At 32.3% G+C, this 60,913-nt stretch overlaps 8 protein-coding genes across 12 annotated transcripts; 4 read left to right on the top strand and 4 right to left on the bottom strand.

Moving 5' to 3' along the window:
- LOC18595420 lies at nt 413–8,864 on the bottom strand. 3 transcript variants are annotated; one of them, XM_007023350.2, is made up of 13 exons: nt 8,349–8,864; nt 7,339–7,542; nt 6,991–7,172; nt 4,941–5,067; nt 4,672–4,854; nt 3,351–4,268; nt 3,143–3,247; nt 2,799–2,872; nt 2,121–2,172; nt 1,637–1,708; nt 1,482–1,525; nt 1,116–1,187; nt 413–1,035 (listed from the first exon to the last, which is right to left on the bottom strand). In XM_007023350.2, exons 1-13 carry the CDS (start codon nt 8,454–8,456, stop codon nt 717–719), a joined length of 2,460 nt encoding a protein of 819 aa, XP_007023412.2. In that variant the 5' UTR covers nt 8,457–8,864; the 3' UTR covers nt 413–716. The 3 variants fall into 3 exon arrangements, 2 of the variants coding, with proteins under 2 accessions (XP_007023412.2, XP_017978956.1); XM_018123467.1 differs by lacking the exon at nt 8,349–8,864 and adding an exon at nt 7,748–7,786; XR_001928531.1 differs by lacking the exons at nt 1,482–1,525; nt 8,349–8,864 and adding an exon at nt 7,748–7,786.
- On the bottom strand, nt 9,347–12,223 carry LOC18595419 (40S ribosomal protein S12). Of its 2 annotated transcripts, none has more exons than XM_018123468.1 (5): nt 11,964–12,223; nt 11,700–11,738; nt 10,472–10,751; nt 9,791–9,856; nt 9,347–9,691 (listed from the first exon to the last, which is right to left on the bottom strand). In XM_018123468.1, the coding sequence occupies exons 2-5, from the start codon at nt 11,705–11,707 to the stop codon at nt 9,629–9,631; spliced, it is 417 nt and encodes a 138-aa protein (XP_017978957.1). In that variant the 5' UTR covers nt 11,708–11,738; nt 11,964–12,223; the 3' UTR covers nt 9,347–9,628. The 2 variants fall into 2 exon arrangements, with proteins under 2 accessions (XP_017978957.1, XP_017978958.1); XM_018123469.1 differs by having other exon boundaries at nt 11,700–11,767; nt 11,964–12,196.
- Nucleotides 13,775–15,170, top strand: LOC18595418 (probable CCR4-associated factor 1 homolog 6). The gene is made up of 2 exons (XM_007023346.2): nt 13,775–13,927; nt 14,070–15,170. The coding sequence occupies exon 2, from the start codon at nt 14,212–14,214 to the stop codon at nt 15,034–15,036; it is 825 nt and encodes a 274-aa protein (XP_007023408.1). The 5' UTR covers nt 13,775–13,927; nt 14,070–14,211; the 3' UTR covers nt 15,037–15,170.
- Nucleotides 20,000–21,495, top strand: LOC18595416 (probable CCR4-associated factor 1 homolog 7). Its single transcript, XM_007023344.2, has 2 exons — nt 20,000–20,259; nt 20,402–21,495. The coding sequence occupies exon 2, from the start codon at nt 20,541–20,543 to the stop codon at nt 21,360–21,362; it is 822 nt and encodes a 273-aa protein (XP_007023406.2). The 5' UTR covers nt 20,000–20,259; nt 20,402–20,540; the 3' UTR covers nt 21,363–21,495.
- Nucleotides 27,635–29,300, top strand: LOC18595415 (probable CCR4-associated factor 1 homolog 6). Its single transcript, XM_007023341.2, has 2 exons — nt 27,635–28,063; nt 28,206–29,300. Exon 2 carries the CDS (start codon nt 28,343–28,345, stop codon nt 29,165–29,167), a length of 825 nt encoding a protein of 274 aa, XP_007023403.2. The 5' UTR covers nt 27,635–28,063; nt 28,206–28,342; the 3' UTR covers nt 29,168–29,300.
- Nucleotides 31,181–36,887, bottom strand: LOC18595414 (factor of DNA methylation 1). Of its 2 annotated transcripts, none has more exons than XM_007023340.2 (8): nt 36,716–36,887; nt 34,691–35,600; nt 33,995–34,176; nt 33,479–33,568; nt 33,096–33,380; nt 32,770–32,982; nt 32,066–32,303; nt 31,181–31,680 (listed from the first exon to the last, which is right to left on the bottom strand). In XM_007023340.2, exons 2-7 carry the CDS (start codon nt 35,589–35,591, stop codon nt 32,073–32,075), a joined length of 1,902 nt encoding a protein of 633 aa, XP_007023402.2. In that variant the 5' UTR covers nt 35,592–35,600; nt 36,716–36,887; the 3' UTR covers nt 31,181–31,680; nt 32,066–32,072. The 2 variants fall into 2 exon arrangements, with proteins under 2 accessions (XP_007023402.2, XP_017979324.1); XM_018123835.1 differs by having other exon boundaries at nt 34,691–35,591; nt 36,716–36,858.
- LOC18595413 (aquaporin NIP6-1) lies at nt 44,328–47,979 on the top strand. Its single transcript, XM_007023339.2, has 5 exons — nt 44,328–44,862; nt 45,067–45,291; nt 45,380–45,574; nt 46,095–46,156; nt 47,235–47,979. The coding sequence occupies exons 1-5, from the start codon at nt 44,635–44,637 to the stop codon at nt 47,428–47,430; spliced, it is 906 nt and encodes a 301-aa protein (XP_007023401.2). The 5' UTR covers nt 44,328–44,634; the 3' UTR covers nt 47,431–47,979.
- Nucleotides 46,787–49,669, bottom strand: LOC18595412. Its single transcript, XM_007023338.2, has 2 exons — nt 49,096–49,669; nt 46,787–47,448 (listed from the first exon to the last, which is right to left on the bottom strand). Exon 1 carries the CDS (start codon nt 49,572–49,574, stop codon nt 49,191–49,193), a length of 384 nt encoding a protein of 127 aa, XP_007023400.2. The 5' UTR covers nt 49,575–49,669; the 3' UTR covers nt 46,787–47,448; nt 49,096–49,190.

Raw genomic sequence — 60,913 nt, 5'->3', positions numbered from 1 at the left:
AACTCTACACAAACTTAAACTTGAGGTTACAAATGTGATGATAGCAGCAATCACCAACTACTCATGTGAATTGTTTATTACATTTCAAAGTTGATACAGATAGTCAAGAATACAATACATGCTTCTGTGATTTTTTGAGCACAAAACTGTAACATATTTCAAAACTGAACTAGGTCGTATCTCAACTCTCTTGGCATCTACCTCTCGTCTAAGAGGTTGTAAACCATTTTGTGTCCTGGAATTGGTCCAAAACCAAGGCCATTTCATATGTAATTGAAGCAATTCCCGTTCAATTGTAAGAAAATATGCAAATCCTTGGACACTGACGTTTAGCTTCTCACAAGGAAAAGATGGACGTGGTTGGTAACTTGGCATTTGGTAGATTGTAAAAGTAGAATGATTGCCAACAAGATGCAAATTCCCAAAACACCTTTTCATATTTCTATGGACTTTGGTTATATTTTCGGGGTAATAGCAAGCAATTCAAACTGATCCCACTACATACATCACTAGGGTCCAGACACCAACTACATTCCACAACTGGAAAGATGCATATACAGCCCTATGACGATATGAGAGCAAAACTGAGCCTCATTTTTCATCTAAGGAGGGAAAAAAAAACAAACACACCAACCCTTCACCTGTTAACGAGGCTGAACTTACAAAGCTTTAAAGGTTCTGTTCACATTTCATACATACATCCCATGGTTTCAGCCTCAAAGGGAGGTTTCCTTCTCTTGGTTCCCTCTTATGTCACAGGGCATAGCACTAAGAGATTCACCATCTTTGAGACTTGTACCGTCAGATGATGGCAGCATCTCTGCTATTGTCGGCTTGGACTCCATAGAATTGCTTTCAGCCTTCAGCTCATCAGCAAACTTTTGACCATCACCACTTGATCTGCTATCTGTCATAGTCGTAGATGCATCTTTCACTGATTCATCGACTGAAGGCTTCTCAAGCATACCACCATCAGGAGAGATACCACCATAGGATTTAGATTTTCGTGTTGCTGTGCTTGCATGAACACCATTCCTAGAATTCAATCATAATTTTAGTAGGGGTTCAAACATATTAAAACATACATTTTGAATAAATTAACCTGGTAGACCAACCTTTTGAAGGATGAACGGCGCTTGGCTGATTTGGGTGAGCTTGAATGTGTTTTACCTTTCAGCTTTGGCAGTCTGGTCACACAATATGAGCAAAAAAACCATAAGATGAAACAAAATAGCCATACACATTTTATTCATATCACAACTATATGACTATTCTGACAGAAACAAATATGCACAAAGAAACATGATCAGAGCAACAAATAAATTAATGAACACAGAGCAAGCATTTCAACAAAGATGCAGAGGGGCAACCCAATCATCAATTGCCAGATTTGAATATGGCAAGTCACACCGTCTAATAAGCTTGATTTGAAAGCACACCCTTTAGAGAAGAACCGATCATAGGTGGAAAGCAACACTTACATATCAAGAGAAACATCAGGTTTTGGAAGATCAATTTCTTGGCCCTGTTAATATGATCAGGATATTGCACCAGCATGGAGTTAATTTATTGAAATAAAACAACAAACATATGATAACAATTAAAAAGAAAAACAATAAAAAGGTTAGACACCAACTTTGTCATGAATGAGCTGCCAGCGTTGCCTTCTCAGATTCAGTCGTTCCTCATCACCATCTTCATATAGCACCTGCAAGATTAGTCATGAACAAACTCATAGTAAGACTACAATGTGCAGAAAAAAGATAAAAGAAAGATAGCTAAAATTGAAGATTAGAACGAAGTTTGGTTAAGATGATAAATATTAGATAAAGACGAATGACTTTTATCTCCAAGGAGTCATTTGGATTCAATTTGGTGTTTATATAACAGTAGAAGAAGCTAAAAAGAACATAGGTAAAGGGCTCAAGGTGAGAGAAGACATCTTGCCTTTGAATTAACAAAGTCTTCTCATGATGGACCCAGTATATTTCAAGAACAAAGGTGAAGGTTCAACGGAATCCTAGTTGAATGATATGCAAGATAAAGAAAGGGGAAAAAATAGAAAGAGAAGCAGCAGCAAGGAGACTTATGAACATATAGCTTGATGAGATTTATCTCACCCTGTGCTTCATTGTAATGGAGTCATAGGAGGCTACCACACCTTCATAAAATCTGCATAATATAAATTCCACATTAGAAAGCATTACAGGGAAATTTTACTTTACTGTCACAAAACCAGCATGCCATAAAATCAGCCTCTCGTTGAGGCTTCAACTGCTGCCACTTCTCACAAAGCTACATCAAGTAGCACATCAACCAGAAGTGCCTGCACATCAATCCCTAAGTGCAAGCAACTACCTAATCTCAATACTAGCGAACCCATGTCCAAATGCTTGCCAACATGCAAGCCTAAGCTGATAATTCTCTTAATGATTCATCATATTCCATGATGTCCAAATACCAGGACCTCGCCTCCAGTTTTTTGATCTAAACTTTAGAAATACAGTCATTCTTATGGAAGAATACCTGGTTGAAAGCCCTAACAAATATCCAAAGGACCCATCATCATGATTGTTAAGGAACAACACATGATAGCCCTTGAGCTTCATATGCATCAGGTTATGATATTCAGATAGGCTACCTCTTCAGAATCTCAAACTTTCATTGATAAAAGTTAAAGGACAGAATGAGCCTTCTAATAGCTTTCACTTCAAGGCTATTAAAGCAAGCAAAAAACTTCACTAGTTTCGTAAGGGGTAAAAACACAGAATTGCAAAACAAGGTCCTGAAGTACTCACGTCTTGTCCATTGGCCACCAAACTTTTATTCTCCTACCAATCAATTCCTCACCAAGATCAGGCAATTCAGAGGCCTGAAGTAGAAAAATAAACCACAAAAAACATTAAAAATTGCATATCAACTGATATAGCAATTACCTTGAGATGCGGGAGAGGAGGTAGCAAGCAAAATATTGCAACATAGTAAAACAATTGTTATAGGAAATAAAAGGATTATACAAACACAAAGCAAGAAAGGAAGCTCTAAGAATTCTATTGAACTAAATTACTAAGAAAAGAAAGCAAAAGAAGACAGATGATCCTGACAACCAGAACAAGTTATGGCAAGTATGATAACACCATACCATTTCCTTTCCAGCATTTCTTTGCCCCTTGGGATTTGTTTTAGGAGTTTTCTCCAAGTAAGTCCCACCTTTTCTAGCCGTAGTTACAGGTCTAGAATTCATCTTCTATTCAGTTGACAAGAGGAGCAGACTAGTAAGCTTACAGCACAAGCTTTTATTCAGAGTAGAATAGAAATAAAAAATTGTATTGGTCATCTTTGTTTCATACCTGATTACCAGATGCTCCAGTGATGCTTTCATCCAGCATAGCATCATCATCCAAAGTTCTTTTATTTATATATTTCTTTAGAGTTGCCTGCAGCAACTTTTTCTCCTCGAGGTCACTTCGAACTCTAGCTTCCTTTTCTGGGACAAAATACGGAGGAGCTTGGATTGGCTTTGCATCAATCTCAACCCTTCTTGAGCGCTTTGGCCGTTTCCTTTCTGAAGTTTTGTCTTCAGATTTCATTTTCAGACTGGCATCTGTAGGTCGTGTGAGTTTGTCCACAATCTGAGTCTTAAACTCCAATCTCTTTGCTAGTGAGGAATTAGGATCAGCATTTTCAGTTGTCATGCTCTCTTTCCCTTTTGACTGGCCCCTTCTTCGATGACGTCCTCCAGGAAGGCCACCATTTGGAGATGCAGAAGAAGCCCCTATGATTTCATTAATTTGGCAAGACATCTCAGATTCAGTCACTTTTTCATCCTTCAATTGCGGAGCTGCATCCTTCAAATCTGGGTCTGCAACAACTGAACAATCAACTCCTTTGTCATGACGTTTTCTATGATGAGGGATTTGCAGAGGGTTCCTAGCCATACAAATCCAAGAATGATCATGGTCCTCTTTTGCATTCATCAAGGAATTATGTCTTCGGCCCCTTTTCTTTGGCATAGTATCTGGCTCAGTTTCTGATTTGACCGGATATAAAGAGACAAAGTTGTCAGGTCCAGCACCACCAGGAGCATCAGCACCTCGAGGCACCTCCACATGAGAATGCTCCAGGATTTTTGAAGGTTTAATATTTAAGATGCCATTGTTAATTCTGTTGTTTTCTCTGGTACCAGCAGTTACATTCCTCATCAACGACTTGGAAATAGCATCCACAGCTTGACAAAGTTCTCCACGAAAAACAGGACCCACCGTCACCTGATCAACAAAAAACAGTATTCAACTTCATTCCTGATATTGTTCGATACAACTTAACTAAAGCTAGACAGAAATATCATTTCATAAGAAGAAGAATGTAGCAGAGAAAAAAGAAGTGTGCAGATTCTTGGGTACACAGCGCAGAGGTGGCTCTATTAAACAGCAGGCTTTTCAAATCTTGAATAGTTTGAAAACTAGACATGAATCTTTATCCACCTTAAAATTAAAATGATTCAACGGAGTCAAAATAAGTACAAATAGGGAATTTAAGATACCTTAATAAAATATCCTCAATTAAAGGAACCTTCCTACTTGTCTAATTGTAGAATTCCAATGTGAAAACACTAAACTTGCATAGCAGTCAGTTTGGATGGAGTAGCATGGTAAATTGAGGGAATCATACCAAATGGTCCCCAGACTTATTGAGAGCATCAGATTCACTTTTGCAGATTGAAGCAATGATTGGAGAATACTCATCCAAAGCAATGTCCATAGACTGTACTGCTTCCATGAGATAAGGTTTAATCTTATAAGCGCAATTAGCAATGACATTCTCCCCTAGCTTCCATGAAGTAGGTAATATTTTCTGTCATGATGAGTGAACTGTATTAATTGTCTCAAAGAAACAACAAAAAACACAAAGAAAAGAAGGGTTACAAAAAGGAAAATTACCTGATTTTCCTTCCTTACACTAGCCAGAAGAGGACTAAGAAGACCCCAGGAAATATCTTCACTTTCATCTAACACCAAGGTCATAATTGATTCCATGGCCAGAAATACAGTATTAGGATGGTTGGACCTTAAAGTTGAGCAAGGAAAAAGCCACAAGTTGTTAATCAGTTTCAGAAGGTAAATGCAGTGAGCTTATTTGAAGTCTTCCTAAGCTATCACTTCCCTCAATAGGAGGATACTGCTATAGAGTTCTGAATAGCATCCAACATGAACACAATAAATGAAGATATATACATAACACTGTAAGTCACAATACTTTCAAAACCCTTCAGACAATTGCAAAATAGACAGTCTCCTAAGCACAATCATCAAGGTGAAAAGAAATTCTCTTTGATGCATCAGTTGCAAATCTTAAAAACAAAAATGTTAAGGAAACTCGATGGCAACTTAATGTAAAAGGTGACAAGTTTTGGAAACCCATTGAAACATCTTGACGCATAATAAAATCTTACATCAATCAGCAATAAGTGTATTAATTGATACACCGAAGCATGTAAAGATAGCAGTCCACCACAATCAAATTGCACGTATGTAATTGGAGGATTGGGGGGACTGGGTGGGGGGTTAAAGCAAAAGGACTATTATTATTATTTTGAGATTCTGTTTTGTCATAATTGCATATCAAACACGATTATTTATACACAACATCAAACTCTTATCTTCCTTCTCCAGAGCTAATTCCAGTCCCATCGACTTCAGAATAATATAAGTTGATCTAACTTCAAAGTTCAAATGAAAATTGGTCCTTTCCCACCCAAAGAAAAAATGTCTTGCCCATAACTAAGTAGGCAACTTTTTTCAAATCAACTGGATAACTAATTCAGATAATATGCTTCAAAATTTGCTTTTAGTGCAGAGCTCAGCAAATCAAAACTAGCACACCTCCATCCAAGAGCACCTCATCTGCCCAATAATATTCAATTGGAATGTAAAACAAGTAACCCTGGTTTTGTTCCCGTCATTTAGAAGTGGGGGGAAAGAAAGAAGAAAAACTCTTCTCATGTAAGTAGTCAAGCCTGCCAAGAAAAGTTAAAGGTAATGCAAATAGTCACATCCCTGATACACAGGATTATACATTAATGTTCTTAGTCCTACATTTTATTCTGCAACCGATTATTCCAAGAAATATGTGGAGTACAACTAACTTCTTCTTAGAACATAATCGAACAAATAAGACTCAAACAAATATTTGATGGAAAATGCAAATCACCACAAAGGCGATGGCTTCAAGTCATCAGGTTATCAAAAAAATAAATCCATGATTTCTTATGTAGCCTTAGAAAAGCAATTCAAGAGATGCTTCATGTTTTTTACCTCCTTTAAATTCTCCACAACCATAAGTTTTCCAGAATAAAGCACCATGAAACAATGAAGGCCAAGGACATAAATCTGAGTTGCAAATATTAAACTAGCCCTAGAAACACTAAATCTACAAGGATGGATTCATGTAAGATGCTTTCTAACATGCCATCAAGAATGTTAAATCATCGTATTTAGACGTTCATAATCTAATTTATGAAACATAAACAGTGTTGATACCAGCATGAACATTTATATCATGGATACATTTACTGAATTACATGACTTTAGTTTTATCTTAGAATAACTCAATTTCTATCTCAATACACTTGGAGAACACACAGAAAGACCTAAATTATCAAGCATTTGAACAGTGATAGAACAATTAAGTTTAATCATTTTATTGTCAATATATAAAATTCTATAAGAAATTTTGATACATTCATGACAAAGCTTTAAGCTTATTTTATTCAGAATCATACAATTCAAATAGCTTAATAAGTTCATAGAAATGGAAAAAGGAACTACAGTAAATATGAAGATATAAAGTAATAATAAATTCCCGCTTCTAACAAAATCTAGTAATCTTAGACAAGGACAATATCTTCCAAGAACATATAGAAGTCAAACAGCATTCTGGTTATAGAGACATCCAAAAAAATCATCATACTGAAACCAACAAGCTTCTTACCTAATTTTTTTCAAAAATTGCTGAAACATCTCAATAATCAATTCATCACAATCAAGGTCCAACATCAACAAGCACAACCGCACTCTTGCAACAGTATCAAGAATTGAAACTGCCTTTGTATAACAGCGACTGGACCCATGCGACAAATTTTCAAAAGCTGCCACAGTCAGCTGAAAAATTTCCTGAGCACCAAAGAATTGGAAGGCAAATTATGTAAGAACTAAGAACAAAGAGAAAAAAGAACAACATTTGAGTATATATTTAAAAGAAAATTTATTGTGTTTAAAGCTGTTATCATTTGGGAATGGTGGTTTAAGCACAAGAACTCATTTAAACTGCATTAGCTACCTTCATTCTTTCATCATTGTAAGGAGCATCTGGTGCTGTTATTCTTGTAATCTCAGTTATACAGGATGCAACTGAAACCTTCACATCCATATCTGAGTGCCTCAAGAGGGCATCTGAAATTAATGCCTTCATCAACGGTAGAAGTGCCTTCTGCATCGACCGAGGTGGTGCCTGCTCCACGCTGATAAGCAGGTTCTCAACTTTCTGAAAGACAATGAAACCAAAAAAAAAAAAGGTAAGGGGTTTAAGGACAAAATCAAAGAAACAACAAAGAAAGTGGGGGGAAAGGGTGAAAACTTCGAAATGAAAAAAATTAGAAGTGACAGAAACATTCAAAATAACCATAACATAAAGGACAGAACATAAAAAATGAAAAAAGAAAAGAAAAATTGAAAATGAGCCACATCACCTTCCAAACCATGAATCTAAAGATTAACCGCGATGGATTCAACAAATAATGATCAATATAATATGCATAAAGAACTAATCATCAAATTAAATAAAAGTATACTTATAAAAATAAATCATCAACAGCTTATCACATAGTTTCTAAGCAATTGAACAAAGAAAAGCCATGACTGTTATACTAACCCGCAAACATAATACAGAACATTTACATAACAGAAAATAGAAAACAACCATTAGGTCCATGACTCATGGTCCAAAATTCCAACCAATATAGTGAAGGAATTTCCATCAAATGCATTTACAACAAAATTTAGATACAAAGGACATAATAAGTGATAATTATCAGAGGTAATATAAGAAAATCGTAAGGAAACGGCAAACCTAAACCTTTTTAGTCCAAAGCTAAACAAATAACAAAACCAACAAAACCCAACTTCAGATAATTCCGACATTAACCCATCAAGGACAAACCCATTTCGGTTCATAAATCCTAAGTCAATATTGCAATGAAAAATTCATCAAAAACCCAAAAAAAAAAAACGCATGCCATGCATCAAACAGAGATAAATGAAAGGAGTAAAAAGGTGGTTATCTTATCTTACATCAAGAAGAAAGAGAAGCTCATCAATAGAAGATGGTGGATTAAGGAGGTTGTTTCCAGCTTCCTTAAGTTGCCCCTCAAGCTCCATTTTTCTCTCAAAAGAAATCATTTTTTCTTTAAACAGTCACAGTCACTTTCACTTAACAAAACCCTAGGCCAAAATGCCCTCTTTTTTTTCCTATTTTGCTTTTGTCTTTCAGACTATCACTGATTTTTGCACTAAAAGGCTAAAACCCACAGCAAAAACACTCCCATTTTTTTCCTTGGCCATCCAAAAATACTCCCATTTAGACTCCTAAACAAACAATGCTGACAACAAAGACAGCAAAGTGTTAAGCATGCAAGACAGTGAAATGACTTTCAGAACCAAAAAATGGGCAGTCCCGGATTCTTCCCCTCTATCAATTTTATAATTTGGTGGGTTTCAAATCCGATGACTATTTAGGAATTTTCCATTTTAAGATTTTTCTCGATTTTTATCATTCCTATGGCTCCTCTCTTTCTCTCTAAAGTGTGGGCTTTTTAGCTCTCTCATAATGTTATTTATTGGCGGGTACATTTTGAGAGAGAGAGGAGTGAGAAGTGTGACACTGTGCCCAGTCATCTCTATTGTCAAATTACTAATATGTCCTTGTACATTTGGATATGAAATTATGAATATTTTGGGTGACTTTGATAAAATCCTTCAAACTTTTTACTACCATTCCATTAGTTGTTTTAATTTTCTACATCTAGTATATGGCCTAATTCGTCATTTTCAAGGAATATGAACTAAATAATCTTTAAAAAATGTCCTTTATAGCAACCAGGAAGAGGAATCTTAGACCAAATCCAAACCAGTAGTGATACCATCTTGGAAAGAGAGATACCTTTTACTAACCTGGTAAAGTTCCATGAACAAACACAACTCAAGCAAAACAGTATCTGATCAAATTCTGCAGTGACAATATTTAAAAACAAATAATCCAGTAAGAGAGGTTCTGCAATTTGTTGTTTTAGCTTCAAGAAGCAAGGTTTCTTCATATTTTACTTGAAATATACGCCAAAGAGTAATGTTTTATATCAGCCAAAAAGAAAAAAGTAGTAACATGCTTAAGACCATAAAGGAGAGAGCAATGTTTGCATGTCTCAGCATATGAAATACAATTATGGGTGTTTTCGCCCGCAATAATGAAAGACAAAATACAAAAGATGGAACACGGTCAAAAAAAGGTCTCCCTGGACTCTAATCAACATAGGCTCTGTGAATGTTAATCTCTAGTTCAAACCCAATAAACTAGCTTATCCTTGGGACTTGATATGGTCCTGAAGAAAAGTAAGAGCTGTACTATCCTCTCCAAAATCCTGAAACCCACCAGAAGGAGAAAGAATTAAAAACCCACTTACAAAACATGCCAGCACATTAGTACAACAGGCAATATATATGCCGAAATGGATTCATACCTTCACAACAACACAGGAGCAACCAACTACCTTCCTGGCTTTTCCCTCTGAATCAATCTTGCATAACTACAAGGAGAAGATCCCAATGAATCACATGAATAATTGCATAAGGTTGTGTTTGGTAACTTGAATTTGAAGAAAGGGATTCGGATATCAAATTTAGTAAAAAATTGTGTGATAAAACACATGTAAACATGACTTTCAGAATTATTTTCAAATTCATGGACTTTGTCAGATCCCTATTTAGTGATGAATTTGAAATTGAAATACCTATAGTAAGTTATGAATTCAAAATTCATCTTCTTATACCCTTTCAAATACATAAGTAAACTGAATGTTAACTAATTTCTACATAGTATGTGCATTTTATTCTCACAATTTATATAGCAAACCAAATCCAAATCGACTCTCTCAAATTCACATTCCCTAACATAGCATCAGATTTTGACATTTTGCCAGCTATAATGGAATCAGAACTTAGTGGCAGTAGAAGTGGTCATGCACACAGAGCAATTGTAAAAATGAAAGTCTAAAGCACATATGATGTAGCCACCATACAATCCCTTAGTATCAGAATATTTTCTACTAGCTACGAATAAGACTAAGCCATGACTTGCTACTTAAAATGACCTCAAAAAGGAAAAAAGGAGGCAAAAAGGTTTGGCAAAAAGTAATACTTACACCAGCCCACTCGCCAAGGACCTTGGCACTTGGAATGGGCAACAAATCAGTTTGGTGGTCAGAGCAAAGTGCTTTGACCAGCTTGACATAGTCAGGTTGGTCACAGTCCTCTGCCAACAAACAGAGCAGGGCAGCATGCTTCTCAATCACCTTTGCACCTTCATGAAGGCCTCTAGCAAGCCCACCATGAGCAAGTGATTTTCTCAACACAACCTGGATAGCTGTCGTCAAATCCATCTCAGGTGCCTCAATTGGAGCAACAGTGGCAACAGCCTCCTCACTGCAACAGACAAAAATAGGAAACATGATGCTTCTAGAACTTGTAACAAGCTCAAACTCACAACCCTTTTCTTTTAATCAATGATAAAAAATCTGCAGTGTAACAGCTGATTTGTTGCAATATTTCAAGTACTAAACCAGTACATTGACATAACACATAAGCATCTGATTCTCTAACAGGTTCTTCCCAATGAAGTGATCCAATTTTATTGATGGATGGGTAAAGAAGAACAAACAATAAATATCAAATAATTATCAAAACATTTTATGATCTATAAACAATTCACACACACACACGCCAATATATAAAATAAATTCAAATAAAAACAAATACAATCAATAATAATGTAAAATCTTTTGTATAACTTTCATATTACTTTACAAGTATTGTATTTTGTATACTCAAGATAACAATTTTTACCACCTTCAACAGTTCTCAAGGAATACAGTGCATGAAATGCAGTTGCACCATGCCTGAATTTGAAATTAAAAGTTAACTGCCACCTCAAAGAAACTATTCTCCCTGCAAATCTAAGTGTACAAATTCATGATGTTCAGCTTGACAGCCGAATCACAGAGTGTAAAACGCCCAAACACTCGAAAAAGAGGGTTATATCAAAAGGGAAAAGAAACTCCAAAACAGCTTAATGCAAACACCTTAGCCACTCCCCCGGATAAAGACACTACTGCAATTTGCAATCATCTTAACCTTACCAAAAGTACTTATTCTAAAACAAACTTTACACATTGTCGATCAACTCAATAGCTAACAAATTCTAATACAAAAAGCCATTAAAGGTAGTTGCAATAGGCCTACCAAACATATCAAAATAAAAATGGGAAATGCATTTTAAAGGCAACTAACTACTACAAGAAAAGGGTCATTCTAAAATATGCGGATGACCATTTCAATGGATAATTCTCTTAGAAAAGTAACACGTTTACTTACCCTGACATTTTGCTTGTTGATTTTCAAACTCTTTCCTCACTGCAGAACAAAAAGAATTCATAGGAAACCTGTTAAAGATTATGGTCAAAGAAATTACACAGAAATTAAAAACATTGCTAGAATTCAAGCTTAACCAACTAAGAATCTTCATTAAAAAAATCTAGTTGCTCATGATTGGCAAAAGAAAAAGAAAAATAAAGAAAATTGATAAACATAAAAAAAGACAATTTGACATTTGATTGTCTTAATAGAGAGAGAGTTTACCTTTCAAGCAGAAATCAAAGTGACGTGAAGGTGCAGAGCAGAGGCAAACGAAATGGGAAGAAAAAGAAGGAAAAAAAAAACGAAAGGGCTGGCTAAACCCTACTTTTACGATGAATTTACCATCTTGTCCTGTTTCTTGGGCTATCCTTTCTTGGGTCTCCTTTCAAATGGACAATTCCCATAGTATTATCTACAATCTTTTCTCGTTAAGCTGCTTTATTTGCTTCTTTGTTTATCTAGAGACGGCATTGAGTATCTTATTGCAGGGTATCCGTAGATATTTGATTATTATATAAGGTTAGAGTATTTTATAATTAAATTTAAAATGGGTTCAGGTAAAATTTTATTATCTATATTAGGTTTGAGTACCACCCTAGTTATGGACTCGATTATGTTTTGTTTTAATTTAATATAATTCAAGATAAACTCATATTATTAATTAAATTAAATCATGAAACTATGATTATTAATTAACTTATAATATTTTTTAATATATATACTTTATATATTGTGTTAATTTATAAAAAATATAATTATTATATATATATACACTTTTAATATATATACTTTAAATATAAATATATTTATTTTTTATTTTTTATTAACGTTACAAAAATTATAAATCATAAAATTATTAATTACAGTATATAAACCTTTGTTTATTAATTATAATATATATACTAAAAGAGAGATTTTGATATTAGAATAGTTTTGAAACTTAATTTTTTTTAATTTTATATAATTAAGANAATTTTATGTAATTAAAGATAAACTTATATTATTAATTAAATTAATTTATGAAATTATGATTATTAATTAACTTGTAATATCTTTAATTTATATACTTTATATATTGTGTTAATTGATAAAGAATATAATTATTATTATACATATACTTTAGTATATATATTTTAAATATTAGCTTTTTAAAAATCTTGATTGTAAATTTATAAGAATAAATGTGACATTCATATCACGTAAACTATAAAAATTAAAATTTAGTTTTTGACATCAACTTAATTGAAACTAATTTATATCCTCTCAAATTCTAAAATTCGCTTTAAATACTCTAACTATAAAAATTTGATATGGTAATGTTAAATAAAAAAAAATTCAATTTTAACGCAAATGTACGACAATAAAAATAAAATTATATTGAGTTAAAAATAAATATTATTAAAATATTAACGTAAATATATAAAAGTTATAATAACAGATCATGTTAGACAAAATGAACATACTTTTAGTGAAAATAAATGTATGGTAATAAAGATAAAGGCTTATATTGAAAATTAACATTATAAAAAACTTTGATGTAAATTTATAAGAATAAAAAAAAATTTATATCATAGAAACTACAAGAATCAAATTTTAGTGTTTTATATAAACTTAATTAAAACTAATTTGTATCTTCTCAAATTCTTAAATTCACTTTAAATATTCTAATTATAAAAATTTGATATGTTAATGTCAAATAAAAAAATTGTAATTAAAATTCTAATACATAACATTTAACGTCATATAATATTAATATTAATATAATGAGTTTAATTTAAAACTTTAATGTCACATAACATTATGTGACATTAATATATTAACTTTAAATATATATTAATATTACTTATAATTATATAATTATAATGTTAACATTTTTTATCTTTAAATAGTATAATATTTAAATATTTAATAACAATGAGTTTAACCTAATTAAAGTATTTAAATATAATAATAAAGTGTTTAAATATTTTATTATATCTTTAATAATTTTATTAAAGACAAAAGTTACATAATGTTTCATATAAAAGTTAGATGATATTTTAGAGCCTCCAATAATACTCCAAACTGGAAGCCTAGAGAGAGAAAGAAGGACCTTTCAGAAATTTTATCGATTTTTCTCTTGCTAGAATCTGCCTTTTTTAATCTATTTCTCTCAAAAGAACCTTCCTTCTTTCCACTTCTTCAAGGTAAGTTCCTTCTTCATTTCTCCATCTATTTAATCATTTGATTAATTTATCGTTTAATTCTTCGAAATTCATTTCTGGGTGAAGCTGGCTTTTAGTTGGTTTGGAGGATTTATAGCCTTAAATTTATTGTAATTTCTTGCAGATCTGGTGAAATTCAATCTGGGTGTTTTGCAAATTGACTCATTGTTTGGGGTTTTCGTGGTAATCTAGGAATCTTTGTCTTCTTGGGTTGTTATTGGTTGAAAAAGAAATTAGTTTTTTTTTTGTTTTTGGTTTTTCAAGTGATGTCTTTGTTGCCAAAGAGCGATTCAATCCAAATCCGTGAGGTCTGGAACGATAACCTTGAGGAAGAATTCGCTTTGATTCGTGAAATAGTTGATGACTACCCCTTCGTTGCCATGGACACCGAGTTTCCAGGCATTGTGTTGCGCCCCGTGGGCAATTTCAAGAACAGCTATGACTTCCACTACCAAACTTTGAAAGACAATGTCGATATGTTAAAGTTGATTCAATTGGGTCTTACGCTTTCCGACGACCAAGGAAACTTGCCTACTTGTGGAACTGATAAGTATTGCATTTGGCAATTCAATTTCTGCGAGTTTAATGTCAATGAGGATGTGTTTGCTAATGATTCCATTGAGCTTTTGAGGCAAAGTGGAATTGATTTCAAGAAAAACAATGAGAAGGGCATTGATGCAATGAGGTTTGGTGAGCTTTTGATGTCTTCAGGGATTGTTTTGAATGATAGTGTGCATTGGGTTACTTTCCATAGTGGCTATGATTTTGGGTACTTGCTTAAGCTCTTGACTTGCCAGAATTTGCCAGATACACAAGTTGAGTTCTTTAGTTTGATCAATATTTACTTTCCTACCCTTTATGATATCAAGCATTTGATGAAGTTTTGCAACAGTCTGCACGGTGGATTGAACAAGCTTGCAGAGTTGTTGGAAGTAGAAAGAGTTGGGATTTGTCATCAAGCGGGTTCAGACAGTTTGCTCACATCTTGTACATTCAGGAAATTGAAAGAGAATTTCTTTAGTGGCTCTTTGGAAAAGTATTCCGGTGTGTTGTACGGTTTAGGTATTGAGAATGGACAGAGTACTTATTGAAAATGAAAAGTAATAAAAACAAAAAAAGATTTGGACAACTGTTTGTTTGTCTGTACGAGTGTGCCTCCTACCCACACTTCAATGTACACTGTTGGCAACAATTTTCGTAATTTATGTATATTTTCTTAGGCTTATTGTTCTCTTTGTTCTTTCTGTTGCTGCATTATAAATTTTTATGTTTCATGTATCTGTCAAGTATCAAGTGGTGCATTTATGTTCATATATTATGTGATAGCAAATTGGAAAAATGATGGAGCATAATCTTGATGGTTATATTTCTAACTATGAATGAACACAATATTTACACCACCACCATTGCTTCTGAAATGTCACTGCACAATCCTAAAATAGTGCATCTTTTAGGGTATTTAATGGTAGACATCCATTTCTATTAAGTATTAGAATGTTATCATCCTTTTCTTGAATGCCTTGCTTTTGTATCTATCATATTTTCTAGAATTAGATTACTTCCTATATTGTTTCCCTCACCCCACTCTTCTCTGTCCATCTCTCTCTCTCGTGCACGTTTAACCCTTTTATTTAGTGGTTGTGACTGGTGATCAAGAATAATGACTGACATCCGACGGGCCTTGTGTCTGTTGTACCAAATCTTACTCTTATTATCTTAAAGGTAAAACTAATTAATGGTTGAATGTTCTCTATTTTCTACTGCATTGCTGATTATTCCTTTGTACAAGTTGGGTCTATAAGGCAGTACTTCTTGCCTAGCAACCTCTCTTCTTCGTCATTCCACTTTCTGTTAGTGTCAATTCTCCCATTGCAACAATTTTTAGAACTTGCCTGTTGAAGCTTATTGCCTAAATATATCATATATCCCCTCGAATGCCGCATTTTCCATCAATTCTCGTTCTTTTTAGGTAATTTTTTATATTTTCATATACAGCTCTGTCCACAAAGATTTGAGTGACAATGAATGCGAAATTCACCTTTTAAATTATTTCATGATACGTTTTGGTATAATCACTGCACATAAATCTTAATCCACAATTCATTGAACAATTATTTTGAAGGCTTACTTCATCCTAAGGAATCTTGATATTTTCTTTATTTTTCAGGTAATGCAGCAGGGGCCCTAGGTTTTTTCTGTTAATATCAGATTGAGAAGCAAAAATATGGGTACTTATCGATCACAGTTACCAAAATTTATTAAATATCTCTTCATTCTGACTGAGTTTAAAAGTAAACTTTCACTGTCAAGTTCTTTCTTTTTATCGTTGCTATTCTAGTTTCAGACTTCTGGATGGTAATGAAAGCTTGATCTAAATTTAAGGTCTCTCTGCATAGGAATTACTGCTCTATGATTTCTTCAATATACGAGGTAAGATCCATTATCTAGGTTATCTCTTCTCAAGGAATAAATATTGTTTGGACGTTGCTGTTTGGGAAAATGGATCTCACCTGAAATCTGCCTCAATCCTTATCTGTTAGGTAATTTGCCTTTTCCTAGGTTGGTGAGTTTTCTTCAGAGATCATTTTTTTTTCCTAGGTTGGTGAGTTTTCTTCAGAGATCATTTTTTTTTTCTGATGTGACATGAGGGAAAATTCAGGACCTTAGCAATGGTTATTCATCATTAGAAGAGGCGTCTTATAAAGAATACTGTTTACCTCACTCTTTTTGTCTCTTATTAATGCATTGAGTATGCAAATACAAGGTTTGGCACATCTAGTTTCTGGTTGGGGATTTCATACAATCTATGCATGTTTAACTTATATTATGATCTTTGACATTTTCCTTCTCTTGTAATTTTATAAAGCTGCTTTAAATTGTGGTTAGAATATTTACTTTCATCCTCCAAACAGGCTCATTGCCTAAATAGGTGGTTTTGTCACTCCAGCTTGTCCTTTTAGTAATTAACTAGGCTGTTGCTAGATAGTATACAGATACATGCACGCAGAAGCATGTTGGCACCTAGGTACCATATGATATCACACTCTTGATTTTTGAAGGCTCAAATTCAAATTTCTCTGCCATTTTTTAACCCTTGGCATCATCTTGAGCAATTCATATTTAGGTGTTTGTTTATTCATTATACAGAGGATAATAGGATGAGAAACGTTGTTGTCAACAAGCATGGATTGTTTATAAAGCCCTTCCACCCTGTATTTATCAATCTCTGTATCTGTATCTATGTATTGATCTCTGTGTCTGTATATTATCTAGCAACAAGGAATGTTCTACTTCCCTTGGCTTGTTAGAGTGCTGTGTATCTTTGTGTCTTGAGTAAGCTAGTTGCTGAGTTATTTATTATTGATTCAGGTTCCCCTTATTTGATGCTTTTTAGTTATTTCTAACTCCATTCACCATTTTACTTTTTTTTTTTTTTTTTTGTGCTTTTACCATTACAGCTTTCTACTTTTCTAGTACAAGCTTAATGCCTGGGATATTTTTGAGTTTTTATGTATTCTAAGATGCTCCATTCTGTTGAGGACCTTGAGGCACTCTTCTTGCCTTTCATGAAATGCCTGAACTTTGCACAGACCTGGGCAACAAAGGGGTTTAGGACAAAATTTCTTGATTGGCTGCAAAATTAAGAAATTAGGAAACTTAAGTAGGTATACTAGGTTTTATAATGCTTGGATGTATGGGTTTCTTTGATAAGGGAAGAGAAAGTGTTACAACAAGTAAAGTGAGATGCACTAGAGGCGACGGAGAGGAAGATTAAGGCAATTCTTGAAGTTTCAAGTGCTTTATGGCAGGAGGTGAGAGATAAAAGTTAGGGAAAAGATAGTGAAAGCTTGGCGGCGAAGCATGAAGGAGAATAGAATAGGAAAGAGTTGAGAGAGAGTATTTGGGAAGAGTTGAGGGAGAGCTTTTAGAGAGATTAATGAATTCGGTGAAATTTTGATTTGCATCTTTAATTGCCAAGCTCATATATATATATATATATAATGTGCTTATTGGATATCATCGAAAGAAAGAACGTGTTAATGATAAGAACACGTCCATTATGTCATAACGCATTTATCATGGGATAGCATGAGAGCTCGGTAGTGAAACGATGTTTTGGTTTAATGAGACAGTGGAGTTAAGTCGCACTTAACAATGTGTCAGTGTTTTTTAGGGAAAAAGGAAAAAGGTGAAGCACATATACTTTAATGAAAGGATAAATGGATGATCTTTTAACTATCTTCATGTTTTAGTTATTAAGTCAAGCTTTCAAGAACATTTCAAAAGTAAAATAAACTCATAAATCTTGTCACATGTTCTGAATTGTCGTCACTATTCTCTGTCATGGTATGGCTCCATTGACCTAATGTATGATATTAGTTGTATGATGTAATGATGAGTGATGATGGTCCTCATCCTCTCACAAAAGAAGAGATATTCAATCATGCACATGCCATGGCCAGACTTGGTTTTTTCTTGTATGCGCAGGATGCTTTTTCATGTGAAGTTCCAGTTGGAGCTGGTTTCCACTTTCTTATCTTTATTTTCGGTTTGTTGGTTTTTACTTATTTTTATAATGTTGGTCATGTTTTTTATGTAATAATGATTTTTTTTTTTGTTCCTTTTAATGAAATTTCATGATTCAGTAAGAAAAAATGAACAACTTTTATAAGTGTGAAGCAACTTTTGATTAGCAAGGAGATAGAATTTACACTCGTTTAAAGCTCCTTTTTTTTCAAATTTAATTTTTTCGTGGATATTGTGAAAAAGTTTACATAATTAAATTGCAATCAAATTCTTTTATCGTGACTACCAAATACTTATGGATATAAGTTGTGTTCTTAATAAATGTAAGTATATAAAGAATATTAATGTTGCATATAAGTAAAACTTGTTGGTAATATAAGTGGTTATTATTAATATAAAATTTTAAGTTCTTTAATGGATCACGTTATTCATCATAATTTGCAAATTTGATGCACATCGAGTTGAGTTGGAATATAATTGTTTAAATCCAAAATCAATTCGGATGGATTAGATTTTTTTTAACAAATAATATATTTTATTTAAGTTTATCTTAAATTAATTTTAAAATATTAACACATAAAATTTTATTTTATTAATTGAATAATAAAAATTTTAAAAAGGAAATACCTACTAAAGTTGACTCATGATCATACTATGTAATAAAAATAAATGAATTGATAAATTTTTTGAAAATTTAATAAAGGAATTGATCATAATATTGAAAGAATTGGAGTAATAACTGAAATAAATATTGATAAATTCGTATATGAAAAATTTACGTTTATTTTAGATTTTTCTTTTCGTGTTCAAAAGGAAGTAAGCAAGGGAAAGGCAATCGACTCCATACCATTCCCATCTCTTTCCATTATATATATATATATATATATATATATATATATATATATAATTTTAAATATGATTTTATTGATAGTGTATAGTTTTTATTAACTCTTTAATTATAATTGTCAAAATTTGGATTCCTAATAGCTCACAGATAATTCAAACTCTAAGGGAGAGATTATTAATTTTCGCTTCAATGGATTGTACAAGAACTCTACTTTTTTGGATCAATTTAACATTTTCTATGGATACGCCCTACAATTTATATATGAATTTCTTTTGTATTCACTTTCTCAATTAATTCAATAGCTCTTTCATTGTTTTTTGAAATGAAATTTTATTTTTTTAATTATCCGGTTATAAATTTTGCAAGATTATTAAGGTGACTATATGAATTTGCAATTCTGATAATAGCAGTGTTGAGTTTTGAGTTCATATTTCATTTTTGCACAACCTTATGTAATTCTTTTATATTTCATGACCTATCTTTAATTAATAATTTTGGAAATCTCATGTAAATTATGACCTAAATTAGATGTTTTAATTGAAGTTACATAAAGAAGAAGAGGTATCATGTGATACGAAATTTTATTGATATTAAAAATTTTAAAATTACTTCTATAATGTATATACAAGTTATACAGTGTTACTGTATCGGATATAAACTCGTTGGAGAAACAGAACAGTGAAACCTCTCTTTTTCCCGAGAAACAAACAAAACAGATAAAAAGGAAGAAACCATAAAGCAGTAACCACGACAAGTCAACGACCAGTTCTTAAGAAAAAGGAAAAACCCATTTTAGGGCCTCCAATCATACTGCAAACAGGAAACCCTACAGAGAGAAAGGAAGTACCTTTCAGAAATTTTCTTGATCTTTCTCTCTCTAGAATCTGCCTTGTTTATTTATTTCTCTCAAAAAAACCATCCATTTTTCCACTTCTTTAAGGTAAGTTCCTTCTTCATTTCTTCATCTATATAATCATTTATTTAATTTATCGTTTAGTTCTTGGAAATTCATTTCTGGGTGAAGCTGGCGTTTATTTGGTTTGGAGGATTTATAGCCTTAAATTTATTGTAATTTCTTGCAGATCTGGTGAAATTCAATCTGGGTGTTTTGCAAATTGATTCCTTGTTTGGGGTTTTCGTGGTAATCTAGGAATCTTTTTCTTGGGTTGTTATTGGTTGAAAAAGAAATTAGGTTTTTTTTTTTTTTTGGTTTTTCAAGTGATGTCTTTGCTGCCGAAGGGCGATTCAATCCAAATCCGTGAGGTCTGGAACGATAACCTTGAGGAAGAATTCGCTTTGATTCGTGAAATAGTTGATGACTACCCCTACGTTGCCATGGACACCGAGTTTCCAGGCGTTGTGTTGCGTCCGTTGGGCAATTTCAAGAACAGCTATGATTATCACTACCAAACTTTGAAAGACAATGTCGATATGTTAAAGTTGATTCAATTGGGTCTTACGTTTTCCGACGAGGAAGGAAACTTGCCTACATGTGGAACTGACAAGTATTGCATTTGGCAATTCAATTTCTGCGAGTTTAATGTCAATGAGGATGTGTTTGCTAATGATTCTATTGAGCTTTTGAGGCAAAGTGGGATTGATTTCAAGAAAAACAATGAGAAGGGTATTGATGCAATGAGGTTTGGTGAGCTTTTGATGTCTTCTGGGATCGTTTTGAATGACAGTGTGCATTGGGTTACTTTCCATAGTGGTTATGATTTCGGGTACTTGCTTAAGCTCTTGACTTGTCAGAATTTGCCGGATACACAAGCTGGGTTCTTTAGTTTGATCAATATTTACTTTCCTACCCTTTATGATATCAAGCATTTGATGAAGTTTAGCAACAGTCTGTACGGTGGATTGAACAAGCTTGCAGAGTTGTTGGAAGTAGAAAGAGTTGGGATTTGTCATCAAGCAGGTTCGGATAGTTTGCTCACATCTTGTACATTCAGGAAATTGAAAGAGAATTTCTTTAGTGGCTCTTTGGAAAAGTATTCTGGTGTGTTGTATGGTTTAGGTGTTGAGAATGGACAGAGTAATTGAAAATGAAAAGTAATAATAACAAAAAAGATTTGGATAACTCTTTGTTTGTCTGTAAAAGTGTGCCTCATACCCACACTTCAATGTAAACTGTTGGCAACAATTTTCGTAATTTATGAATATTTTCTTATGCTTATTGTTCTCTTTGTTCTTGCTGTTACAGCACTATGAAATATTATGTTTCATGTATCTGTCAAGTGTCAAGTGGCATATTTATGTTCATATATTATGTGATAGCAAATTGGGAAAATGATGGAACATTATCTTGATGTTTATATTTCTAATCATGAATGTACACAACATTTACACCATCACCATCTAGGAGCAGCTTCTGAAATGTTACTGCACAAACTTAAAATAATGCATTACTTTTTAGGCTATTTAATGGTAGACGTCCATTTCTAGTAAGTGTTTAAATGTTATCATTTTTTTTTCTTAAATGCCCTGTTTTTGTATCAATCATATGGTGTGGAATTAGATTACTTCCTATATTGTCCCTCTCCACCCCCCCCCCCCCCCCTCGCCCTCTTCTGTTAATCTCTCTCTCTCTCTCTCTCTTCATTCGGACTGAGTTTAAAAGTAATCTTTTCACCATCAAGTTCTTTCTTTTTAACATTTCTGTTCTAGTTTCAGACTTCTGGATGGTAATGAAATTTGATCTAAATTTAAGGTTTCTCTGTATAGGAATAGCTGCTCTATGATTTCTTCAATGTGTGAGGTAAGATCCATTATCTAGGTTATCTCTTCTCAAGGAATAAATATTGTTTGGGAGTTGCCATTTGAAGAAATGGATCTCACCTGAAATCGGCTTCAATGTTTATTTGTTAGGTAATTTGCCTTTTCCTAGCTTGGTGACTTTTCTTCAGAGATCATTTTTTTTCTTCTGATATTACATGAAGGGAAATTCAGGACCTAAGTAATGGTTTGTTAATCATTTGAAGAGGTGTCATATAAAGAATACTGTTTACCTGACGCTTTTAGTCTGTTATTAATGCATTGAGTATGCAAATACAAGGTTTAGCACATTGAGTTTCTGGTTGAGGATTTCATACAATCTGTGCAATTTTAATATATATTATGATCTTTGTCATTGTCCTTCTCTTGTAAGTTTATAAAGCTGCTTTAAATTCTGTTTAGAAAATTTACTTTCATCCTTCAAACAAGCCCTTTGCCTCAAGTTCAACTTTCTCTGCCAAGTTCAACTTTCTCTGCCTTTTCTTAACCCTTGTTATCATCTAGAGCAATTCATATTTAGATGTTCGTTTATTCATCATGCAGAGGATGATAGGATGAGAAACATTGTTGTCAACGAGCATGGATTGTTTACAAAGCCCTTCCTTCCTGTAGCTATGAATCTCTGTATCTGTATATCATCTAGCAACAAGGAAGGTTCGACATCCCTTAGCGCTGTGTATTTTTTGTGTCTTGAGTAAGCTAGTTCCTGAGTTATTTATCATTGATTCAGGTTCCCCTTATTTGATGGTATTTAGTTATTTCTAACTCCATTAAGGAAACATCATTTTTCATTTTTTTATTTGCTTTTACCATTGCAGCTTTCTACTTTTCTAATACTAGCTTAATGCCTGGGATACTTTTGAGTTTTAATATATTATAAGATGGACCATTCTGTTGAGGACCTTGAGGCACTCTTCTTGCCTTTCGTGAAATGCCCCAACATTGCACAGATCTGAGCAACAAAGGGGGTTATGACAAAATTTCTTGACTGGCTGCAAAATTTAAGAAATTAGGAAACTTAAGTGGCTAGACTTGGTTTTATAGTGCTGGTATGTATCATAGAATGTTATCCTTAGTTATATTTATGGCATGTGCCTCTGCAGTCTCTCTGTCATGTTCTTATTGGTATATCTCATGCCTGCCACTCTAATTAGTTTGACTATGATTTATGGAAATTGCATGGAAACAAGTTTGATGAGAGTGGATATGCTAGTAAGAATAATGATTTAAATATAAACGTAAATAGGCTCAGCCCTTCATAGTCAGATTCTTGTCTTTGTTGAAGCATGGTTTCAGTATTTATGTGCTCTGTTGATTGCCCAGAAATTCTTTTGAAACTAGCAGATGTCTAGCCTGTGTCCAGCATGTGCGGGTTTGTTAAAGCTGCATTCATATAATGTGTCCTGTTAGCAATATGTATGTGCTATGAGGCATATGCCAACTGAAGAGCTGTTGCTTATCATGTTAGGCTGTTAGGCTGTTGAAATGCATTATTAGTAGCCTGCTTTTTCTGTCAAACACATGATTGACCCAACATGTATTGCTGTTTCTGCTAATTTGGTGGTTGTCAACATTTAGCAAGTTGTATGGAATTGCTTTAAGTGATTGGCAGCTGCTTCCATGTGCCTTGCTGATGATAGTCCAAAATATCAAAAATTAAAAAGAAGAGTTACCCTACATGCGGACTGTAGTCTGGCAATGCCTTGAGGATTATTCGACTGGAAGAAAATGGGATTCTGGTAGGCTAATTGGCTTTGTGTTGGTAATTATTGTTGATTATTATTAGATGCTAGTTTCGTTTGCTGCGTGGATATTATGTTAATTACCTCTGTGTTGGCCAATGTGCATGCCTAGGCCCTTCTTTCTGATGTCTATTGGGATATTATGTCACAAATAGGCCTGTCTATCCTATTTCCTCCAGGCATTTAGAATGGTGAGTACAACAAATAGTCAATGTGGTAAGGATGGGTTATTCACTTATTTGAACCCAGGTTTGTCTACTCAGTTTATGGGAGTTAGAGAAGCATAAGGCCTTTCCATGGTTGCAAACAACTTTATCTGCTTGCTGCTTGAGCTCTTCAAGGTCAAAGCAGATTAAAATTTTACTTGCATTTTTATTTATTACTGCATTGTTCTTGTTAGGTTCATAGAATAATTAAATGGGTATTTTGGATATCTTTTTCTGACTTGGAGAAGAAACTGATTCATGTTACCATTTTTTTTCTTTTAGTTATTCACCTGGATTTTGGCTTATAGGACGAGAATCGCATGGAGCTGAGGGAGCATCGGTCGGTTTCGGTTGGGAGCAGTGCTCCGAAACTAACCTAGCAAAGATCATGTGGGAGCAACTGGAATCGACTGACCCTCGGATTGGAACGTTAACGGAAATTGACCATACTTAATCAGATGTTCGATTGCTAACCAATTAATTTATTTTTTTGTAATAACTGAAAATTATTATTTTAATACTTGTTATGAGATGTTTAAAAAAATAATAATAAAAGTATGACATAATACTTTAAAAACTTTTAGAACTATTTAAGAAAATTCGAATAAATTTTCATCATTTTATTATATTTATTAAATTTTTGTATTTTTATTTAAAGGTAAATAAATCTTTATAACTAATAGTTAATTAATTATTATTCGTCAAAATATTATTTATCATTTATGTCAAATAAAGTTAACATAACATGTTAATATAATATAATAAAAGATGATATGACATGATAGCATGGTTATGTGATATTTTTATTTTCAGTATTACGTAAGTATAAAATGACAAGTGATATTTTAATTTATTACAATTAATCAACTGTTAAGATTTATTTTATTTAAATTAAAAGTATAATGGACTGATTAAATGCAAAAAAGAAATTATTTAAATTTTCTTAAATAATTAAGAGACTCCTCTAAGCATTATGTTAGAATTTTTCACAACATTTAAGAAAAAATAAAAAAAGAAAAACCTCAAAAGAATTTATTGAGATAAGCTCTATCTCCTTGCTAACCAAAACTAGCTTCAAATTTGTTATAAAGATAGTATTTATTATCAAGATAGTATTTATTTATATAAATAATAGATAAAAATAAATTTGTGACAAATATAAAATATCATTAAAGGGACTACTAACTATAGATACTTGATTTTGGTTAACATTTTATTATTTTTCTAAGTATTGTTTGGCAAATAAAAACAAGTATAGAACAATTATGTAACAAATGTTAAGAGAATTTTTCTTTTTCTGGAACAATTTTATGATTTGACTGCAAAGATTTCAAGTTCTTTTTACGTAACTTGTAATACTTTTCTTGATTGTATTTATGAGGTGTATTGCATTTTGAAAGAAAGGCAAGAAAATTTTGATGTTGATTTATGAGATACGACAAATAGATTGGAAGAAAATTTTACAAGTATTGAGAGATTTATGAAAAAAATGAATTTAGTATTATATATTGCTTCTTTCTTGATTTTAAGCAAAAAATTTAGTTTCGTTGAGTTTTGCTTTTAAAGAATGTAACAATCAATTGTTTATATAAAAAAAAAATGTTACAACCTCAATTTCCGCTTGTTGGTGAAAGCAGTGGAGAAAGTCAAATGAGATAAGCCACTTGTGAAAGTGGGAATCATAGCCCAATAGGAAAGGTTTCTTTTTTTTTAGTGTATAAAAGGTATAAGATGGAAAGGGTCAATGGATAAATATTTATCTAAGGATGAGGCTGTTGATCATGATAACTTTGATGTTCTCATACGGCGAAAAATCAATAGTTATAGGTTTCTTATACTTCCCAATATTACTTTTGATGTATTGACAGTTTCGTATCAATAATTGTTTCGAAATTCGGTTTTAATACTAGTAGATGTCTGCTTGATGTGTATAAAAATTCTTAGACTCTTAAGCTCGTGCAAGCACTTAGCTGTTGACCATGATAACTTTGATGTTCACATACAGCGAAAAGTCAATAATTATAGGTTTCTTATACTTCATAATATTACTTTTGATGTATTGACAGTTTCGTATCAATAATTGTTTCGAAATTCGGTTTTAATACTAGTAGATGTCTGCTTGATGTGTATAAAAATTCTTAGACTCTTAAGCTTGTGCAAGCACTTGACTGTTGACCATGATAACTTTGATATTCTCATACGGCGGAAAATCAATAGTTATAGGTTTCTTATACTTCCTAATATTACTTTTGATGTATTAACAGTTTCGTATCAATAATTGTTTCGGAATTCGATTTTAATACTAGTAGATGTCTGCGTGATGTGCATAAAAATTTTTAGACTCTCAAGCTTGTGCAAGCACTTGGACCTTATACTTGAGTAGGAAAAAAAAAAGGTTATTGTTCCTATCTTCGTGTAATGTTATTACTAAATATCATCCATATTTTCATTTATATATATAGATTATCATAATACATTAATTTCTACTAATTATAATTTTTCTCTTTCAACATCTTAGGGAGATGTTGATATGAGATTTTTAACAATTGATGGATTCGAAATCATCGAAACACGGATCCATGTTGTGGAATTTATGATTGTGCAACTTCTAACTTGTATGAATATGTTATGGATGTGTACAATTATTTTTGTTCTTTTGGAATTGATGTTGGTATGAGTATGGATATGTAATTTTTTTTTTCTTGGGGAATTTATGATGTTTTTAATTATGAATGTACATTTTATTGTTGTGGAATTTATGTTATTTTATATTTTTAAGTATAATATCCAAAAAAAATCCTTAAACTATTCAGAAAAATTCAAATAAACTCATATTCTCTTATTACGTTTAATAAAACTCTATATTTTTATTTTGAATTAAATAAGTTTTTATATTTTTATTTCGAGTTAACTAATTTCTTATACTTTTATTTGGAATCAAATATGTCTTTACGACTAAAGATTAATTAAATTAAAATAAAATGAAAAGTATTTGATTAAATGTAATAAAAAAAGAGTTTATTTGAATTTTTTAAAATATTTTAAAATTTTTTTGAACTTTTTATCTTTGTTAATTTATTTGATTTGTGTTTTTAATGGATGTAATTATATAAATAATTTATGTTGCACATATAAGTAAAACTTGAGGATAACATAAGTGATTACTTTTAATATAAAATTTTAAGCTCTTTTCGTGAGGTAATTAATTGATCGAGTTATTCATTATAATTTGCAAATTTGACACATTTTGAGTCGAATTGGAATATAATTTTTTAAATTCAAAGTCAAACTAAATGAATTAAATTTTTATAATAAATATTATATTTTTGTTTAATTCTATTTTAAATTAATTTAAAGATATTAAAATGTTAGCCTATAGTTTTATTATTTTACAACAATAATTGATATGCAAATCTGATAAACTTTCAAGTCTAAATTTTAAAAACGAAAAATCAACTAAACTCGACTCATGAACACCTATTATATATATATATTTAAAAAAAAACATACTAGGTAATAAAAACAAATGAACCTTTTAAAAAAAAGTATTTAGTAATAAATTTGTTTTCAGAAAAATAGAATAACTAGGTGTCCTAAATGTCTGGAAAATGGAATCTGCAATTTACCTGAAAAATCTGCATTTGTTTTAGATTTCTCTCCTTTCTGTTCATAAGGAGGTGAGCAAAGGGAAAGGCTATAGGCTCCAGACCATTCCCCTTCTCACTCCACTATATATATAAAATAACAGAAACGTGAAGCCTCTCCTTTTCCCAGGAAACAAACAGTACAGATAAACAAAAAAAAAAACCTTAAAACGATAACCACAGCAAGTCAACGACCAGTTCTTAAAGAAAAAAGGAAAAATCAAACCCCAGTCTAGGGCCTCCGATAATACTCCAAACCCCGAAACCTTACAGAGAGAAAGGAAGGACCTTTCAGAAATTTTCTAGATCTTTCTGTCTAGAATCTGCCTTATTTAATCTGTTTCTCTGAAAAATCCTTCCCCTTTTCACTTCAAAAGGTCAGTTCCTTCTTCATTTCTCCATCTATATAATCATCTATTTAATTTATCGTTTAATTATTCGAAATTCATTTCTGGGTGAAGCTGGCTTTTATTTGGTTTGTAGGATCTATAGCCTTAAATTTATTGTAATTTCTTGCAGATCTGGTGAAATTCAATCTGGGTGTTTTGCAAATTGATTCCCTGTTTGGGGGTTTCGTGGTAATTTAGGAATCTTTGTCTTCTTGGGTTGTTATTGGTTGAAATAGAAATTAGTTTTTTTTGTTGGTTTTTCAAGTGATGTCTTTGTTGCCAAAGAGCGATTCAATCCAAATCCGTGAGGTCTGGAACGATAACCTTGAAGAAGAATTCGCTTTGATTCGTGAAATAGTTGATGACTACCCCTACGTTGCCATGGATACTGAGTTTCCAGGCGTTGTGTTGCGTCCCCTGGGCAATTTTAAGTACATCTGTGACTACAACTACCAAACTTTGAAGGACAATGTCGATATGTTAAAGTTGATTCAATTGGGTCTTACATTTTCCGATGAGGAAGGAAACTTGCCTACTTGTGGAACTGATAAGTATTGCATCTGGCAATTCAATTTCCGAGAGTTTAATGTGAATGAGGATGTGTTTGCTAATGATTCTATTGAGCTTTTGAGGCAAAGTGGGATTGATTTCAAGAAAAACAATGAGAAGGGTATTGATGCAATGAGGTTTGGTGAGCTTTTGATGTCTTCAGGGATCGTTTTGAATGATAGTGTGCATTGGGTTACTTTCCATAGTGGTTATGATTTCGGGTACTTGCTTAAGCTCTTGACTTGCCATAATTTGCCGGATACACAAGTTGGGTTCTTTAGTTTGATTAATATTTACTTTCCTACTCTCTATGATATCAAGCATTTGATGAAGTTCTGCAATAGTCTGTACGGTGGATTGAACAAGCTTGCGGAGTTGTTGGAAGTAGAAAGAGTTGGGATTTGTCATCAAGCGGGTTCAGATAGTTTGCTCACATCTTGTACATTCAGGAAATTGAAAGAGAATTTCTTTAGTGGCTCGTTGGAAAAGTATTCCGGTGTGTTGTACGGTTTAGGTGTTGAGAATGGACAGAGTACTCATTGAAAATGAAAAGTAATAAAAACCAAAAAAGATTTGGACAACTGCTTGTTTGTCTGTACGAGTGTGCCTCATACCCACACTTCAATGTACACTATTGGCAACAATTTTCGTAATTTATGAATATTTTCTTTTGCTTGCTGTTCTCTTTGTTCTTGCTGTTACTGCGTTAAAAAGCTTTATGTTCCATGTATCTATCAAGTGTCAAGTGGTGCATTTACGTTCATAAATTGTGTGATAGCAAATTGGGAAAATGACGGAATATAATCTTGATGGTTATATTTAATGGTAGACGTCCATTTCTTGTAAGTGTTAGAATGTTATGATCCTTGTCTTAATTGCCCTGTTTTTGTATCTATCATATTGTCTAGAATTAGATTCAAAGAGTTTATTGTGTTTGGATGTTGGTACCAGATGGAATTCAATGCTGCTCCAAAATTTGAAAAGGCTTTTGCACCCTTTGATGTGGCCGATAGTGGTTACAATATTGAGCTATTGATGGGAGAGATGGGGTACCCAACGAAAATGATTGGGCAAATGTTAGGAGAATTTTTCTTTTCTCGCAACAATTGATTTGTTAGTAAAGATTTGGGTTTTTACATAATTTGTAATACTTTTCTTGATTGTGTTTGCGAGGCGTATTGCACTTTGAAAGAAAGAATGACAAGAAAACTTTGATGTTGATTTACAGGTTATGACAAATATAATGAAAGACAAATTTAACAAGGACCAAAAGAATGTGGAAAAATTGAATTTGGTGTTGTACATCGTCTTGATTCTTAATTTTTTTTTAAAAATTGATTTTGTTGAGTTTTTCTTTGAAAGAATGTATTCTCCTAAGGAAAGCTTCATTGATGAGTAATTTGGAGAGAAAAACCAGTCAGGAAAGTGGCAATCAAAACCCAATAAGGAAAAAGAAAAAAATTTTCTACGTATAAGAGATATTGAATGGAAAGTGACAGAGAGCGCAAAAAAAACAAAATTAGACAAATATTTATCTGAGGATGATACTACTGATCATGATGATTTTAATGTTCTTATGTAATGCAAACTCCATAGTCACGTTTCTTATACTTTTTGATAATGCTCATGATGTATTGGTTGTCCTTGTATCAACACTTTTAATATTTGTGGATGTGTGCTTGATACGTATAGGAGTTCTGTGACTCTTAAGCTCGTGTAAACACTTGTTTGTTCTCACATGTTTTAATTCGAAAGACATTGAGTATGATATAAAAGAGCTTAAGAAAGTTGATTCAAGTAATTATTTTATTTATTGTTTTTACTTTATTCATTTGATTTTCTCAATTTTAATTCTTACATTTCTTTAGTTCTTTATTTAAAGGTTAATTTATCTTTTTTTTAATATAATTTTTAGATTTGTTGAAGATTGTGTAATATATTCTTTAGCTCTTTAGATAATGTTATTGTTAAGAATTATGTATATTTTCATTTGTAATATATTTAGGGTTATTTTAACCCATTAATTTATATTAATTATAATTTTTCCTTTAACATTCTAGAGACATGTTGATAGGAGATATCAGGTGATTGATGGATTCGGAACCGTCGAATCAAATGTACATGTCATGAAGTTTATGGTTGTGTAACTTTCAACTTGTATGAATATATTATAAATATCTACAATTATTTTTTTATTCATTTGAAATTTTTGTTGTTTTGATTATGATTTATAAATACGCTTATTTAATTGCCATGAAATTTATATCGTTTAATATTTTTATTAGTTCTTTCTAAAACATGTCATACCAAATATTAAAATAATATTTTTTAATATGTTGCCAAAATATAAATTTATTGGTTACCAATCGACCAACCAATCGAAACTGACTGAATATAATCAGTTTCAGTTATCTCGGGTTCCTACTCGAGGGTCGATCGGCTTAGGTTGCTCCCCATATGACGTCGTTTAGACAGGTTTCGGAGCACCGACGGATACTCCCCCCTATGATGGGATCTATATTGCCCATAATACAAAAAAAAAAAAAAGGAAAAAAATTATATATCCTGCCAACCTTGTTGTTCATGAAGAATATGTAGCAATATAACAAAGAAAGAGCGCCATAAAATGTAGTTGTTATCTCATGTTACCTAAGCGTGAGATAGCAAAGCTAATTAGGCAGCTAATCCTTGAGAGTGAACATGTTGTATTGAGTCTTGTGGTCCTACCCCACTCCCATGAAATAGGATGTTATTGGAACAGATTCTGCCAACTGAATTTCATGCATACGCCATTCATGAAAAAGTCCTAGCATTTTTTTGATAGATGAGCATAGCCAACTACCATGCTGATAATGATTTGGATAAAGAGAAAGGATTGCAGATCTAGACTGCTCAGTCACCGAGAATATTTCCCAACTAAAATACTAACTCTTAAGTTCAGGATTCATCTGGTGGCTGAAAATACAATTGACAGATCAAGCAATATGGTGCACCTCCGTACGCATGTTATCCCAGAAGATTTGTCAGATCCTGAACTCTTGAAGTTTCATTGGATCCTGTGTCATCCAGCAATTTACATATATCAGTATACGGTTCAAACATGAAACTTTAAGCAAGCTAAGTGCAGGTGCAATACTATGCCTGTAATGTCCCATTGATAATTTCAACTCGACAGCTAATAAGTGCTATGTTTTCATGTAATTTTGTTTTTGTCACAATATGAAGTATCAAGGATAAGGACCAAAAACTAAGAAGGTAAAGAACATAAATAAAATTGCACATGACCTACAGTCTCAAGATGGCAACAAAGGTCAAATAAAATCATAAACAACTGCCTTAAAGTACTAATTCACACACCAAAACTCCCGCAAATCATGACAGAAGAACATGGAAATGGTAATTAATGTATTCTTTGCCTCAAAATGGTCCGTAAATACAAACCTTTGCCTCAAGTCCTCTTGCGCTTCGCTGTTTTGATGTTCTTAACGATATAATTAATGACTTCCTTTAGCGTGGCTTTCCTGTTTTCCTTGAAGTTCCATAGCTCAGAAATAACATATCTCCCACTGGGATTATACTCATTTAATTCTTTAAAAGCTGTTACCACTGCCTCATAAATCCCTTCACCCCATTCCTGCTTTAGATTTCGTAGTTTCTCATCTTCTTCATTTACAATTTCCTGCACCACACACAACATTATTAAGCACTCAGTTATTCATTGATATTCTTTCTCAACAGCAATAGCCGTCCTTTTTACCCAAGGGGCCCCCAACAGAAAAAATAAGAAAAGGTTGAATATCAGAGACATCATTTTAACAAGTTATTTATGCAAAAGTACTCATCAAAAACTTTTGCAGAAATCAAGTGCAAAACGGTGAAAGAGGCCATCTTTATATCCATAATTCACTATAATTCACAGTAGTGAAAAGGCAATATCAAAGAGGCTCTAGAGCACTTATAACTTCTGATTCTTAAGCAAATCAAAAAGGAAAATCATCCACTTCATTCTCCATGTGACACCAGAGATAGTATTTGCACTATTTCTATATTTCAAGCAAAATTTGATCCAGGCCTAGGACTAATTAAAATATAACTTATGACTATTTGACTTAGGTTGCCATAAGGATGATATGCAAACAGTATACCTTGTGATTCCCTCCCTCATTTATAATTTTGAATGGATGCCACTCTGGATTCTTTAGATTCTCCTCCCACAACGAGCATAGGGTAGTGGCCTGTACTGCTGCTTCATCAGGTGAAAATCGCAACTTACAAGTGTTTTGAAAGGCCTTTTCATCAAGCTCTCCCATTCTCTTCAATCCAATATTAACTCGAGCACCCAACAACTCTCGCAAACCCTAAAGAGAAGAATAAGAATATAGGTTCCATGACCAGTTGCATGAATCTACATAGTATTCTGTGGCCTGGGCAAATATAATTCATTCCTAAGCCAAGAAAAAACATGGAGTACCTGAATTAACACTTTCCGTGCTTCTTGTAGCTCATCGTTGCTCTGGCGCTCTTTGACTATAAGAGCTTGGTTTGTCGACTCCATATCTTGCAGATCCTCAATCTTTTCTTTCAACTCATTATTCATCTCTTCCATCTTCTTCTGTACAACTGCATCATCTTGTCCAAGATGCTTCATCACCTGCAGCTTCCCTTTCAACTCTTCAATTTCCATTTCCAACTTCTGCTTAACATCCAGCTGTTTTTCCAACTGAAGTATCTTTTTCAGGGCCTCTTCTTTCTCCCTCTGGAAATTTAAAAATCCCCGTTAAAAGAATACGTGAAATAACTATAAAGTGAAAAAATACAATGTGCTACGTTACAATAAATTACTATGTTGAGCACCTTTTGCTCTTCAACCAGTCTTAACACATTCTCATCAGCCTTTTTCTGCTCCATAGAAGCCAACAGAAGTGAATTGTTTCTTTCATTATTCTGGAAAAACAAAAGACAATGTCAGTGACAGGTGCCATTATGCATAAATTAAGCAACTGATTTTCTCCTAGAGCAATTCAGACAGTTATTGCTAATGTAGCCTTAATTTTAGTATATAAGTCAGTACTAGCAGCTTTTGCCAGACTAAAATTAAAACCTATAAGTAGTACCCTGAATAAAAAGACTCTACATGTTGATCTTAATTTTTGTTAGGATGAAGCAACAGTACACTTGGCATGATATACTACACGATAATGAATATGTATTTAACCATATTGAAGATAATCTTATTCAGAACTAGAACTGACTTGAAATTGCAACGGAAAAACAGAAAAAAAGATAGCTTGGTGATAAGCATGTAATTAATTGGCCAATAGTTCCTCAAAAATGTGAAGGCTAGGCGGTTAGCAAGGAAAGACAGATTACTTTCTTCTTGTCTTCATCAAGTTTTTGTCTCTCACGCTCAGTTAGTGCCTCACGTTTGTTCAATTCCTTGCTCCAATAGTCAATTTTCCTTTTCTTTGTTTCCAATTCATAATTCAGCTTTTCCTGTTCTTCCAAGATCCTTCGAACATTATCTCGAGCAAGCCTCTGCATCTTCCTCGTCTCTGATGAACAATTAGAACACAAAAATACTATTAATTCATGTCTTATTTCAAGCATGATAATTTTAAGCCATCCGTGAATAACAATTCCGATTTTATAACATAATAGATTAAATGAGTCCGTGCTTGTACTTCAAAACCCAAACAGCAGTCTAGACGTCTATCTGATTGGTACATGGCCATTAGCTTCACAAACCATTCAGAGATTACAAATAAACTCTTAAATCTACTCTGTAAGAATAAAACATAAAGCCATAATCTGATTTATTACATCAAGAAGAGAAGGCCGAGGCTTTTCAAAGAAAAAAAAAAAAAGAAGAGAAGGCCGAGTGTAGTAAATTAAGTCCAATCCTTAAGAAAGCCATTTGAATTTGAAAATGATGCATGTCACATTGTTAACAAAAGCTAGGCAAACTTTTAACATTCTTAAAGTGTTTACAGCCAACTAAACATGTGAAGAGCAAGTGTCTACATGAAAAAAGACGCAAAAAGGTTAAGACAAAGAAACTGGACCGACCTTCAATAAAGGCAAGGTGTAGTTTATCTTTCTCTTCAAGCATTCTGCTTAAGGACATAGTCGTCTCATTGTATTTGTACTGTAATTCTTCCAAATTTTCATTTGTCAAGTCAATTCTTGTGGCCAAGTTTGCCACAACATTATTCCTATCCTGAGCAGCTTCTTGGACAATGTCAGAAATGGTTCTTAATTTTCCCACCTTGCGAAGATATTCCCCTATTGGCCCGTCAGATTGGTAGTCATCAGCACGTGCACACCAACCATAAATGTTTGAACCAAGATGTGTTCGTTTCTCATTCCAATGTTTTTTACTACGAAGCTCAGTTACAAAAACCTTCTCAAACTCTGTTGCATTCATGAATCCATTCCAATCATTATTGAATTTCAGTATGGCTTGTCCAGTCAGATCTTGCTCATTCCAGAAACTTTGAACTTCTAATGGTTTGTATTTAGCGAACTTCTTCAACCAGTACCCTTGATCATGCAATGCATTTTTATCCTTTGACTCAGCTACTATGTTAAGAATTATTCCCATCCATGGCCAAACATAGAGATCATTTTGCTCGGGAGTTTGGTTAACAGGTCGTGGTACAGCTGGACGCAAGGTCTGATCTGCTTCACTAGCTAGGTCAATTTCCAAATACTTTGCCAAGGCCAGGTGGTTTGCCTTCTGTATTGCACTTCTGTTGGCAGATCCTTTGCCCACTCCAGAAGCATGTTGAAGCAGATCCTTGTACTTGTAGTCTTGTTTCTTCTTCCCAGCACAAAAGGGGCATCTTAAGCTACCATTTAAGGCCTTCACTTGGTACTTCCCAGATTTAAGCTGTTCATAAGGCTTTTCTATGTAGTCATTAATCTCAGACTCACTAAGATCTGACTCTTCACCAGAACTGGAATCCATCTGATCAGTCTACATTGTAAAAAATGTTAATACTAACAATAATACATAGCTGAAATCATGACCAAAATAGCCTTTTAATGAGTAGCAAATTCCAGAAATTGGGTTATAGAGAAAAGCCTCATCATTGAACATGATTATGTCACAAAAAATACCTTTGGGCACACTAAAACGTAGAAGAAAAAGCATACTTCAGAAATTAACTGATAAAAATACTAAAATAACAGCAAATGTAACCAAATAGCTCCCTAGTAAAACTTATGCAATAGATAACATGGAAAGGATATCACTTCATTCTATTGCATAATGTGAGGTCAAACCAAAAGTAAAAAACAGAAGATCATTTTCCGAGGCATAGTTCAAGATTAAAATTGAGCTTTAAGATATATACTAAATGAAGGGAGCAAAAAATAGCAACAAAAAATTATTATTAAAACAGCAAAGCAGCATAAAAAAAAAAAAAGAAGAAACTTGAAACCACCAAAAATTTATGGAAGTAGCAGAAAAGGAACTATAATATGTTTAAGCACATAAAGAATGATATGCACAAAACTTCACTAACAAAAATGGGTTTTCTTTCATTCTTCAGTCACACTAACCAGCCTTTCAAAGTCAAAATTTCCAAGTTTAACACTTATCCATTTACACATCTTTTTTCAATTAGACTAACTAATATTGACATCCTTTCAAGAAAAATGAAAAGGGGGTTACTTTACAAAAATTGCTTTCAACACTCATTCCTATTAAAAGTTTCCCTACATTATTTATATTTATTATTCAATTATAATTTCCAAAGGAAAGAAATTTTCCACATATTCCATAAATTTCTGAAAATCCACAACATTAACCCATTTCGAAAAAGAAAAGTTTGACAGCTAGGTTTGTAAACTTTCCACTTGATATCTTCAAAAGGAAAACAAACAGTAAAAATCCTTAGCCACGCTGATTATTTATTAACAAAAATTGCAAGACATGTAAAGACGATTACATATCTGAAGCTGCATTATACGCACTAAACAATAGCTTAAGCCACATTTTCTTTCGACAAAATGATAGCCAAAAAGAAACTCATAAATTAAGGAAAAAAATTCCAAAGTCAGATTTTGAGAGAGAGAGAGAGAACTGACGTTAATTTACTCGAAGAGAAAGCTTCGTCCCTGATTTGTTCTCTTCTTTCCTTCCCTCGCTCAGTAATTTTGATATTTGAGCTCTGCGGAGCGGAAGTTGAGTCAATTGCGAGGCCTAAAAATGTCCTTTCGTATTCTCTGTTTTTGCTTCTATTTTATGCTTTTGAATATTGGAGAGTGGGGTGATCGAGTGCACCGAAGTTCGAGGAGTCCAGACGCGTGGCTGTGTTTTATTGGTTTCTTGGCATTGGGTTCTTCTGTTGGTCTGACGTGTGAGAGTGGAATTACGAGGTCATTTTGTGTGATTAATATATTTTTTAATTAACGAGAATAATGTACCAAATGAAAAAAGAATCTTTTAAAAATAAAATTTTGAGTAATCTAATAACCTTGAAAAATATTTATAAACACTCATTATCCATCCAAAATTTTGTAAATATTATTTTACAACATGAAATTCTTTAGCAATTCATTGAAGACTAATGGAATTCTATTTGATAATCAAACAATTTAATTTCTCAAAAATGGTATAATAATAATAAATAATAGATTTATAAATGTGTATTTGTTATTTATAAAATTGTAAGATGTGGAACATCTATGTGTCAGCGACCCATATTTTCAACTTAAAAAATATACTTATATGTAAAAGAAGATTCTTATTTATAAATTTAAAACTTATTTCATCTGTTACTAGTGACACTTTTATTCATAAAAAAAAATAAATTATATCTTAGATCGAATCTATCTCAACCTTGATATATCTCATAAAGTTCTTATTTCAATGAAGAGTAAGTCAATTCTAATATCACTTATTACAGACTCATATTTTTAATCCAAAAAATATATCTATTAAATAAAAAATTATATATAAATTTAAAAACTTACCTCTTCTTTTATTGATTTGAAATTAATAGCAAATGGACTGTGATCTGCTTAAGTTCCATTTGAGCCCAATGGGGACAATCCCATACATTTTCTTGCCAGCCCAAAGCCAAGACCAAGGCTAACCAAACCTAGCCCCAAGTAAGGAGAATTTATATCCCAAGTTGTACAAACTCACTCTACTATTTCACTACTATACAATGACAAAGAATTCATGCATATCACTTTTATCTTCATTAATTTAATTAAAATGTTGGACAAGAATTTAATTATTATATATGTTAAATTATTTTTAATTTCTATTTTAAATTTTTTTATTATAATTATTAATATTAAAAAATTCATAAAATTTTATGTCCAATGCACAAAATCAAAACTAATTAAAATATTAAAAACCAATATAATAATCACTGAATCAGAATTTTGATCCTTAGACTTAAAGACTCAATAGAGGACCAAGAAATATGATTTGGGTAACAAGTAGATGACCAATTGTCATCACTCATTAGTTTTAAACGACCTAAACAAGACAAAACAATAAGAAAAAAGCAAAAGGGTAATTGATAATAAAGATGTTGAATCTCTTTTAGTAAGAAATTCTACAATCTTCCAAGCATGTGAATCAATCAGTGCAATGTGGGATCATATCATCATCATCATCATCATCATATAGAATGGTAAGAAGAAATCAGAACCAGTGCTTTCCATGCATATATATTGCCAAAACCATAATGATTAAAACAAAGCTATCATTAAAATGTTTGCCTTTAAACGCTGGCCTTGAGTTCTTATGGACAGTACAAGAATTTAATTCTGGCCACACATTGAACTGCTTGCCATCTTTTCCATAAATTTTGGCTTTCTAACCATAATATAAAAAATGGGAAAAGTTTCATTGCTCTTAATCATATTCATGTAAAATTCAAAGTTGCAATCTTTTAAGGAAGATCTAAATTTGAGGTGACCAACCATGATCATTATTAATAACACAGACCAAAGAAAAATTGGTTTGGCTTGGCAAATTGGAATCACATCAAGCAAAGTAGTTAATAGGGACAATGGAGATCCTTTGGTCTTAAAAGTTGACATTAGAGTTAAAGAAACAATGCATATTGTTTTATGTTCTTAAAGGCTAATGATTAATGTAATACTTCACCATTTTTTCATTAACCGGACCGAAATCGAGTTAATGTTCATCTTTACTTATATATACCAAATATTGTAACATTATCATCTCAGTAATTTCATTTTTAATAAAACACCAAATGTCATCATAAAAGCAAGAATACTCTCAGTAATTACATTTTTAGTATAATACCAAATGTCATCATAAAAGCAAGAATACCTTGATGAATTGAGTGTTTTCTTTGCTCATTTATGAAATGATTGGGTCTAAATGATGTAATTTCATCAATTTTGTTTCACCTCTCTCAATTCAATTGTTCATTGATTTGGTTTTCTTTCACCTTCTCATTTTGCTTCCTATGGAAAAATACAATGCAAGTGATGTATAATATTGATGCTGTGAAGGGCAAATGATATAAAAGAATAGGCTTTACTTTCCATTTATCAATGGATATAAATCAAGTAACATTGTTGGGTGTCTGAAAAGAAAGTTTGTTCCCACAATCTTCCATGCATGTGCACTGTGGGGGCATGTATAACTTAGCAGTGGAAAAGGCAGGGCCAAATAGTTTTCTCTTTTGAGACTTTTGACTTGATAGGGCCATCTAGAGTCATGACGTACTTTAAAAAGTTATGACATTTTGCTAAAATACAAAGGAAACCCAATCATCCAATATTTTGAGCCAATTTTATTGGTTTAATGATCTTTATTTAATGAAAAAGGTGGTGTTGGCCAGAGAATAACGTGGGTTGAATTACCAACAATCTTTTTATAACTACTTTACGTCATTAAAGAAAAAGCAAGGTCCTCTATTTGTTTAAAATATGTTTATATGATTTCCATAGGATTTGGTGGCATAATTTTATGTTAAATTAATGCTGATACTTAGGATGGAAAAGAATAAGACATGTGTCACTTGAATTTTTTTACGATGAAATAATAAATTAAATAAGTTTTAATCTTTTATTGAGTTTAATCAAATTTTTATATTTATATTTTGAATCAAATAAGTTTTTATAATTAATACTGACATGTTATAGTAAAGATTGGGATTGTCACATGACTATATTAACATGTTAAATTAACATGCAATATCACTATCAACTATAACAAGTCAACATGTCACATCAGTATCACATGGATATAAAATTATTAGAGTCACGATAATTAATCAATTATTAATCATACGAGGTTTATTTGATTTAAAATAAAAATATAAAAATTTGATTAAACACAATAAAAGAATAAGAACTTATTTAAATTTTCGTGAATAGTTGCAAAAAATTTTTAAATATTATATCAAAGATAAATGATAACTTTGGATCACCGTAAGTAAAGTGGTAAATTTACATCTTATCCTATAAATTTAATATATGATTTTGTTATATTTTAAATAATTCAATAAAAAGGAAATATTCTTGGTAAAAAAAACAAAAAAAAGAAATATTTAAATTTAAATAGAATAATTGGGTCATTATTCATCATTTAAGTTTTTGAAATAATCGATCATCTAACTTAACATGATATTTAAAGTATCTAATTTATTATCCCATGCTTCTTATATATATATGAGTGATAACATGGTGTGATACTTATACACGAGGGGAGTATTTAATTTTTTTTAATTGACATTAAAATAAATTTCATGACATGTAATTAAGGTTGCGGTATTTTAGATACTACAATATAATAGTAGTTGCTTTTTCTATATATTACCGATTGATATGATTAAGTTGAATATTTGTCTTAAAAATTAATACTATTTCACATTTTATTATATAAAGAAAATTAGAGAAAATTGGGAAGAGAATGGAATAGATTAATGAAATGAAAGGAAAAGAAAATAAAACCTCAATAAAAAGTGTGGGCATTTAGCATGAAGTTGACCTCTTCAGTCTTCATGCACTTCACTTTCATTGTGCGAGACAAAATGATGAACCATGCATGCCTCTCATAGTTTCTTGTTTGAAGCAAATCACAATCCACAATTAAATGGGTTCCTTTTCTCATTTTCTCCCCCTTTTTAATTCCATCACTTTTCAGTCTTAATTAATTTCCGAATGGAGATTTCTACATAAAAATTTTAAACATCCTTTTCTTTTTCATAGGTTTGTTTTCTTTCCTCACAAAATCTCATGTTAATCATGTTCATAGAGATGTGACATCATTTTTTGCTAGCTATTGACTTACCTAACGGGCACAATCTTTTTTTTTTTCTTTCTTCAGGTTTGGATATTAATTATGATATTATTAGGATATACTATAGAAGAAATTATGAAGAATAATCTTTTTTGATAGGGATATTTTAAAAATAATTATCAAAATAAGTTTAACTGTTTTTAGTCACGACTTGACAAAAATAACCTTAAAATTATTTCAAATAAATTAAACCATTCATCATAATTTCTCTCCATTTGTGTTTTTGATTTCTCTCTCTCACCATTCCAGTCTCTCAAGTTTTATCGATTTCTTTCTTCAGTATTCGTTTGCTATGCTTCCGATTTCTCTTTCTCACATTTTCAGATTTCTCTTTCTTGCGCTTTCAAGACACCAAGTAATGGTTTTGATGTGCTTGGGTGGGTGACTATTTGAAAATTTTGATTTTTAGGTATTTTGGGTAAAACTAAAACGGTAGAAATGATCACAGATATTTAAAATAGCTTTTAATTGAATCAATTCAGCACCTAGACACTAATAAACTCAAAAAATTGAAATTTACAAACCTAAGTTTTCAAAAAAATTTTTTATTTTTAGTTGAAATAGGTATTTTAGATAAGAAAATTTATATTTTGATTTATGAAAATATGTTAGAAACACTTTAATCAGTGCCAAATTGTAAAAAAAAAAAATGAAGAGAGTTGAGAGGATTTGAAGTTTTGGTTCGTAAGTAACAATAATATTTTAGACATTAAAGTATAACAAAATGTTTTTGAATATGACGTGTAACAATAATTTTTTTTTAACATGACGTGTAATAATAATATATTTTTTTCAACATGACATGTAACAACCTTTTTTAACCATGGTGTGTAACATGTTTTTGTACATGACGTGTAACAACCTAACCATGACATGTCATATGTTTTTGTACATGACGTGTCACATGTTTCTGTACATGACGTGTGACATGTTTCTGTACATGGTGTGTAACAACCTAACCATAGCGTGTCACATGTTTTTGCACATGGCATATAATAACTTAATCATGACGTGTAACAACTTAATCATGGCGTGTAACATATTTTTGTACATGATGTGTAACATCATAGCGTGTAATTTTATTAAGGATAATTTTATCCAACTTGGTTAAAAATAGTTAAAATTATAAAGAGAATTATTTTTAAAAACATCTTATCTTTAAAAGTTATTTTTAAAAGTGCTCCTATATTATATGAGGAATTACTTCACCCGTTGTTAATTTGTTTTAGACTATATATCCATCCTAAAAATATAACATGGTATTAGAGTAGACATTACTTCTCATGTTGTCTATTCGGTCACATGATTGATCTATTGTTCGTGCACGTGAGAGCGAGTATTAAAATGGCAATAAAAAAAATCTCTCATCTGTTAAGTTGAAAGTATCCTGGACACGTATGAATATAACAAGGGCCAATTCATCTACTGTCAATTGATTTTAGATTGGATATCCATCATAAAAATTTAACATATGTATAATATTATGAAAAAGACACTATCAAAAATAAATAAATAAACAAGTAATTATGATAATTGGAAAAATTCTGGGGCCTCTCACGCACATGGAACCTATACACATGGCTTGTGGGGAAGAGGATTTGCTTCTAAACTTATTACCTCAATCACAAATGAGGCGCCAATATTACTGTTACTGATGCCTTCAAAGCATCTCTATTTAACCAAAGGTATAACGTCTCTTGCTTGGTGTAGACATAAATGTGAGGCTGGTGTCACTAAAAATGACATCCAATAGAAGAAAAATCAGCAAAAATCTCTTGACCAGACAAGGGAACCCAAGAGAAGAGTTGAAAAGCAGAGGAAGGGCTAAGCTCATAAGAAATTAAGCCATGGACGTCCACAAGAAAAAAGAGAATATATGCCACCTACTGATGTTCTTCCTTAAACCCTCAGTTTTAGAGTCTTTTCATATGGTTCCACCTATGATTTGATGTTCCACTTCATCTATAAGATAATTGATTAGCTGCGATCAGACATTATATATCTTCATTCATCCTTTTTCTTTTGTATCCCCGCCATACAATGCATTCGTATGGATCCCATGCTCTCATGGAAATGCAAGTACTGTACCCTTATACCTTTGCTGAATGCTTTTGTTTCTTTCACAGACCATGTTCACTTGCTCAAAGATGTGGGGAAATTCCATTGTTTATAGTAATGCATTTACAAACAGTTTCCTTTCATATCATAACCTTTGAAATGGAATGAAATGAAATGAAACACCACCCTAGCTTTCATCCTTTAGAAATTAAACAAGGGTCTTTACCAATTCCTCTCACCCCCAAAAGGATACCACTGATGATCAGACTGATCTTTAACAGTGAAGAACATATTCCAAATTCATAACATGCATGCATGGTAATGTTTCTCATGAAGTTACCCTGCATTTAATCTATTTGCTTCTTATTTTCTGAAAAAGAAGAAAAAAAAAAGCAGCCTTTGGATTTCTCAAAGCTGTTATGGTATCAAACAAATAATAAAAATAAAGAAGTATATATATATATATATATAGAGAGAGAGAGAGAGAGAGAGAAATTGGTTTTTGTCAATAGTTTCTTCGAAACTAGCTAGGAAGTACTGTGGAAGCTTCAAAAGAAACTAGATAAGCTTCATAATTTAATTCAGTTTGATGGGGATGCACATAAAATAAAATTCCACCGAGCCTGTTGAATATTTTAATGGTCCATTCTCAGAGATTCCCTGTAGCAATTACTTGATATTTTATGCTACTAGTTAATAGTATTTTAGTAGTATGCTCGTGGTACAACAGCCAATCACACATGAATCCCATGAGTGGGGAAACCAAGCAGCTATTGTTGCTGTTAATTATCAGCCAATAGACCAAATCAGGCTGCTTAAAATTATGAAATGGACTGATCATAGAGTTTGCAAAAGGCTAGGCTAGGAATCTGATTAATATATAATGCCAAGATGAATCTGTATTAAGTAGGATTCAAATGATTTCATCTTTTAACTAGGAAGGGGTTGAGATTTGGTGGATGGATTTGGATGATCTCCAATGCATTGGAGAGTTCAATTTTCATTTCTTTTGTTCATAATGCCACTCATTAATTAGCTTATCCATGAACTCTGACAACATATTTAGTATTTTCTAATGAATCATTGAACCAATAGATAGGAGATGAATCAAACCCCAAGGTTTAATTAGTAAGCTATCAAAATGTGGAGCTTTGAACCTATGCTATGACTGCATGTCTGACCTGTCTTTTTTTCTCAAGCAGACACCAAAGTAAGAAGCTAACTACAGTTGTCCACTCCACTCCATAATCGAGTGAAGGCATGGAGTAGATAAAAAACCTGATAAGTGGGAAAGACAGGAAATTCATTATTCATGTCTCATGTTAAAAGCCTCTTTCCAACAATCATCTACTGCAAGACTTCTTCAATGTCCCACCCTCCACTACCTCCAGAGCCATACCCTTCTTTCTTTTCCCATCTCATTGTTGCAACCACTAACTTAGTTCTTTCTCTCTCTTATCTCTTGGGATTCTCTAAGTCAACTCCTTGTCTGTAGTATAAATACCTGACATTAAGCTCATCAGTAGCATCCAAAACAAGTGACAACGAAGTGCGGTAACTTAATTAAGCCTTCTCTTCTCTTCCTATTACACCATTTATTATTAGTTTACGTTTGTTCTTTCAAGTTTGTTTTGAATAATTAGTGATATAAATGGAGAATGAGGATGTTCCATCTGCTCCTTCAACCCCAGCAACACCAGGGACTCCTGGTGCTCCTCTCTTTGGGGGGTTTAGGGGAGATCAGAAGGGTGGGATCAGTAGAAAATCCCTTCTCAAGAGCTGCAGATGCTTCAGTGTGGAAGAATGGTCCATGGAAGAAGGGAGATTACCCCCTGTTTCTTGTTCATTGCCACCTCCTCCTGTCTCACTCACAAGAAAGGTATGAAAAATACACCAAGTTGTAAGAAGAGATCTTTTACATTTAAAATTTATTTGTGTGAAAATTCTCAATGGCTTGATGCGAAAAGGGCATTTTGAGTTATTTGTGCTGCTCTCTATGGCCTAGTCAAACAGATCAGTTTAAAATTCAACAAATAGAGATCAAGGCTGATCCAGTTTTCCATTTGTTATTGACCAAAACCAGGTGGGAGCTGAGTTCATAGGTACTCTCATCCTAATCTTTGCTGGGACAGCCACAGCCATTGTGAACCAAAAGACACAAGGCTCTGAAACACTCATTGGCCTGGCTGCCTCCACCGGCCTTGCTGTCATGATTGTTATACTCTCCACTGGTCACATCTCGGGAGCACATCTCAATCCAGCAATCACCATTTCCTTTGCTGCACTCAAACACTTTCCCTGGAAACATGTAACCTCCAGGTCTTTTTTTTTTTTTGGTTTTATTAGAAACTTTTATATATATACATCTAACTAACAATTTTGCTTTTAATATGCAGGTACCAGTCTACATTGGAGCACAGGTAATGGCATCACTATGCGCTGCATTTGCACTAAAGGGAGTGTTTCACCCATTTTTGGGAGGGGGAGTCACAGTTCCTTCAGGCGGATTCGGTCAAGCTTTTGCTTTGGAGTTTGTTATTAGCTTCAATCTCATGTTTGTTGTCACTGCTGTGGCCACCGACACTAGAGCTGTAAGTGCCCTTTTCCCATGTGCTATTTCCAAGTGTAAAAACAGCCCATCAAAGAGACAAGAAAAGACTATAAATTATTGAGGACACTAATGGACAAACACCCCTCTACAAGAGACCAGAGTCTCTTATAATTTGCATTATTTTTTTCTTTTTTTTTTTAATTTTAAACTCCTAAGAGACAAGAGTCAATGAAGACGTTTGCACCCTACAAAGCTCAATCTCCAATGAATAGAAACAAAACACAAAGATAATAATAAATACAAGAAGTTCACATCCCCGGAAATCATAGGTCAAGGTGGAGAGATAATTAGATACTATTGCACCCATGTTTACCTCCATTTCGAAGGTGGTTAGGAATTGATTTTCACCTACTTTTGACTCACCAAATTTCCCTGCATGAGACAAAATTATACTGCAGGGCATCACTATTCATGAAATATGTTGTGGAAAGAACTGTAAATCGATGGTTTAAGGAAGATGGATATGGGAATCTTGTAATGTGAGGGGTGACAATGTGCAGGTGGGAGAGCTGGCGGGAATCGCGGTTGGAGCTACTGTCATGCTCAATATACTCATAGCCGGGTATGTCACTGAAATCCTTTGTTGTTATTATTATTATTATAAACCAGAAGATTAATCACGAGATAACTTGTAAAACAAGCAGAGTCATCTCAGTTCTGTCTTGACAAGGTTAAGAGCCATGTCTTGTGCTGCTAAGGATCCTAATCTTCTTTGGTCTTTGGTTGATTTATTATTTGGGATTCAGCCATGCCAAGTAGGTTAGTGTTTATCCATAACTTTGCTTAAGGGGAGAGAGGAAGATCAAGGCTGTAAGGAGACAATTAGCACATGTTTCACTGATCAAGAAATTAAAATATATCTGTGACAACTAGATATTAAGACCTCTTGGACTATTTTCTTTTACTCCAACAATTTTGACATAATCTAGGAAATATATAAATCAGACAGAAAATCTAAGTGAAACGTCTAATGGTCTGATTCTTCGTTCCAAGTATGAGAAATGGGTAGCATTTGGTAGATATTGTTTGAGAAGTCTTTGGTCATAGAGGCCACTGCTGTTGATCTTGGCATGGTAGCTTTGCCCTAGTGCAATAAGATGATATTGAGCTGTGATTTTGAATAGTCGTCATAATTTATACCTTCGAATCTGCATAAGCATCAGGGTTTTTAGCTGAGTGTATTCATTTTCAATTTAACAACAAATATGATAAGTATCTGCTAGAAATATATATAAAAGATCAAGTCAAACCAATTATGACATCAAAGACAACTCAGTGCCCACAATTATGAAACCCCATCAAAGTTCAAAGCCACCCACCCCCCTTTCTTCCTTTTCTTCTTTCTTTAAAAAAGTTAACACTAATTAAGGGACGGTAGAGGGAGGAAGGGAAGAGATTCTATGAAAGCAACATTTGGGAAGCAAAATACAGTTAAGGAAACAAAAGAGTGGGATCGTAATTTGAGCTTTAAAAATTTCTACAGTACCTTCAACTATTAGAAAGCTCAAAAAGAAAAAAGTACCCTTCCTCTTCTCTGTTCAATCCTGACCACAATGAGAATTTAGCGCTCTCAACGCTAAGTACTTGATGAATTCCATGAGATGTTCCTCAGAAATCCTTTCTTTTGTGCTGTGGAACAGACCATTTACAGGTGCTTCAATGAATCCAGTAAGAACATTGGGGCCAGCCATAGCAGCAAATAACTACAAAGCTATATGGGTCTACTTCACTGCTCCCATCCTGGGGGCGCTATGTGGTGCAGGAACCTATACTGCTGTCAAGCTGCCCGAGGAAGATGGTGAAAAGCCTTTAACTGTGAGGAGCTTCAGGAGGTAATTAGCATCCATCAATGACCTGCACGATCCAGGACTTCATGAGGAAACATAGCAGATGAACGGGGAGCAATTTCATAATTGTGACACATTGGAATTTGGATATAAATAAGTGAATTGTGTGTATCGATCATATATATATATATATACATGTATAACAGTGTAGTCAAGCTCTAGATGTTCCTGAAAAATTGGGAGAAAAAGATACAAGAAATTGGCATTTGACTTTCATTGGCGAGTGTATATTGGAGTTTGGCTGGGTTAAAAAAGATGGGGAACGACTGAAAATAGGAGGAAGAAACAGGATGTGGTTTAGGGCTTTCAACCCTTGTTCTCTAGGGGCAAATGACCAGGAAAAAAGGGTATTGTGTAGGCCTTTTCTCTCCTCTTCCAGTGTTTTTTTCCCACCTATTTCCCTCCCCCTCTTAAAGGCCATGTAAAAGCGGAGAAATGAGAAATGAAGATTGGATCTCTTACAGTGTTTCTCTTCCTCCTATTCAAGACTCTTTAGCTCCTTGTTGAACCACATTATTCAGATATGCAGTTTTGCACATATAGAATATGCATTATAACTAACAAGTAGTTCCTCTAGAAGCTTTACAAGTTTATTTTCATTTGCAGACAATATTAACCATCTAAATTCAAGTTGGCCAAGAGACAAGTTTGTGCATCCACAATCATCAGTCATCACAGGACTTGTCTGTGCATTCAACATAAATATTGCACTCAGCAATTTTTATTTCCTTTATGGACAGTTTGGATGGGAGGATTCAAAGTTGGAACCTCCTTGGAGGTAGAGAGTAGCAACTATCAAGCTATTTCCTTGGCTATGTACTGCTTGTAAGAAAATCTATGGGCAAAAGCAAATATGTAATCGTAAACGGGATACAAAGATTAAAGTAGAAAGAAGTACACTGCCAATTTCTTCTCAATAAGTAATATCAAGCTGTAACCGAAGGCAGCAAAGTCACCACTGAAACCAAGATGCTACATGAAAATGACAAAAAAAGAAAAAATAATGTGACATGGTGCCAAGCTTTGCAAAGCTGATGGGATGAAGTTCCTTGAAAGCTTCTAATAGGAACTGGTTAGCATAAGCACCAGAATGGAAAGAAACAACTCGAAAATTATAGAATTCAACAGAAAATTATATTCGATGATATCAATATGATTAACTTGCTACGATAAACTGAAATGCCAATATAGACACAAGAAAGCTTTAAAAAAGCAATAAAAAACATCGTAGGCAAAATTTGAAATCCCACAAAATTCAATCAAAGATGCATATAACTGGGAAAGAAAAATGGGAACTGACACAGATTTAAAATTGGATTCGCCTCCATGGTAGACAAGAATGCGTTTTGGCCCTACATTGCAATGTGCTTTCATTTAATATTACTAATGTCAAAATCCAAAGCATTTGCTTTGCTTTCCCATCAACTAAACAAGCCAAATGAATTATCAACATACATTGACCCTGGAAACAATCACAAGTTCCCAACACCTTGAAACTCTCATCTTTATTTATTTACTTTCTCTTTTCATTCAATTCCTCAGCAACCAAACAATCCTGTGCTTTAACAAATGCACAACCCTCGAATAAATTTAATCTCAAAAGCCCAGTCAAAAATGCAGAGGATAAAAGAAAAAACTCAAAATATTTCCTTACAGCTTTCTTTCCCTTCATTTTATCGGCAACCAAATGTTTCCTGTCCTCCAAGTAACTAGCCACACGTTGAATCTACCAAAAACCAGTCAACCCATTTACTCAATTAACGGGAGATTCTCATTCAAACAGGCAAAACCCGTCGGGAGTGCCCCGAATCGGAGCAGCCTCTTCCGTAGAGAAAGCACCATTGCAGCGACCAAAACGCCAAGGAGATCGGCGACGGCATCTCTGGAAGAGGCACCAGCAGAGGGGAATAATCCGAGCTGGTCAGCAGCCTCTTTGGCAGCGCCAGCGGCGAGGGAGAGGATGGATCCGACCCGAATAGAATGGTTACGGAGAAAGGAGAAGCGGGAGAGTGAAGCTAAAGTGGAGAAGAGGAATGTAAGAAAGAAGCAGAAGAGGAAATGGTAGAGTTTGTCGGGTGCCAACCATGGATCTTTGTCGTCGTCGTTGTTGCTGGTACTGCTTTCGTCTTCCATTCCGACCCAAAAAGTGCTTTGAGTCGAGCCAACGATCGTTTTTTGTTTGTTTGGTTGAGTTCATTGCGAGCTCAAGAGTCAGTTTCAATTTACGTAAAATATTTTTTGAAAATGTTTTAAAGAGTTATGTTTATAAAATTGTAAAATTTATTTTAAATATAAAATATTTTGTGAATTAATAAAAAAATACTTATTGATAATGTAAAATGTCTTACATCATTAATAGAGGTAGGATATTTTCCAAGGAATAGAAAGACTGTTCTTATACTAATTTTTGAAATATTAATACTTTTAACGAATGTTAATATTTAATTTGAAATATTAAAAATTTTTTAAAATATTAATACTTAACTTTAAAAAATTTCTAACTTAAAATATTAATATTTAAATTATTTAATATTATTAAAATTAAAAAATATTTTTAATAAATTCATTCAATACAATTAATATTTTTATTTATAAATTGAATAAATCTTACTAATAATTGTAACAAAAAAATTTTGATGATCGTCATTAATGAATACACATTTATAAATATAGGTTTTGAATATTTTATACGATTGATAAATATTTATANTAAGAATAATTATAATAAGGAATATTTCAATGATCATAATAATAAATATTATAAACATAGATTTTGGATATTTTATACAATTGATGAATATTGCTATTTTTGAAAATTGGAACTTACTTTTATTATAATGTGTGATTAAATACTTTAGAAAATATTATTATTGATTTTTTCCATTTTCATTTATATTTTTAATTTTAATGTGAAAACCAAATGGCATCATTGTTTTATAATCAAATTCTATTTATTATTTTGACACCAAAATAACTCCACTAGTGATGATGGAAAATATTTTCCGCAAGAGGATGTAAAATGTTTTTGACAGTTTATCTAAACAATAAAAAATGTTAAATTTTCATATAAAATATTTACACAGAAAATTTTTTTCTTTAGCAAGTTATTTTTCAATTATCAAACGGACTTTGAGCTGTGTTTGATTGACAAGGAAATAAATTTAAAATTAATTTTTATATATTATCATTAATAAATTAAAATTTAAAATTATATTTTAAAAAATTAATAATTTTTAGTAATAATTACATAAATTATAAAGAATTTATAAATAAAAACCAATATATATAATTAAAATTTAATATTAAAAATTATTTGAACTCAGATTACTTGAATCCTAGTTGAACTTATAACAAGTAGTAGTTTTGCTATTCGAACTCGATTATAAAGTACTTTAATCTTACTTAATCAGATCGAGTAAAATAAGGTACTCTTGATAACGGCATGGTTGTTCACAAAGCTTCTCAATAGTTTCTCAAATTTTTGTTGATCAATTCTATTTGACCATCCTTGGATAAGGGTGAAGATACTTTATTTTTCTTAATTCTAAATTATTTATAAATCTAGATAAACATGCAAATAAAATTAAACTTAAAATTTTCACAAAATATTTATCACTAGAAAAATAAATTCACCCCCCAAACTTAAACTAAATATTATCCTCAATGTTAGAAAAAATAAAAGAAAGGTAAGGAACACTCCCCCGATAATTGGATGAATTTTGTAGAAGCTCTAATCTTCACTTTCGTCCTCATCATCCTCATTGTCACTTGTAAGAGAAATTTTTTTTACTGAAAAAAATAAATAAAGATTAATGAAAATAAATAAATACATAAATAAAAATAACTAAAAGTTAAAAGTTTCGAAAGCTTGGGTTGTCTCCTAAGAAGCGCTTCCTTATAGTTTATAGCTTAACTTTGGTTGAGATTTGAGTTTGCATGGACAAAGCTTGAGGTGTGAAAGTAGCTTTCTCTTAAGATGAAGTTGTAGTGCATTTAACTCAAGATTTGATACTTGCTTAACCTAAGGTGGTGGAATAGGCTGATTTTTATCCAACTTCTCAAATTGAGTTCTTATTGAATAATGCACTTTTGCTATAATCTCCTTAGGTAACTCATCAACTGTATCTAGAAAAAGAATGGGAGGCACATATGGCTTGACTTGTGGTGATTTAGATATTTCCTCTTATTGTTTAATTTTTTCATTTTGAACTTAATTGCTGCAAGTATTTCCTTGATCTACTTTATCTCCATCATCTTGAAGTCTATTATTGATGGCACTACCTAGTTGACCCATTTGTGTCTCAAGATTTCGGATTGATTCTGCTTAACTTTGAATGATGGCATCAGTCCTTGTCATGCAGGCATTTGTCTTTGTCATGAAAGCATCAGTCTTTGTCATGAAAGCATCTATTTTTTTTCATGAATTACATCAACATATCCTCTATTGAAGGCTTTTTCTCTAGCATAGGAGCTCTAACTTGTGATTAAAAACCATTATGGAGAATAGGTTGTGATGAATATGCAAGACCATGATCATTACTCCATGAAAAATTTTCGTGATTCCATCCTGAGTTGTAATTGTTGGAGTATGACTTATTTTGTTGCCCATCGAAGCTTCCATCAAATTGCATTGATTCGTAATAGGATGGACAACAATCACTTGAATGCCTATATCCACAAAACTCGCATGTAACAAAAAGATTTTGAAAAGCATTATCACCCAAAGTGTTAATTTTCTGAGACAAAGTATCTCCTTGGGTGGCTAAAACACTGATTACATCCAATGCGTAATCGCTAGCAACCCTCATAGGGATAAATTGTTCAGATAGCCACAGAGAGTTCATCACCTATATCAAAAGTATTTGAAAATAAAAAGAAAAGTTTGAAGTAAGATTAGGAATGCTTGGTATTGATATTTACAAGAAAGAATTAAAAATTAATTCCCCAACAACGGTGCCAAAAATTTGTTGTTCAATTTTCTAATCATGCAAGTGCACGTATCGTAAAGATAATATAGAGATGAGTAGAGTATTGATCTCACAGAGAATTGAATTAATCTTTACTGTTAACTACTAAAATTAACACATCTTAATTTTATCTAAACAATTACAATTAAAAAAAAAGGATTTTAAACTAATAAACAAATAACTAAAACTAAAACTAATCTAAAATCTATTAGCAAATTTACTTTATTAACTTCTAGTGATTACCAGACCTAAGTTTATAATATCCCTCAATACTTCATCTAAATATTGTCTCTTTCTCTTAACTCAATTTAATGGATTAAGTTGCTAACCTAGAGTCATAAATTATTTACAAATCTCTATAGAGTTTTTTTAAAAAATACCTCTCTTAATTAATTTGCTATATGTTTATGCAAATTATATTGAAGAAAGATTCATTAAGTTTGTGCTCTAATTTTAGCTACGTATGACTTATAGGTGTATGTCTACCCTATATGCAAATCAAACCACTTAATCAACTAAGTGCATTCAATCATACGTTATTCTATTCAAGATCTATCTAAATCTCCTTCGTTTAATCTAGGTTTCCAATTCAATCTAATTGGTGATCAGTCAATTAAAAGCATTAAAAACATAATAAACTAAACAACTTAAATCTATCAAATATAATCAAAAGAGAGATAAATAATTCAAACTATATATTGAGTTTAATCATAATCTTAGATTAAAAATTTAGTTCCCCATCAAGTTACACATCATCATTGAATAAAATTTAAACATTAAAACCAAGAGAATAAAAGAATAACAAAAAGATAGAAAAAACCAAGGATTATATTCTTGATCTCTAAATCTCCTTGAATCCTTCAATGACTTTGTAGCTTGACTCTCAGATGTCAATTTGATTTTTTTTTTTCGTTCTCTTTTTAAGTCCTTCGAAAGGTTATTTTTATAGGCTTTGAAGTTAGGCTAAGTTGGGTGAAAAAAGAAGTTAATTTTAGCTAGGATTTCCTCATCAGACTATGTAAGTTGCAGCCTTGCCCAATTAATTAATAGAAATTGTAATTGCTTTAGGACTACTGCAGTATATCAACTTCAACAAGATTTTTGACCATCCTACAGGCCAAACTGGGCAAAGTGATAAACAGGAAATTGTATATTTTTCTCTTATCTTTCCAATGGTCAAAGAATCACTTCATTTGGAGCTCTATAGAGAAAGTTATAGCTAAAATACTGAAACATGTGTAGTGGAAGTCTACACCTTAAAATTGCTGTCATTCTTTTACTAAAATTCTCCTTTCATCAAACACCTACAAAAGCACAAATAAATCAATAACAACTTATCTTAATCACACTAACACCAAATTAAGTATAAAATTAACTATGCTTAGATAGACTCACCTAAAATAACTAATTTAAAATAATTAAATAAAACTTACTAATTTTATACATTACTACAAAAATTAAGCTAATTAGTATCAAAATTAAACTCAAATAACTCTACATCATAGAGTTATCAACATCCATAGTGTATATTCTTCCTTTTTGCAATTCATTTTGTTATAGTAATCCTTGTGATATCTAATGGGTATTACGTAGTGGAAAACAAAAAAAAATCTAAATAAAATCCCATGTTGCCTTTTATGGATCACTTTGGTGGTTTTAATTCAAACAAAATTAGGAGAGAGGAGTAATCAAAAAAATAAAATTACATTTGCCAAGTGATGTGGCTATTACAATAGTACCTCTTCCTTTTAACTCGTGAACACTACAAAGGGAGTAGAGAACCCGAGCCACTCAAATGTTTGGCTTCCAACGGTTGAACATAGGGTTGCACTTGAACTTTCACAAGGAGGCAGTTTTCTCAAGTATGCCTTTGTGCTATCTAGGTAGATAACCATTTGTCCTCCCCATACGATCACACTCCTCCTAGCTGAATCACAAAATTAGAAAAGCTATTTTTTCAAAAAATTTTAAGAGAGGGTGCGACTAAGGTTGTCTTTTTAGTTTTTCTAACAACTCAAAAACTTAACTTATGTATTTTTCTTTTTCTTTCTTGTGAGGAGTAGTTAAAAAATGATATGTATATCTAGGTTAATTAACTTCTTAAGTTACAAATAAGCCTTTAATATTATAACCCTGTATAATTTTGGCTTTACACTAATTAAATTTTTTTAATTAAGTCATTGTAAATTAAAATCAAATTTAATTTACTTTATTTTGTTGCAATTAAAGCTTTACTATTATAACTAATTATAATATTGGCCTTATACTTAATTAAATTATTTTAATTAAGTTCTTAGAGGTTAAAAACCCCAGTGTATGATTTAAGTCCAACTTAAATCATCACACTCTCAATTTAATTTACAATGCTACTTATTGTGTGTGACCCATTACGTTTCTGACATGTTGGCAATGAAATTGAATTATAATTTTTATTAAATTAATTAATTCAACTCCATATACCAATATTGGTATCTAATAATGCATTATGGCCACCCAATTGTTAGGAGAATCAAAAGATTCTTTTAAAATCTTTCAGTGTACAATCTATCAATGTAATTCATTCCTGTTGGGATGAGTCCTGCAATCAACTGAGATTGGTCAAGGCTTAATTCTAATCATGTAAGGATATCATTCATATTGAATGATCAGAGGTTTTTTTCATCAATAAGACATTAATTATAATGAGTTATAAGTTTAATTAGATGAAGTCCATGAGATTAATATGCCTTACAAGGGAGCTGTAATGGGTTACAATTATGAGATCCCTGTGCATCAAAGTATAATCTTAAAATGTTCTTAGTCAATGTATCATTGAGACTAGACATCAATAATGCTTAAAGATTGGTACATTCTATGTTCTTTACTTTGTAAGTAAGTAATTGATCCCATAGATTGAAGTATAGAGATACTTAGAACTAGAATGTAGGTACTTGCTTAGGAGAGCAAGTTCACTGGACATTACAAGCCATAAAAAGTGCATTTGGTAATATACTCCAGTGTTTATATAACACTTCTCATGTGTCAGTTGTGTAAATACTCCCTAGATTTGAGACACTAAGTTATCTTATATGTGGAATGTTATACTTTAATTTCATCTTTACGAGAGCCTAATCAAGAATGGCTAAATAGGATGCTTTTAGGTACAATATGAAGCATGTAAAGGTAAATGAGTGGTCAAAATAAAAATCATCACCTCAAGTGTTTTAGAGGATATATCGTATCAGTTCTTGATCAACATTAACTTATTGAAGTCTTTGGTTAAGGCGACTTGAAAATCCTGAAAAGGTTTCATAAGTTTCTATAAAGCTAATGCTATAACTGCAAGAACAAATATAGAGGTCAAGAAGAGTAGACATTGTACCAAGCTCTTATCATCTCTGACATATATGATGAGAGAAATAATTACATTGAAAAACTGTACACTGAAAGGTTGTTAAATAACCCTTTGACTCTCCTAATAATTGAGTGGCCATGATGCATTATTAGATGTCAATCTTAGTCTATGGAATTGATTATAAATTAATTGATCGAAATTTATATTAATCAATTAAGTCATTAATCAATTCCATTGTCAACATGTTAGAAATCTAATGGGTCACACACAATGATTGCATTTGAATTAAATTGGGAGAGATGATTTAAGTTAGACTTAAATTATATGCTAGGTAATTAACTTCTATAGACTTAATTAAAAAAAGTTTAATTTAGTTTTAGGCATAATATATAAATAGTTATAATTATAATGTCGAAATTGTAATAATATAAAGGAAATTATTTAAATTTAATTTCCATTGGGCTTAATTAAAATAGTTTAATTAAGTCATAGGCCTATATTGTAATATGTTATAATTTGGAGAGCCTTATTGCAAAATTAAAGTTAATTTTAACCTAGCTATATAAATCACATTTAACTATGTTTCCACAAATGAAGAAAAGGAGTTGTTAGAAAAGAAAAAAAAGGGGGGGCTTTCTCCTTATGTGCTGTCACTTACTTTATGAAGAAAAATTGTTTTTGAAGCAATTTTTCAAGTGTGTGATTTAGCCATCTCCGTGTGAAGTGGAAAGGGACAATCATTGTCCCTTTTGCTAGCACAAACACATAGTTAAAATCTCTATTTTTTCCTGAAGGTTTAAGTGAAATTGTGTGCACTACTATTGGAGGACAAGAGCTTGATTAACTAGGGTTCTTATTTCTTGTGGTGTTCGCGAGTTGCATTGAGAAGATTGTTATTTTGATCAAATGAACGTTGGCAAGGTTAGCTTCTAATTTTGTGATTTTATATGTCATTCTATATGTTAAAATATCACCATGGTGCTCTGTGGGTGAAGGTATGTTTTGTTTTTAAAGTTTTAATTTTCTTTCCACTGCATAATTTTGAGCATGTCATCCATAGCCAAACTTAACAATTCCTTCATCATATATCCGAAAATGATAAGAATATGGCACAATGTCTACTCTTGTTGATCTCCATATTCGTTCTTGAAGTTATTATTAGCTTTATAAAGACTTATAAAACTCTTTCATAATCTCTAAGTTGTCTTAGTCAAGGACTTCAATAAGCTAATATCTAAGAACTATTAAGATATGTTCCCTAAATCACTTGAGGTTATAATTTCTTTCCTGACCACTTATTTGCCTCTATGTGCTTCATGCTACAACCAACCATATCTTGCTTTGGCATCCTTGGGAGGATTCATAGGGGTATGATAAAATATGTAGCACTCCACATATAAGACAACTTGGTGTCTCAAGTTTAAGAAGTACTTACACAACTGAAACATGAAAAATATTTACATAGACACTAAAGTGGAATACCAAATGCATTCTCATGTCGAGTCATGTTCAGTGAACTTGTTCATGAAATAAGCACTTACATTCTAGTTTCAAGTATCTTTATACTTTAACATATAAGATCGATTGCTTATTTCTCAAGTAAGGAATATAGAATGCACTAGTCTCTAAACATCATTGATGTCTAATCTCAATGACACATCAACTTGGAACATTTAAAAATTATACTTTGATACATAGAGATTTCATTATTGTAATCTATTACAATTCCCTTGCAAGGCCTATTAATCTTATGGACTTTATCCAATAGACTTATAACTTTTATGATTGATGTCTTATTAATGAATAGAAACCTCTAATCATTTAATGTGAATGATATAATTACATGTATAAAACTAAGCCTTAATCAATCTCAATTGACTGCAAGGCTTATTCCAATAGTATCCTCAGCTACTTTTTCTCTTTTCAATTTATTCCCTCACTTGGATTTTCGTTAGAGCTTGGTAATCTAGACTTACACAGTTGTTTTTAGTTATAGTGGTATTATTTTCACCTTTCCATCAACAATTTTGGTGATTTCTTAATCACAGTATTGCTCTTTCCTCATCCTTTAATTTCTTAATTTTCCAACTAATTTTGGTGAAATCTCGTAATTACATGTAGCAGAAAAATTGTTAAACAAAGAACTTATTTGATAAAGGATGAATTTTTTATGTTACTCTATTTTGAATAAAGATCACAATTTTTGCAATTGAAAATAATGTATTCTTTATGAAATTTATCTCATTGTTACAGTCAAGCCTTGATCAAGTTGTGATCGAAGATTTACTTTTTTGTATTTGATAATTTTTTTAAACGAGTTGACATATTTCACTTTATTATATAATGAGAATAATAAACTTCTAACTTTCTTTGCAGTAATGGGATAGGATAGGAATTTTTCTATATTAGAGAAGCCTTCATTAGCCATAAAATTTGCCATTACATTTACTTCTCGAAACATATGGCGAATCTAAACCTCTCAATGTTTTTGAATCCAGCTTCAAATGACTTTAATCAAGTCTAAATTTGCACATGGATGATTAGTTTGTGTGGAGAGTGCTTGAAGAACAAGTTTGTTGTCAATCTGCAAGTCGATCTTTCAAAAAACAAGCTCCCATGCATATTTAAGCTTTTTGTATAAACCTCAGGGTTCAGCTTTGTAAGCTAAACATTTGCAAAGCTTCATTGCATAAGCAACTTTCCATTAACCAAAAAGGTCATGTAATAGTCCATCAACTGCTGTTTATTTTGTCGACTGTTGATAAGCACCATTTGAGTTTAATGCAACCTAACTAGAGGAAGGAGTTTTCCAACCAACTAGGATTTCTTCATGGGATTTTGTTAGACCTCCCTCATTCACAATGTTAACCACCTTAGTGGTTTGTGTTAGCTTTATGATTAATCCTTGTTTTAATATGACAAAAGCTAATGACCAAAATATTGAATGCTTAATACATTAGGACTTAATGAAAAATCCCTATGCTTTTGATTGACAAATAGGCTATGCACATCAAGTTTAATTATGTGTTTTGAGGCTTAAAATAATCTATAGTGTTGAGACCTCGAAAGAGAAAAAAGGCTATCGAGACTTGTTTATTTCATGTGCCTTGGGAAATAGCCTAAGTATGAAGGTGTATCGAAACAACTTTGGACGGTATCGACATTCCATTCAGTAAGAGTAATTTTTTTAGAAAACGTGTACTAAAGTATCGAGAACAAGACTGAATGTATCAGGTCAATTTCTTAGAAAAGCAAAAATTCTAAAGAATAAGACCAAGTATATTGAGACACACATCTCAAGTATTGAGCCTTGCTTTCAATCTTCAGAATTTAGAGAATAAGTCCGAATGTATCAAGATATAAGACTTCAAGCACTGAGACTTCACCTTCAGACTTTAAGAGCAAATGTCCAAGTGCTTGATGTCAAAATTGGGTTCAAAAAGAAGAATTTTCTATATATCAAGACAAAGGTATAAAGACATCAAAATGAGGTATGGAGACTTTTCACATAGTCTTGATACTTGGATTCCAAATCTTGATACCTGGTTTCCAAATCTTGATACTTGGCTTCAAAGTCTTGATACCTAACTTCAAAGTCTTGATACCTAGCACAATGTATAGAAACCTGCTTTCAAAGTCTCAATACTTCACTATCAAATTTTAAATTCAAAAAGAGCAAATGTTAAAGTATTAAAATGTCTTTTAAGGGCATCGATACCTTGTTTTAGGAAAGCCAAAAATGGACAAAAATAACGACTAGTTTCTACATCAAATCATCTCCAACTATAAAAATGACTTCTCCAGCACATTTAGAAAGAAATGGGAGAAGATAGAAAGATTATTTGATCAAGAATCAAATGAAATGAAGAAGAATAGGAAAAAGAGAAAAAAACCAAGCTAGAGCAACTACTTATATTCTTCCAAAAGCTTGTGAGCTATGCTTGAGCTTTCACTCATATCTTTTCATTTTTTAGCTCTACCAAAATCTTCCTTCATGTACTCACCTAGCCAAATCAGTGTTCTAAAGGCATATGTGAGCTTTAATGTTGTAAGAGAGAAAAGGTTATGCTTGAACATTTAAAAGGCAATAATGTAAAGGATTTGTCTGATCCTTGAAAAGGCTAAGGTTCTACCTGATCCTTGAAAAGACTAAGGGTTTGTCTAATCCTTGAAAAAGTGAGCTTATGTCTGCTCCTTAGAAAAGCAGTGTTGGTTATGCTTGATCTCATGAAAAGGCGGTGTAGGTTATGCCCGATCCCATGAAAAGGCAATGTGAGGTTATACGTGAACCTTTCAAAAAAGCAATGTGCAAAGGTTATGCTTGATCTTTGAAAAGTTAGTTTTCATAATTGATTAAGAATTCCTTAATGAGCAAAAGGAGAGGATGCAGGTGCCTATGAAAAAGGCCGAACCTCTATAAATGCTTTTTGTCTTTTCTCTCTTCTCCTTACTCTTTAACTTGTATATTTCATTTTAAATGAGTTTTTAGAAAGTCACTTATAGCTCTCTTTTTCCTTTCTTTGAACTTGTGCTTCCTTTCTCTAATCTTCACTACCTTTTACTTGTGGATTTTATGGTGCAGTGAATAGATTTGAATATTTAAGTTCAAAACTATTTTTACTCAACTCACTCTTCAATTCACTTTTAATTCACTTTGAAGTACTCATGTTTTCTACCTTTATTTGAAGAGTCTTGAAAATCAGCACATATTTTGTTTTATTCTTTGATTTACTCTACAAGTTGTTTTATACTTTTTATTTATGCACTTTCTTTGAAGAGTCTTGAGATTTTGTTTTCAATTCACTTACTCATTTGGTTTTCAAATTGTTTTTGACATGTTTTAAAGAGAGTGCAAGTTTATGAATCTTCCTTCTTCTTGAGCTTGTGGTTTTGTCATGAAAAATGTTTTAGAAATTTGATTCAAGCTCACTTACTCTTCATCTTTATATTTGAGTACTTTACTTTATATTGAAGAATATTGAAAATTTGTTTTCAACTTATTTTCCTTGGTTTGTTTTGAAGTGAAAACAAATTTCGAAACCTATCATCAAGCTCAAGAGTTTAAGTTGCTAAAAAAATTTTAAATCTAATTCATAGCTTTTTGGATATCTTTTCTTTTTTATTGAGCTAACTGAACTAACAATTTGCAATACCAAAACCATGCTATATAT

The sequence above is a fragment of the Theobroma cacao genome, chromosome 6, assembly GCF_000208745.1.
Source record: "Theobroma cacao cultivar B97-61/B2 chromosome 6, Criollo_cocoa_genome_V2, whole genome shotgun sequence".
In the NCBI taxonomy this organism is placed as follows: Eukaryota; Viridiplantae; Streptophyta; class Magnoliopsida; order Malvales; family Malvaceae; genus Theobroma; species Theobroma cacao.
Note: the sequence above shows the minus strand (reverse complement) of the source record. Positions and strands in the feature narration are given on the sequence as shown.

What these genes read in the sequence shown, in the direction of transcription:
- LOC18595420 (XM_007023350.2), bottom strand. Translation starts at nt 8,456, where the DNA reads ATGATTTCTTTTGAGAGAAAAATGGAGCTTGAGGGGCAACTTAAGGAA. An exon ending in CCATTACAATGAAGCACAGG is followed by an intron (nt 1,709 to 2,120) that starts GTGAGATAAATC and finishes CTAATCTTGCAG; the next exon opens with GTGCTATATGAAGATGGTGA. An exon ending in CGCCGTTCATCCTTCAAAAG is followed by an intron (nt 1,036 to 1,115) that starts GTTGGTCTACCA and finishes ATTGAATTCTAG; the next exon opens with GAATGGTGTTCATGCAAGCA.
- LOC18595413 (XM_007023339.2), top strand. Translation starts at nt 44,635, where the DNA reads ATGGAGAATGAGGATGTTCCATCTGCTCCTTCAACCCCAGCAACACCA. An exon ending in CTGTCTCACTCACAAGAAAG is followed by an intron (nt 44,863 to 45,066) that starts GTATGAAAAATA and finishes GACCAAAACCAG; the next exon opens with GTGGGAGCTGAGTTCATAGG. An exon ending in CTCAATATACTCATAGCCGG is followed by an intron (nt 46,157 to 47,234) that starts GTATGTCACTGA and finishes GCTGTGGAACAG; the next exon opens with ACCATTTACAGGTGCTTCAA.
- LOC18595416 (XM_007023344.2), top strand. Translation starts at nt 20,541, where the DNA reads ATGTCTTTGCTGCCGAAGGGCGATTCAATCCAAATCCGTGAGGTCTGG.
- LOC18595419 (XM_018123468.1), bottom strand. An exon ending in TCCTTGGCGAGTGGGCTGGT is followed by an intron (nt 9,857 to 10,471) that starts GTAAGTATTACT and finishes TTCTCCTTGTAG; the next exon opens with TTATGCAAGATTGATTCAGA. An exon ending in GCTCCTGTGTTGTTGTGAAG is followed by an intron (nt 9,692 to 9,790) that starts GTATGAATCCAT and finishes GGTGGGTTTCAG; the next exon opens with GATTTTGGAGAGGATAGTAC.
- LOC18595414 (XM_007023340.2), bottom strand. Translation starts at nt 35,591, where the DNA reads ATGGATTCCAGTTCTGGTGAAGAGTCAGATCTTAGTGAGTCTGAGATT. An exon ending in TTGATGAAGACAAGAAGAAA is followed by an intron (nt 33,569 to 33,994) that starts GTAATCTGTCTT and finishes TTGTTTTTCCAG; the next exon opens with AATAATGAAAGAAACAATTC. An exon ending in CACGGAAAGTGTTAATTCAG is followed by an intron (nt 32,983 to 33,095) that starts GTACTCCATGTT and finishes TCTTCTCTTTAG; the next exon opens with GGTTTGCGAGAGTTGTTGGG.
- LOC18595415 (XM_007023341.2), top strand. Translation starts at nt 28,343, where the DNA reads ATGTCTTTGTTGCCAAAGAGCGATTCAATCCAAATCCGTGAGGTCTGG.
- LOC18595418 (XM_007023346.2), top strand. Translation starts at nt 14,212, where the DNA reads ATGTCTTTGTTGCCAAAGAGCGATTCAATCCAAATCCGTGAGGTCTGG.
- LOC18595412 (XM_007023338.2), bottom strand. Translation starts at nt 49,574, where the DNA reads ATGGAAGACGAAAGCAGTACCAGCAACAACGACGACGACAAAGATCCA.